Below are 58477 nucleotides of genomic sequence, written 5' to 3' on the forward strand. Positions count from 1 at the left end.
TAGCACCTATGAAGGTCGGTACGGCACACGAGAGGGTGGGTGGGCCAGCACCACGCCCGGTCGCCTTTGTCTCCCCAGTGGCGATGTTTACACACCGCACCAAGTACTCATTGCAGGCTGAGTCGACCTAGGGGAGACCCAGGACCAATTCAGATAATCGTCACTGGTGTTGGCCGTGAGCGGGAATCGAACTCGGGTCGCCGGGGCTCGTAGCGCTACACCACTACACCACTCTGACACCTCGCACACACACGGGTCAGAGAGTCCCTATAACACTCCTTGCATGCGATAATAGTTTCATTATCAGCGACGTCCTGCTCCAATGATCATTGAGACGGTGCTCACCTCCTATTTACAGCCCCTGAGCCTGTGGTGGAAATTCCACGTTCCCGTGACGGGGGCGAGTCTACCCAGAGTTTCTCGCTCACTTCATCCCGCACCTCCGATTAGCGCCCGCAAAGTGTACAGCTCCACGTGTCGGCAAACACGCGGACGACGAACTCGCAACCACCGCACTGCCTCTCTCCATGTCTGCACGTGGTCTGCACGCACCACCACGCGCGTGCACACGCACACGTAAAATCCCTCTCTGCGTTTGTCCACAGGCATTTTCAATCCGCTGCTGGATGAAGGCCTCCCAATCACTGCGGGTCACGGGGGGGGGGGGGGGGGGCAGGTTCACAGATTTCGCTCGCTGCAAATCTTAGCCATGCCCAGGAATTGAACTCGGGCGACCTGGGTTCAAAGTGCTGTGGTGCTCTCACCGCTGCACCACTGCTGCTCATTCCCACGTACTGCACGGAGACCAACTAAGTAGGAGTTGTTGTTGTTGTTGTTCTACACTGCACTCATCCGCTCAAATAGTGCGTGTGTGCATCGCAGGTACGCGAACCATAGCCGCGCGCACTTAACACAACACACAAACTCCTGAAAGCTTCAATACACAAACTCCTCATGCATTGCGGGTCCTTCGGTGCAGCCTTTGTACACCGGTCGGCTAAGCCCGGCGGTTGGCGAGCAGTCACTACACACACAGTCACTACACACACAGTCACTATACACAGTCACTACACACAGTCACTTCACACACACTCACTACACACAGTCACTACACACACAGTCACTACACACACAGTCACTACACACAGTCACTACACACACAGTCACTACACACAGTCACTACACACACAGTCACTACACACAGTCACTACACACAGTCACTACAGATGCAGTCACTACACACAGTCACTACACACAGTCACTACACACACAGTCACTACACACAGTCACTACACACACAGTCACTATACACAGTCACTACACACACAGTCACTACACACACAGTCAGTACACACACAGTCACTACACACACAGTCACTACACACACAGTCACTACACACAGTCACTACACACACAGTCACTACACACACAGTCACTACACACAGTCACTACACACACAGTCACTACACACAGTCACTACACACAGTCACTACAGATGCAGTCACTACACACACAGTCACTACTCACAGTCACTACACACACAGTCACTACACACAGTCACTACACACACAGTCACTATACACAGTCACTACACACAGTCACTACACACACAGTCACTACTCACAGTCACTACACACACAGTCACTACACACACAGTCACTACACACAGTCACTACACACGCAGTCACTACAGTCACTACACACGCAGTCACTACACACGCAGTCACTACACACACAGTCACTACACACAGTCACTACACACACAGTCACTACACACACAGTCACTACACACAGTCACTACACACACAGTCACTACTCACAGTCACTACACACAGTCACTACACACACAGTCACTACTCACAGTCACTACACACACAGTCACTATACACAGTCACTACACACACAGTCACTACACACAGTCACTACTCACAGTCACTACACACACAGTCACTACACACACAGTCACTACTCACAGTCACTACACACACAGTCACTACACACAGTCACTACGCGCAGTCACTACTCACAGTCACTACACACACAGTCACTACACACACAGTCACTACACACAGTCACTACTCACAGTCAATACACACAGTCACTACACACGCAGTCACTACAGTCACTACACACAGTCACTACACACACAGTCACTACTCACAGTCACTACACACACAGTCACTACACACAGTCACTACACACAGTCACTACACACACAGTCACTACTCACAGTCACTACACACACAGTCACTACTCACACAGTCACTACACACAGTCACTACACACACAGTCACTACACACAGTCACTACACACACAGTCACTACTCACACAGTCACTACTCACAGTCACTACACACACAGTCACTACACACACAGTCACTACTCACACAGTCACTACACACAGTCACTACACACACAGTCACTATACACAGTCACTACACACAGTCACTACTCACACAGTCACTACTCACAGTCACTACACACACAGTCACTACACACAGTCACTACACAAACAGTCACTACACAGTCACTACACACAGTCACTACTCACAGTCACTACACACAGTCACTACACACACAGTCACTACACACAGTCACTACACACAGTCACTACACACACAGTCACTAGATACACAGTCACTACACACACAGTCACTACACACATCACTACACACAGTCACTACACACAGTCACTACACATACAGTCACTACACACAGTCACTACACACAGTCACTACACACACAGTCACTACACACAGTCACTACACACACAGTCACTACAGATGCAGTCACTACACACAGTCACTACACACAGTCACTACACACACAGTCACTACACACAGTCACTACACACACAGTCACTACTCACAGTCACTACACACACAGTCACTACACACGCAGTCACTACACATAGTCACTACACACACAGTCACTACACACAGTCACTACTCACAGTCACTACACACACAGTCACTACACACACAGTCACTACGCGCAGTCACTACTCACAGTCACTACACACACAGTCACTACACACAGTCACTACTCACACAGTCACTACTCACAGTCACTACACACACAGTCACTACTTACAGTCACTACACACAGTCAATACACACAGTCACTACTCACAGTCACTACACACAGTCACTACACACAGTCACTACTCACAGTCACTACACACACAATCACTACACACAGTCACTACGCGCAGTCACTACTCACAGTCACTACACACAGTCACTACACACAGTCACTACTCACAGTCACTACACACACAATCACTACACACAGTCACTACGCGCAGTCACTACTCACAGTCACTACACACACAGTCAATACACACAGTCACTACACACAGTCACTACTCACAGTCACTACACACAGTCACTACACACAGTCACTACTCACAGTCACTACACACACAGTCACTACACACGCAGTCACTACACACAGTCACTACACACAGTCACTACACACAGTCACTACTCACAGTCACTACACACACAGTCACTACACACACAGTCACTACACACATAGTCACTACACACACAGTCACTACTCACAGTCACTACACAGTCACTACACACAGTCACTACACACACAGTCACTACACACAGTCACTACACACAGTCACTACACAGTCACTACACACAGTCACTACACACACAGTCACTACACACAGTCACTACACACACAGTCACTACTCACAGTCACTACACACACAGTCACTACACACGCAGTCACTACACATAGTCACTACACACACAGTCACTACACACAGTCACTACTCACAGTCACTACACACACAGTCACTACACACACAGTCACTACGCGCAGTCACTACTCACAGTCACTACACACACAGTCACTACACACAGTCACTACTCACACAGTCACTACTCACAGTCACTACACACACAGTCACTACTCACAGTCGCTACACACAGTCAATACACACAGTCACTACACACAGTCACTACACACAGTCACTACACACACAGTCACTACACACAGTCACTACTCACAGTCACTACACACACAATCACTACACACAGTCACTACGCGCAGTCACTACTCACAGTCACTACACACACAGTCAATACACACAGTCACTACTCACAGTCACTACACACAGTCACTACACACAGTCACTACTCACAGTCACTACACACACAGTCACTACACACGCAGTCACTACTCACAGTCACTACACACAGTCACTACACACAGTCACTACACACAGTCACTACTCACAGTCACTACACACACAGTCACTACACACACAGTCACTACACACATAGTCACTACACACACAGTCACTACTCACAGTCACTACACAGTCACTACACACAGTCACTACACACACAGTCACTACACACAGTCACTACACACAGTCACTACACAGTCACTACACACACAGTCACTACACACACAGTCACTACTCACAGTCACTACACACACAGTCACTACACACATAGTCACTACACACACAGTCACTACACACACAGTCACTATACACACAGTCACTACTCACAGTCACTACACACAGTCACTACACACAGTCACTACACACACAGTCACTACACACAGTCACTACACACACAGTCACTACACACACAGTCACTACACAGCGCAGTGTTCGTCTCTGTCGGCACCCTGAGTCGGTGGAGATGCTCCTTCCATGTTTCTATGGCGGGGTCTGTTTCTCCAAAGGGGAAAGCTGAAATTCACCGGAACGCGACGCTCATTTCACTGACGCTCGAGGCATGCTGGAGACATTGGGCTGACTTGATATCAGACTTGGATATCGATATTCTAGTAGTAGAAGTAGTCGTACTAAGAGTGATGTCCTTCACTCAACATCTCCTCGTAGAGTCTCGAGACTCCGTTTGGGGAGGGCTGTGCATTGAGAGATGTTTTGGCAAGTTGAGAGTTTGGCTCCGCATTGGAGAACAGCTGAGTATGTGAAGAGAAAGCCACGCGCACGAAGAGTTAACACTCGCAGCTCCGCACAGATAGAATCAGGAATCCATCACAACTTGCCGCCCGAGTCTACATCACAAGCAGTCTCCCATCAAAGCACGAACCAATATATTATCGAGCACCGATGAAGGTTCGATCATGGCACACGAGGAGGTGGGTGACCGTAACATTTGTCTCCCAGTGCCGATGTAATCGCCACTGCACCAGGAACTCATTTTAAGGCTGAGTCGACCTACGGTAGGCCGAAGTCCCGTACAGAAATTCGCCACTGTTGTTGGTCGTGAGCGGGAGTCAAACTCGGGTCGCCGGGTTCGGAGCGCAGTGCACTGAGCACTGTCGCACGTGGCTGTAAGCATACGAAGAAAAAGACAAAGATCCCCTGTATAGCCCTAACAAACTGTCGGGGCAAGTGCTCTTAACGAGGACTTATGAAGGGCAGAACGGCACACGAGGGGGTGGGTTTGTCAGCACCACGCCCGACCGCCTTTGTCTCCCCGGTGGCGATGTTTACACACCGCACCAGGTATTCATTTGAAGCTGAGTCGACCTAGCGGTGGCCCAGGACCGGTTCAGATAATCGTCACCGGTGTTGGCCGTGAGCGGGAATCGAACCCGGGTCGCCGGGTTCATAGCGCAGCGCGCTAACCGCTACATCACCGCACACGCACACGCGCGCACACACACACGTGCATACACGCGCGCACACACGCGCGCACACACACACGCGCACGCGTGCACACACACACACATGTGCGCACACGCGCACACACATGCGCACACATGCGCACACACGCACAAACACACGCACACAAACACGCGCACACACACACGCGCACACACATGCGCACACACGCACAAACACACGCACACAAACACGCGCACACACACACGCGCGCGTGCATCTCATACAAACGCGCACACGACCAGCCACGAGGACACCGCATTAGCTCACTGGATGGTGGTCAATCAAACGAAAGCACTTTGCTGCTGCTGCTGTGTTATTGCCACCACGTGTGTGTATGTATGTATGTGTGTATGTGTGAATGTATGTATGTGTGTGTATGTATGTGTGAATGTGTGTGTATGTGTGTGTGTATGTAGGGAGCGGTAGTGTAGCGGTTATCGCGCCGCGCTATGAACCTGGCGACCCGGGTTCGATTCCCGCTCACGGCCAACACCAGTGACGATTATCTGAACCGGTCCTGGGCCTCCCCTAGGTAGACTCAGCCTCAAATGAGTACCTGGTGCGGTGGATAAAAACATTGCCACTGGGGAGACTAAGGCGGTCGGGCGTGGTGCTGGCCACCCACCCCCTCGTGTACCGTTCCGGCTTTCATAGGTGCTCGCTAACAGCACTTGCCCCTACAGTCTGTTAAGGCTATACGGGGGATCTTTATGTGTATGTGTAATTTTTTTTTCTTCTGACACGAGTAGGCAGGCCATGCAAAATCGCTCATATTTGTCCCGCTACCCCTGGGGGAGTGTCTGCCCCTGTGAAATGTTGAACAGATGCTGCAGGAGGGAGTCGAGTTAAAGTCCTCTCTCTCTCTCCAAAAGTCTGCTGGCACGGGCCAGCGCATAAGACAGGTTGTCTGTCTGAACAGATGCTGCAGGAGGGAGTCGAGTTAAAGTCCTCTCTCTCTCTCCAAAAGTCTGCTGGCACGGGCCAGCGCATAAGACAGGTTGTCTGTCTCCACGCTAGACGCTTCAAAGGCTCCTTCCTTAAACGCTCAACACCGCCCTTTTCAAACCATTATTTATGAGCGACACTTTATTTGTATGATCATCTTCATCATTGTCGCGCCCCAACGCCAGAGTAAGCGATTGCCGCGTTGGAGAATGTACAACGACGACGACGACGACCACGATATCAAAACAAAGAGAAATCGCTGAGCACAAATGCGGCGCATTCTTTCACCGGGAGGGAGGAGGAGGAGCGGTGGTAGCGGTGGCGGGGAGGGGGGCGAAATCTTTCAACGTTGGAGTCAAACGGCGCGAGAGAGCACAAGGCAGCAGCAGGAGCAGTAGCACCAGCGGCAACGTGTGGCAGGCTCGTGTCGATGACACGCATTGCGAGTGGCACGGTTCTTAATGGCACGCATTGCGAGTGGCACGGTTCTTGATGACACGCATTGCGAGTGGCACGGTTCTTGATGACACGCATTGCGAGTGGCACGGTTCTTGATGACACGCATTGCGAGTGGCACGGTTCTCAATGACACGCATTCGCGAATGGCACAGTTCTCAATGGCACGCATTGCGAGTGGCACGGTTTTTAATTGCACGCATTGCGAGTGGCACGGTTCTTAATAACACGCATTGCGAGTGACACGGTTCCTACTGGCACGCATTGCGAGTGGCACGGTTCTTAATGACACGCATTACGAGTGGCACGGTTCTTGATGACACGCATTGCGAGTGGCACGGTTCTTAATGGCACGCATTGCGAGTGGCACGGTTCTTACACCCGTGTGGCCACCAGTGTCCTCTCGCCTATCTCCAAGTTAGCACGGTTGGCTACGTACGGTGCGAAATAAGTTCAACATACATACATGCAGTGTAAATGAGTTCATGTCGCAACTCTGATTTCAATATTTATAAATAAAAACCACCCCCCTTACATGAGTATTAATAATAATAATATCAAAGATTCATGTATTTTCTCGAGTGAATATGATTTCATGAACGTAATTTCTCACTTTTGTCCAGAGTACATTATCAGTTGTTTAATATATATCGATGGGCAAAAATAACTATCCATAAAATAGCATTATTCTGAGGTCTCAAGGTGTGGTGGGGGGGGGGGGGAGGGGGGAGGATCCCCTCATCACTCACCCACCACTCCTTTGGAGCCACCACTGCTCGCTACAGCGGTGGTGGTGAGGTGTGATGACGGTGATGATGGGAGCGTGGGGCACAGTGGCCGAGTGTGCTCGTGGCGAGCATCTCCCAGAGCCGGGGGGCCGCGTCCTCCTCCTGTCCAGCCGCAGCGCTGCGCCTATTGGGACAAGGGGAGCGGTGGCGTGGCGGGTTAGCGCCACGCTGCCACCCGAGTTCGATTCCCTGCTCACCGCCAACGCCGGCGACGATTATCTGAACCGGTCCTGGGCATCCCCTAGCTCGACCAAGCCTGAAATACGGAGACAAAGGCGGCCGGGCGCGGTGCTGGCCACCCACCCCCTCGTGTGCCGTGCCGGCCTTCATCGGTGCAGCTCGCTAACAGCACTTGCCCCTACAGTCTGTTAAGGCTATACGGGGGATCTTTGCCTATGTCTTTGCATATTGACGTACACATTGCCATAAGCACCAACAGAATAGAATCTGCAGGGTACTGAGCCTCACTTAGCCAGCACTGCTGGGAACCTGGGTTCAAACCCAGGTTTCAACCGGCTATGATTAAACTGGCTTCTCAAATGTCACGAGCCGATGGTCTCAGCCTGAGCACGAATGACTGCAACAACAAAAAAACCGCCATCACGTTAAATTTACTTAAAGCAGCAAATATCAGCCCTGCGGATTAATTTAGTTAATTGCTATGTGCCCAATACTCTAAGCGGAGCACTTCAAAATGTACGCAACCCAATATGATCAATGAGCTTTTGAAGGGACTCCGACACAGGGTGGTCCAATGCTCACTTGCCGGAGTTCCAAAAGGAGATGTATCCATCTCATGACATGATGCCGATAGCAGAGACGCACCATGGGACGGATATATAAAACAAAAATCCCAACCACCTATAATTGAATAATGTTTTGGATTTTCTACTCAATTTGACTAAATTCCATCTGTCAAAATTCTAATAAAAAAAAAATCGATGGTAACTACCACGCAACAAAAAACAGCCTCGTGCCAGAGTGTCAGAGTGCGTTTCCTCTCGGGCAAGGCCTGGCGGCGCTTCTCCACGCTCTGCCCTGAGCACTTCCCATACGATTGTCAACTGGGGGAGCCACGGTGGCTAGGAGATGTTAACTCCCTCGCCTGGTATGCAGGAGGTCGTGGGTTAGATCCCGTTCCCTGACGTCTGCTGCTGTATATTTGGAGTTTGCGGTGTCTCTCTCTCTCCGCGTTGTCGCGTGGATTTTTCTCTGGGTCCTCCGGTATTTCCCTCCACATTTCGAATGAACGTCACCCGTTTAGCGTATTTGGCTGCTATAAATGTCCACATGATAAGCCACGTTGCAGAGTCAAGAGCCGAATGGCTCACAGGGTTATTCCAAATAAATGAAACTGAAAATCCTTCGTGGCCGGGTTGCTTACGAAAAATAGCTATACAGCTCAGTGGGCCTTACCTGGTAAAATAAAACGAGTTGTACCGTTTAGTTGCTTTCCTCATACAGCACGAGGTCTATCGGAACTGTACAGTCTGCTGTAATGAAGTTCAGCACGGCAATATCGTTGCAAGATCTCGGCACGATGTCTGCCACCCGACACACCACCTGCCAATTTCCCAAGACTGTACCAGGTCAAACCAGTCCCGGATTAAGCGAGTGCGGGGCCTGTAGCATATGTTATAAAGGGGCACCTATCTTAAAAAAAAAAAACGTAATTATTAAAACGCAAATTTTTTAACTTGCATAGTAAAGTAATTGGATTTGTTCATTTGCTATACAGCCAGATAACACGACAAATCGCTAACCTTAAACACCCTATCGTTCATAAAAGTTGAAGGCGGCATAATACTATAGTAACAGAGCAAGTGCGAAATCACTGAACCGGAATTGATAGCCTGAAAACATTTAGCGCGGGGCCCTTGAAAGTGCGGGGCCCGTAGCATTATGTAGCTACTTGCGCTACTAGGATCATCAGGCACAAGGTAAAACTCCGACCTGTGCCCACCCCTCCAAGGACTCCAGTCACCGACTCGCTCTCCCTCTCCCTCTCTCTCTTGCTCGCTCACCCCTCGCCCTGGGTGTTCCGATGTCTCGCGCGTGCACGCTCCTCTACGACACTGAGAGCCACTCACACCTGAGGGTCGCCACCTTTCCCGCAGGACAAAAAACCCGGACATCTCCTCAGTCAGCACGCGCCCCGCATCTCCGATCGGCACGGTTGGCTACGTACGGCGCGAAAGAAATTCAATCTACAGACGCACTTTACATACATATGGCGTTCCCACTTATACTGCCAGGTCAGGAGTCGGTAAACACTGTGGCTCTGCGTGCGGCTCGTGAAGGACTGCTTCGTGACCTTATCCACACCCACACAGGTCAACATCGTGCACTCCGCTGCAACGGAGTCCACGAGAATGACCGCCGGAAATCTGCGCACGAATCAAACAACCGGCGCGCGGGTGGCCAATGTCCCGGGCTGGGCTCGCCGACGTGGGTCCGTCGCCGAGCACGTGGCGCCGTCCAGAGCGATGGTGGAGCGTGGCCTGGGCTGAGCGCAGGCCAGCAGCAGTAGCAGCAGCAGCACGTGCGCAGCCTCCACGTGCGTGGGGCCGCGAGTCGCGTCCACGCGGTCCGCCTGGACTCCGAACCGCGCGATCTCAGCCCAGCCCACCCCCCCCCCACCCCTGAGACGCGCCGCCCTTCCACGGCCGTCTTCTTTATTGTTGTCAAACGAATCCCACACGCTACTGCTGCTACTGCTGCTGCTGCTGCGGCTGCTGCTGCCGCCGCCGCCGCCGCCGCCACCGCCGCTGCTGCTGCTGCTGGAGTCTGTGTATAGTGTAGTGTAGTGTATAATGTAGTGTATAGTAGTTCATAGTGCAGTGTATAGTAGTGTATAATGTAGTGTATAGTGTAGTGTATAGTAGTTCATAGTGTAGTGTATAGTAGTGTATAATGTAGTGTATAGTGTAGTGTATAATGTAGTGTATAGTAGTGTATAGTAGTGTATAGTGTAGTGTATAGTGTAGTGTATAGTGTAGTGTATAGTGTATAGTGTAGTGTATAGTGTAGTGTATAGTGTAGTGTATAGTGTAGTGTATAGTGTAGTGTATAATGTAGTGTATAATGTAGTGTATAATGTAGTGTATAATGTAGTGTATAGTAGTGTATAGTAGTGTATAGTGTAGTGTATAGTGTAGTGTATAGTGTATAGTGTAGTGTATAGTGTAGTGTATAGTGTAGTGTATAGTGTAGTGTATAATGTAGTGTATAGTGTAGTGTATAGTGTAGTGTATAATGTAGTGTATAGTGTAGTGTATAGTGTAGTGTATAGTGTAGTGTATAGTGTATAGTGTAGTGTATAGTGTAGTGTATAGTGTAGTGTATAGTAGTGTATAGTGTAGTGTATAGTGTAGTGGTGTAGTATATAGTGTACAGTAATGTTGTGCTGGAGTCTGTGGCCAGGGAGAGGGAGGTTTGCCGCGACGCGACTCAACACGCCGCCGCCGGCTAGACCGTGACGGGGACTCGCGCACTGAGACGCGAACGCATCCCAATCGAGGCGGACGAGACGCGTGCACGATGAGGTGCCCACAGTGGCGCAGCGCTGAGCACGCCTGGGACTTGCAGCGCAGAGATCGCCGATGCTCGTCGATTTCCCGACGCGGCAATTGAAGACAACCGTGAATCTCGCACCACCCCCCCCCCACCGTCCCCCGCCTACAGGGGACTGCGCTGTGCCCACTCGGCAATGCCGAGGGGCACTGCGCAGTCCCCTGTAGGCAGGTTACACGCGGCGGGCTAAAGTGTGGGCACTGTCGCTCTCGTCCAAGGCGTCTGGCCAGGATGGAAGAGTAGGCCAAAACACACACACCCTCCCTTAAGGGGATCTCTAAGAGCAGCCTCGAGCAGAGGTTTATTCTGCCCAGCCCCGGCGCGAGCTAAAGCTATTGCAGGGCTGCGCCTTCACCTTTTAGGTGGGCGGTAAAGCCACGTGGGTGTGCGCCTCCCGGCGGCGAGGTTTGAACAATCTCCATTCAGAGTTCTCGCTGCGGCTCTAGGAGAAGAATTCGCGCTCGATTCACATCGTAGACAGATGCCTCTTCTGCCAATTTAAACAAAACAAATTATTTATTTGCGGTATGTTTTGGCGATTACTCATGCTGCTGCTGCTGCCACTCGTCTGACCATTAATATGAAAACGCCTGCAGCGGCATCCTCCTCGAAACGTCGCTCGAGATTCAGCGTGGGCGAAGGTCGATGATGAGAACGATGAATACGGCGTTCCACAATTACACACAGCGTGTACACACACACAGCGTGTACACACACACATACACACACAGTGTACACACATACACACAGTGTACACACAGCGTGTATACACACACACAGCGCGTGTACACACACACAGTGTACACACACACAGTGTACACACACACAGCGTGTACACACACACATAGCGTGTACACACAGCGCGTGTTTACACACACATCGCACCGTTAGCGACACACACATCACGTGTGCATGCGGCACGTTGGGTATCTAAAGCTTGCAAATAATCCACAGCCAATGTGATTTCCCGCTCGCATAGGCAATTTAGGGGGTACTCACCTCTATTTAACGGTCTTGCGATGGTGGTGGAAATTCCGCATTCGTACGACGGGGGCGAGTCCATCCATATGACAACTGCTGTCGACTTCGCCACAAAGTGGTACTTATTTAAACGACCCGGTTGCGATGATGGGCTGAGTTCAACCCCCCCCCCCCACCCCGCACGGAAATCAGGATTTGAACTCGCAACCTCGCTCCTCCAGCTAGCGGCTCGCTGAGTGCTCGCCGTAGGCTCGCCCTTACCTGGCTGTCGTGCGCTCGCGCGACTTCCACTCGTGCGCGCAGAGCGAGGAACGCCGTTCCCTCCGGGTCCCCTCTCCTCCTCCTCGATTATTCTTCACTCTCCGTATTCTCTTCGGTCGCCTGCCACCCCCCACACACCCACCCACCCACACACCCACCCACACTCTCTCTCTCTCTACCGAAGCTCCCCCCCCACCACCTCCACTCCCGCCTCCTCTCCGTTGCACCTCAACGGCGCCCGCCGCACGGAATCGCGCCCCGTTGGCTTCTCCGCAGCCAGGGGCCACGTGGTGCAGAGGTGAAGCGGAGGCGACCACGTGTTACAGAGGTGAAGCAGAGGCGACCACGTGGTGCAGAGGTGCAGCAGAGGCGACCACGTGGTGCAGAGGTGCAGCAGAGGCGACGAGACGGGGTCGGTGTGAGTGGTGTGAGTTGGACGAGGATTGCCGCTCTCACGCTCCGGCAGAGAGAGCAGGGAGCGAGAGGAGAGAGACCGTCCCTCGGGATGCTCGTTTATCTGTTGGGAGTGAAAAGAGAGAAATCTCAGTCGTACATCATCGACGGTGTTCTCGGTCGTTTCGTAAAGAGGTGAAGTCTCAGCATCGGATGTAATTAGACTGCAGCAGGAGCAATCCGATGAGCTATGAAGCTCTTTTTCACTGATGTCCAGTAAGGTGCCACGGGGTCAGAACGTGACAACAACCAGTCCAACAACAACACGAAACGAGTGCTCAGCATAGGACAGTGAAACACATCACTCCATAAAGTACACAAATAGAACTAAGCTATGTTTTAGCTTAGCAGGTATCTAAGCATAAACAGTACACCGCAGTGGGACTCTTTCAAATGCAGGTATAATGGCATATACATTTATATAGTTAAAAAAAAAAAACATCCGTTGAATAATACTTCAAAGTCGAAAGCGATATTGTTTTACAGATAAAATATTACATTCTGAAAAATAAGAATAAAGCAAACAATCAGGCAACAATCATTCAAGTAACAGGACAAAGTAATTAGATAATAGGAACATGTAACTTGATCATTTATCAAACGTACCCTTTGCAATTATTCGCGAACTTACATTTAAAAACAAATATATAGGGGGTGATCGAGGATAAGGATGCGAAAGAAAATAAACTCGCAGGCACCAGAGGCGAGACGAGAGAAGACGTACCGCGAGAATTCTCCCCCCCAAAAAAGCCAAATCCGTCGGAGAAAACCACGCCAAGGGCAGCAGCAGCGGTGGCGGTGGTGGCGGTGGTGGTGGCCCTGCTGAGCCTCCAGTGGTCGGGGTGCACCACGCCGCTCTACCTGAGTCTGTACGGCTTGCGGGGCACTCTATATAACTGCGCGCTCAAACATTATGGAATGTTGGCCCTCATTGTAAGAACCGCCCTGCGATTTTTTTTCTTCTTCTCCTTCTTAAAGGAACACTCTCTCATATTTCGCTCTGCCTTGCCCAAGTAAATATCTTGCTTTGCGCTTTGCTCCGTGCTTGCGTCTGTTACTCTTTTCTGGTTGTTGTGAAGAACGAATGCTGTGCGCACATTTTATTTTAATTCGTGTGATACAAACCTCGAACGTCAACTCGCTCCTGAGCGATTGTAGTGGAGACACCACACACACACACACCACACACCATACACACACCACACGCCTCACACACCACACACACTACACGCCACACACACCATACACACACACACCACACGACACACACCACACACACACCGCACACACTACACACCACACACACCATACACACCACCCACACCATACACACACCACATACACACGACACACACCACACACACACGACACACACGCCACACACACACCATACACACCACACATACACCACACACCATACACACACACCATACATACCACACACACACCACACATACCACACACACCATACCACACACACCACACATACCACACACACACACACCATACACACACCACACATACCACACTCACCACACACACACGACACACATACCACACACACACACACCATACACACACACCACACATACCACACACACACACCCCACACACACAACACACACCACACCACACATACCACACACACCACAAACACCACACATACCACACACACACACCACACACACACCACACATACCATACACACCACACACACACCCCACACACACACCACACATACCACACACACCACACACACACACCACACATACCACACACACACACACCATACACACACCACACACACAACACACATACCACACATACACACCACACCACACATACCACACACACCACACACACACCACACATACCACACACCACACACACACACCACACATACCACACCATACACACACCATACATACCACACACCAACACACACACACCCCACACACACAACACACACCACACCACACACACCCCACACACACCACACCACACACACCCCACACACACTACACCACACACACGCCACACCACACACACCACACACACGCACCACACACGCGCCACACCACACACACCACACACACACACACGCCACACCACACACACGCCACACCACACACACGCCACACCACACACACGCCACACCACACACACGCCACACATACCACACACACGCCACACCACACACACGCCACACCACACACACGCCACACCACGCACACCCGCCACACCACACACACACCCCACACACACCACACACACACCCCACACACACGCCACACCACACACACCACACACACCACACGCCACACCACACACACGCCACACCACACACCCTACACACACACACCCCACACACACCACACACACGCCACACCACACACACGCCACACCGCACACACCACACCACACCACACACACCACACCACACACACCACACACACATGCCACACCACACACACCACACACACGCCACACCACACACACCACACACACACACCACACACACCACACCACACACACCACACACACGCCACACCACACACACCACACACACGCCACACCACACACACCACACACACACACCACACACACCACACCACACACACCACACCACACACACGCCACACCACACACACCCCACCACACACACACACACCACACACACCACACACACACCACACACACCACACACACGCCACACCACACACACGCCACACCACACACACCCCACCACACACACACACACCACACACACACCACACACACCACACACACGCCACACCACACACACCACACACACACCACACCACACACACCACACACAACACCACACACACACCACACACACACACACGCCACACCACACACACGCCACACCACACACACGCCACACCACACACACGCCACACACACCACACACACGCCACACCACACACACGCCACACCACACACACGCCACACCACGCACACCCGCCACACCACACACACACACCCCACACACACCACACACACGCCACACCACACACACCACACACACGCCACACCACACACACCACACACACACCACACACACCACACACACGCCACACCACACACACGCCACACCGCACACACAAACTGGCCGTCACGGAATCTGACCGGCTCGGGCTTGCGGCGGCCCAAACGAATCCGCGCGCCCGAGTCGCACCGCCCTAGCTTCGTCTGCGAGTCCAGAACAGGTGGTGGAAATTCCCCATTCCTATGGCCCAGGAGCCATCTCTACATCGGTCTCCTACGTTGGGCGAGGGCTCGAGGCAGAAGCCCCGAAACCAGGCGGTTCCCATTCCACCAGGTGGTGCTCATTTAATGCTGAAGATGGGTGGGGGTCAGGTCGACCCGAGCTCAGATTTGATTTCGTGACCTCGCTGGTGGGAGGGGGGGCAGGGTGGCACCGAGCGGTACCAGGCCTGCCACGTGACCCGAGCGGTACCAGGCCTGCCACGTGACCCGAGCGGTACCAGGCCTGCCACGCGCACCGAGCGGTACCAGGCCTGCCACGTGACCCGAGCGGTACTAGGCCTGCCACGTGACCCGAGCGGTACTAGGCCTGCCACGTGACCCGAGCGGTACCAGGCCTGCCACGTGACCCGAGCGGTACCAGGCCTGCCACGTGACCCGAGCGGTACCAGGCCTGCCACGTGACCCGAGCGGTACCAGGCCTGCCACGTGACCCGAGCGCGAGGTGCAGTGTGGACGCGTTCGGGGCGGTGCGGCAGCTGGGCCCGGTACTTGGAGAAGTCAGAGCGACCCCGACATTCGAGGGAGAGGCTGCCCTCCTTTGCTCATTCGCGCGTTTGATGATGAGAGCTCATCTCCCTTGGTGGGCCCTCCACACCCCAAGCCGTTGGTGGAAATGTCCACGTTCCTACGACGGGGACCTGTCTCCTCTCTCCATCCGACAGCCGCTGTTGACTTCCTCCCACAAAATGGAATGTATTTCATACCACCGCTGAGAGGTGATGGGGACCTGCAACCCGAGTCGTGCATTCTAGCACAGCACTGTCCAGCCAGAAGCTCGTAGGAGTAGTAATAATAATTCCACAAATCTCAACGCCCTTTGTCAGTAACACCGTGGCCTGAAAAGGAAAATTATATTATAGGTGACGTTTCGGGCAATGGCCCTTCTTCATAGCACAAAATAACGTTTCGTAATAATTTAACAGCCCACTGTTAGAAGAAGGCAACCCCCGCATCGTGCATACCATGGGAGTTTTTTGACCATATTTCACCACACTCGCCAGTGCGGTTTGTCGAGTGGGGGACACCGCTCACCATCGACGTTTGTTGGACGACTGGGCTCAGAGTGAGGTTCTGAGCAAGAAAATAATAGATGGGTATAGGTGTAGCGCTGCAATTGCTTGCTCAAGGCCACTGCTCACGGAATGGACCTCCACTAGGTTTACGCATTTATGCTGGCCAAACTATGAACTAAACTATGTTTTATTTTTATTATTTTATTCTCATTGTATGTTTTATTTGACCAGGTAAGGCACACTGAGCTGTATCGGTTTTCTTTTCAGGAACTGGCCAAAAATGATAGGTCAACGAGGTTGCCTTTACCGTGTGGAAATGTATAACAGCCAAATACTCTAAGCGAATGTTTCTAGAAACATCTTGGAAGAGATGGGAAGCACCCACATTGTACCCCACCACGCAGCGCTATGTTCATCGACTAACTGTGGTGAACCAATTTCTACGGGCTGGATGGACAGAGTGAACTGGCGACCACGACCACAGCATCCCTCCTGGTTTATAAACGCATTTATATATTTTTAAACACTTCCTGCCAATGTATCACAGGCATTGGCAGTGTGAACAAGAAGGCATTCTCTCGGGTTACACACACCAACAATAATGCCCTTTATTTTTGGACGGGAAAAGCTCGCGTGAGTCCGAATATTGTGTTGAGGAGGGTCCTGCTACATCATCACTTACGTTTGGCACATTCAACGAGCGAGTGTTTGGCTTTGTGTGGGAGGACACCAGAGAGCCCGGCCCAACGCACGCACAGCAGCGGGGGGTGGCAACTCCACACGGATTGAAATCAAGAACCCATTCCTCTCACGCTTTCTCCTCGCCGCCTCACAACGCGAAGCCTATAACACCTGGTATTTCTTGCAGGTATCCAAGCACTGAGCAAGGCTCAGAATCCCGCCCAACTTTTCAGATGCCATGAGATTGATGCTCTCGGGTTGATTACGTTAGAGCCATTCATTTAGTTTTGCCGATCAACTGCCGCGATTTTGGTGAGGTATGGATAAGCCATACATTTGGAGCCATCCTTTTAGTACCAAGGGTGCTGGAACAGTTATTGTTACCACGTAAGTGGCAAAACTTTTCTTTATTACAAAGGCAATGAGAGGGAATTACTCATTATCCCACTCATTTCAAACGGGTTATCACATAATTCGCTGCTATTAGTAACACACATACACAGCAATTGAATAACCGCTCAAGTGATGCCACCTCTATGGTGGCACCAACAAGTGACGTAGCTGCTGCTGCATGGCCTAGTCGATTGGTTGTGCAGTCGTAAGCAATGCGCAGTCACGTGACACATCTCAATGACCGAGTGGCTTGCGGTGAGATTTTCAGACGAGACTTCGGCGTTTTAAAACGAACCCAAGTCGTGAACAAACAGAGGTATTATTATTATTACTTCGGAGAACATTCCGGCGCGCACACACGCACACACACAAACCTCGCACCACAGCGCTCTGTTATTCCGGGCAGCCGTGCGCTGTTGCCGAATGTTAATGCAATAATTGTTTTACTAACCAGTCACGTTTGGCCGACGTGTGGGATTTTCACCTGGTCAGAAACCAAGAAAAAAAATATATATTTTTTTTAAAAAAAATAACGAGCGGCTTTGCTCGCGACCGCCAAGCCTTACTGCGGACCGCGTCGGGACAATGAGCGGGCTGGCGAGCGAGGAAGCGTCGCCGATTATCCCCCGCGCTCCCGAAGCGTCGTCCGGCACATGCGAAGCAGAGCGGCGACGATCCCTTCGGAGGCCCTCTCCCACCTGTCTCCTGTGTGGGGTTTTTTCTCTTCACGCCGCAACAAATATTTGGCCACCGCCGCCGCGTTTGGCGTGCGGTCGCAGCGGGCGCAAGCGGCACGCGGCCACAGCTCAACACGTTCGTCCATGAACGCGGCGGGTGGCCTTTGAAGGGGAGCGCACGTGGCAGGCGACGTTTCAGCAAATGGTTCTGCTTCGTAGCGCATTAAGGGCCGCGGTGGCGAGATGTTGACTATGCAGGAGGTCGTGGGTCGGGTCCCGACCCTGACGCCTGTTGCATATTTCGAGTTGGCGGTGACTCTCTCTGTGATTGCGTGGATTTTTCTTCGGATCCTCTGGTCGCACCCCCCCCCCCCCCCCCGCGCCCCACATTTAGAATAAACATCACGCGTTTAGAGTATTTGGCTGCTATAAATGTCCACGCGATAAGCCACTTCGTTGAGCTATCGTTTGTGGTAGCCAGGTCGCGTCTGAAAAAATAGATAAATAGCCCAATGGGCCTTACCTGGTAAAATAAATTATTGTTCATAGTTTAGTTTAAGGGCCATTACCAAAGATGTTTGCTACAAAGGGCCATTGCTCGAAACGTCGCCGACCGGACTAATTTTCATGTTAATGCCACCGTGATGTTGTCACGTGTGCTGGGTTGTTTTGTGGGATCTCTTACACCACGTGGGTATCAAGTTCAGCAGGACATCAATGGCCACCGTTGTGGATGCCCATCACCCCTCGCTGTCGCTTCCTTCCTCATGCTAGATCCTTACACTGTTTCCAAGTCAAAACCACACCTTCAGGGTCGGTCCACTCTCGCCGTCTCATCGTCACGTCAACGTCTATCCAGGTCACCTTCCCCATCTCCTCCTCCCAGCACAAACACGTCCCACCCATCGTAACCTCCTCTTCGTTACACTCGCTACGACGACAAGAGCTTTCGTGTTACCCTTTATGGCGATAAGACAGGAGTTAAGAAGTTCAAATACCAAATAGAAACATTGAGCAAGGAATCCGGTCTGCATTAATCACACGCGGTGCTGGTGGTGAACATGCACACATGCAAACAAACATGCTCTGATAATACTCCACCTTCAGCAACTCCACCATCTCCACCTCCACTATCTCCACCTCCACCTTCATTACCTCCACCACCTTCATTACCTCCACCACCTTCACTACCTCCACCACCTCCACCACCTTCACCACCTTCACCACCTCCACCACCTCCACCACCTCCACCACCTTCATCACCTCCACCACCTTCACCACCTTCCCCACCTTCACCTTCACCACCTTCACCACCTCCACCACCTTCACCACCACCACCTTCACCACCTTCACCCCCTCCACCTTCACAACCACCACCTCCACCACCTTCACCACCTTCCCCACCTTCACCACTTTCACCACCTCCTTCACCCCCTTCACCACCTTCACCACCTTCACCACCTTCACCACCAACACCTTCACCACCTTCACCACCAACACCTTCACCACCTTCACCACCTCCACCACCATCACCACCTCCACCACCTTCACCACCTTCACCACCTTCACCTTCACCACCTTCACCTTCACCACCTTCACCACCACCACCTCCACCGCCTTCACCCCCTTCACCACCTTCATCACCACCATCACCACCTTCACCACCTTCACCACCCCCACCAAACCAGAGACGCAGACTTCGGACTTTAATGTGGACATATTGAACAGAGCAACTTAACAAACTTCCCCAAGCACAAAGATTTCTCACGCAAATTATTCTTTTCGCATTCTGTGAAGCCGAGCTTCTGGGATTTAAAATAAATACGTGCATATATATTTTTAATTCAATCACCCTGTGTAATCCGTTGCACGCGTGTGTATATTGTATTATATTATATTGTATCATATTATATTGTTGTATATTATATTGTATTATATTATCATCAGAATGTGTATCGTAGGTACGAATGCAAGACAAGGCTTGCGGATGCATAATAATTTAGATTTGTGGCAGGAATAACTGTAACTAACTTTTAAAAATGTATATCCAACAAATTCCTTATTTTAAAAAGCTCCATCGAAAAGGGAGGGCCCATTTTCATTCCCGCTTCAGCCAAGGACCGTTGTTCACGTATAATAATAATAATTATAAGTGTTTTCCTAACTCGCAGCATATTCCACATATTTCCTTCACAGTTTCCGCATTCTGCTTCACAGAGCGGCGGGGCATGAAATGTTGTTTATGCTTCGTGGTCAGAGCAAATGTTTGTTTTGTGGTTGTTGCTCCACTACCCACCCCCTCTTCCTCTCTCTCAAGTCATTTGAAAGTGAAAATGCTGCTCTGAAATGCTTAAGCAAGCCCACGCATGACCCGCTAACACATGCTGCTGCTGCTGCTCCTGCTGCTGCTCCTGCTGCTGTGCGATCCATAGCTCCCTGCCTCTAATACCCCCCACACCGCACCAGTCTTGAGAACGTGGACATTCCCTGGCAGTCGTGGCTGGGTGAGGAGAGTCACTCTCGTGGGCCTTCATCACCAAGTGGTGGCGGGTGGCGACGTGGCTAGCGCACCGCAACGGCGAGTGTCTGAAAGCGGGTCCTGGGCCTCCCCCTAGGTTGACTCAGCCTCAAGCGAGTTCCTGATGCGGTGTTGTAGACGTAAGCGCTGGGGGAGACAAATGCGGTCAGGCGTGTTGCTGGCCACCCGGTCAGTCCCTTGCATGCCATGCCGGCCTTAATAGGTGCTCGCTAACAGCACCTTCCCACGACAGTGTTGTTTCGGGCTACACAGGGGATTTCTGTGTTGGGGGCTTGGGAGGTCCCGGCCCAACGGAGGCACAAAGCAAACATTCTTGTTGAGGGTCCATCCCTTGCTTCGTGTCAACTCCTAGCAAGAGCTGTGGGGAAAAAGCTTTAAAGCTCATCGGAGTCCTCCAGGATAAATAAATATTCAGATTCTGAAGATGACAGAGGGCAGAGAGTTATAGCGGACGTACGGCTGCTCTCAGTTGAAAATTCATCGGTTGAGACATTTGTGGAAGGCGCCTTACAAATAAATGTAAATTATTATTATTATTTGTCTCTATATATTGTCATAGTGTCAAGAGGTACAACAACGAAGACTTTAGTGGCTGCATTTTGCGAAGACGGAGCGCCCCCCAACAGCGTTAAATGTCCGAGACCGTGAGCGTCACGGCGACGTGGATGAGGGCGAGAGGAGCCGCGATCTCTAAAAGCCTCCTCGGTGCGAGCGTGCGAAGAGACAAATCGAATATTGGGGCCCTCCACCTGAGCTGACAACGCAGTCACTATGCCACTACGCCACTGACAACGCAGTCGCTACGCCACTGGTACACAGTGAATGTAAATTGCAGCAAGTTTCTAGAGACGCTTCGGGGCCATGGACCATTTCCGTGGGGGTCTCTCATCGCGCGCCAGCAACGAGCGGCCCCAAGCCGCAGGGTGACGCCGGTTGAGGGGCAGTGAAGGAGGGTGAGGGGCGGGGAGGGTGAGGGGTGGGGGGGTGAGGAGCGGGGGGGGTGAGGGGCGGGGAGGGTGAGGGATGGTGAGGGGGGGTGAGCGACGGGGGTGGTAAGGAGGGGGGTGAGGGGTGGTGAGGCGGGGCGGTGAGCGTTCACGTGAGCGAACGCAGGAGCAGCGGCGGCGGCGGTCAGCAGCAACAGCAGTCTCGGATATCGCTCGGGGCTTCGCTGAGAAGAAGCAGAGCGTGTGGTGCACGTGGCCCTGTGACGTCAGAGCGTGTGGTGCACGTGGCCCTGTGACGTCAGAGCGTGTGGTGCACGTGGCCCTGTGACATCAGAGCGTGTGGTGCACGTGGGGCCCTGTGACATCAGAGCGTGTGGTGCACGTGGGGCCCTGTGACATCAGAGCGTGTGGTGCACGTGGGGCCCTGTGACATCAGAGCGTGTGGTGCACGTGGCCCTGTGACGTCAGAGCGTGTGGTGCACGTGGCCCTGTGACATCAGAGCGTGTGGTGCACGTGGGGCCCTGTGACATCAGAGCGTGTGGTGCACGTGGCCCTGTGACATCAGAGCGTGTGGTGCACGTGGGGCCCTGTGACATCAGAGCGTGTGGTGCACGTGGCCCTGTGACATCAGAGCGTGTGGTGCACGTGGCCCTGTGACATCAGAGCGTGTGGTGCACAAGGGGCCCTGTGACATCAGAGCGTGTGGTGCACGTGGCCCTGTGACGTCAGAGCGTGTGGTGCACGTGGCCCTGTGACATCAGAGCGTGTGGTGCACGTGGCCCTGTGACGTCAGAGCGTGTGGTGCACGTGGCCCTGTGACATCAGAGCGTGTGGTGCACGTGGGGCCCTGTGACATCAGAGCGTGTGGTGCACGTGGCCCTGTGACATCAGAGCGTGTGGTGCACGTGGGGCCCTGTGACATCAGAGCGTGTGGTGCACGTGGCCCTGTGACATCAGAGCGTGTGGTGCACGTGGCCCTGTGACATCAGAGCGTGTGGTGCACAAGGGGCCCTGTGACATCAGAGCGTGTGGTGCACGTGGCCCTGTGACATCAGAGCGTGTGGTGCACGTGGCCCTGTGACATCAGAGCGTGTGGTGCACGTGGCCCTGTGACATCAGAGCGTGTGGTGCACGTGGCCCTGTGATATCAGAGCGTGTGGTACACGTGGCTCTGTGACATCAGAGTGTGTGGTGCATGTGGCCCTGTGACATCAGAGCGTGTGGTGCACGTGGGGCCCTGTGACATCAGAGCGTGTGGTACACGTGGGGCCCTGTGACATCAGAGCGTGTGGTGCACGTGGCCCTGTGACATCAGAGCGTGTGGTGCACGTGACCCTGTGACATCAGAGCGTGTGGTGCACGTGACCCTGTGACATCAGAGCGTGTGGTGCACGCGGGGTCCTGTGACATCAGAGTGTGTGGTGCACGTGGCCCTGTGACATCAGAGCGTGTGGTGCACGTTGGGCCCTGTGACATCAGAGCGTGTGGTGCACGTGGCCCGTAACGCGGGTGACGTGCGTCTGTCCTGTGTTGGTGGTGTGGCGGTTAGCTCGCTGCGCTTACGAACGAAGACGGTGGGCACCGCATTGCGTGCTTCCAGATGCGCTCCTCTGCTGCCATCTGGAACGCTCTTGCTTCCGATATAAGGAAACCACTGGAGCTGTGCGCTTTTAGATAATCATCTAGATTTAAAACTTATTTTTTATAGAGCTGCTTTTTGTGTGAATATCTGAACCGATCCTGAGCCTCCCCTAGGTCGACTCAGCCTCAACTGAGTACCTAATGCGGTGTGTGAACATTGCCACAAGAGGAGACAAAGGCGATCGGGCGTGGCGCTGGCCACCCACCCACCCCCTGGTGTGCCACAGTGCCGGATCGCTAACAGGACTTGCCCTGACAGTGTAAACAAAAAATACACGTTTTTTTAACCAGGTGAGGCCCACTGAGCTATGTAGATCTTTTTCACACGCGACCTGGCTGCATATGATAGCTGAACTAAGTGGCTTATCACGTGGATAGCCATCGGTCGAGTCGAATGAGTGCCAGCCAAAGAAAGGAACACACCTGAGAGTAAGTCTCCTGCGGAGATGGAGCAATGAAATCAGCTCGGATGCAGAAGCTCAACGGGTTGTTGCGTCGTGAGAGCGTGAGACGCGGCGATAGCTTAAGGGAGGCCTTCATCCACCAGCCGACAGATCATGGTTGATGATGATGTTGTTGATCTGGGATCATAGTTCTGATATTCCACCACGTCTCACGATGCCTAGCCACGTGGTGCGCGTGCGGTCGTGAGTTGTTTCTTGCCGATGTCTCCACTGGGCAAAAAATGCCAATGAGAGGCATTTCAGCCACTTCAACAACACGTCAATCTGAGTTTAAGGACAAAAGTTAAACATCCTCCATCCCATCTCACCCTGCCCCCCGCCCCATGCCCCCCCCCCCCCACGCACTCTCCTACCTCTCCCCTCTCATCTCACTCCCCTCCACGTACTCTCCTGTCTCTCGCGTCTCAACTCACTCTACTCCTGTTGAATCTCAATGGGCTTCCTTCACTCTGCTGTGCTATTAAACGGGTGAGTTGTTAGGATCGGAGGAGTTCAGAATCTGAATCGGAATGTTTGTTTCTACTGGGGGAATCCGATGAGCTGTGAAGCTCTTTTTCACAGATGTCTGACGAGGGACAGGTAATTGTCACGTGTCACTTCACCCCATCCATAGGACGGGCTGCCCTCTAGAAAGGGTAACGGTGCAGCCCTGAAATGTCGCGCTGACGCCACCGCTGCCAAACGGGGCCTCTACTCGGGGAACTTCAATGAAGTTACACTGGACGGGAGTTTGGCCTACTCTTCCACACTGTGGTATTTAATAACTTTAAGACCCTAACCGGGCCTCGGTGTTGTGGGGAGAGCTGAGCAGCTGACGCGGCGAGGCGCGCTGGCAGATTCCGCCCAACGCGAGCGGGGGCCTCGAGGAGGCCCTCGACAGCTGGTGCCAGGGCCCCCCTCCCCTCGCGTGGAGGCCGAGGGGAGGGGTGACGCAGCTGCCAGCCCTCATCTGTCTGTCTGTCTGCGTTTGTTCTCAAGCCGTGCCTCTGGTAGTTGTTGTTTGTTGTTCTTTGGCACGATGTCCGACGTTTCGTTTCACGTGCTGGGAGCTTCTTGAGAAAACATTTTTTTCGAGGCCAATGTGATAGAGCTGGATGAAGAGATTAACGTATCGTTGTTTGTTGTACCGATTTAAGTTAAATAGCGGCGATTTCCTGTTCAGATGAGCATGGAGGCATTTACTGAGGCTCATCTCCCGTTTGCAGCCCTGATCAGCCAGTGGGGGAAACTCCACATTACTATGACGGGGTGGGGGGGGGGGCGAATCTGTCCATAATCACCGTTGACTTTCCCACAAAGTAATACTCGTTTTATTGACCCCCATAAGCCGGGATAATTGGCTGAGTCAACCCCCGCCCCCAACGAGGATGCGAACTCTGAACCCGCTCGCCGCACCGCTGAGCCTCCTCGTCGGTTTTACGATTACACAACAACAACAATAACAACAACAATAATAATGATGAATGATGAAACACCATTCATGATTTACTGATGCTCTTCGACGGTTCGGCTTGGGTCAGGGGCTGTCAACGTCGCAGCCCCTGCGACGTTGAAGATGAGTTGGGACAAGGCGAGTTGGAGCGAGGCGAGTTGGAGCGAGGCGAGTTGGAGCGAGGCGAGTTGGAGCGAGGCGAGTTGGAGCGAGGCGAGTTGGAGCGAGGCGCTGCGTTCGGAGTGACCGCGCGAAGTGCCTCGCTCGGCTCCACGAGACGACTCCCGCGGGGAGTTGGAGCGACTTCAAGTTGCCGGTCGACGTTCGCAGCGAGGACGGTGACCCCCTCCCTCCCCCCCTCCCTCCCTCCCCCCCCCTCCCTCCCGTGACCCGTGGATCAAGCGAAGCGACTCGAGACGCCAGCGAGCGGCAGCTGAGAGCGGTCCACGCGAGCGCTGTCGCGAGAGGGCCACGGCGTTTGGCGCAGCGGCTCCCTCGCCAGCCGTGTGACGAGTGAGGATCCACTGCTGGGTGAAGGCCGCCTGCTCCTCTTTTCTCCTCTCTCCTCCTTCCTCCTCCCTCCTTCCTTCTCCTCCTCCTTCCTCCTTATCCTCATTCTCCTCCTCCTTCCTCCCTCCTCCTTCCTCCTCCTTCCTCCTCCTCCCTCCTCCTTCCTCCCTCCTCCCTCCTTCCTCCCTCCTCCTTCCTCCTCCTCCCTCCTCCTTCCTCCCTCCTCCTCCTTCCTCCCTCCTCCCTCCTCCTCCTTCCTCCTCCCTCCTCCTCCCTCCTCCCTCCTTCCTCCTCCTTCCTCCCTTCTTCTTCCTCCTCCTCCCTCCTCCTTCCTCCCTCCTCCCTCCTTCCTCCTCCCTCCTCCTCCTTGCTCCTTCCTCCTCCATCCTTCCTCCTCCTTTCTCCTCCTCCTTCCTCCTCCTTCCTCCTCCTCCTTCTTCCTCCTCCCTCCTCCTCCTTCCTCCTCCCTCCTCCTCCTCCTCCCTCCTCCTCCTCCTCGTGGGAGGCTGCTGTGGACCCGCTTCCCTGTGCTGTGAACCGTGGAAGCCCAAATTTGATTCGCGTGCCGATTGATTTCTGACCCTTCCCCAGGCCTCTCCCTCACCACCCAACCCCGGCGACCAGAGTGGTGAAGTATGGTCAAACAACTCACCCAACGGCGGTGAGTGACGGGTAATTAAAACTGCACGCGCGAATGTATCCTAAACGCATGCGGAATACCAATTGCATTGAGTCTGAACGAGAGTTGTACTTCTCTAACGCGTGTGGTGTCCCTTGTTGACTCCATGGCTCCCGTCAAAGGAACGTGGAATCTTCACCACCGTCTCAGGGTCACCAGTAGAGTTAGGCACAGCATGGAGAACTGCAGTTGCATCTGTTTGAAATCCGATTAGCACGTTTGGCTACGTACGGTGCGACAGAAGTTCCACGTAGTGTGTGCAGTGCAGTGTATACACGACGGCGTGGGTTGGCTAGCATCACGCCCGACGATGCTTACCACACACCGCACTAGGTACTCGTTTGAGGCTGAGTCTACCTAGGGGAGAACTGGTTCAGGTAATCTTCCCCTGGCATTGTGATGGCCCGGGTCGATGGCTGCCCCCCCCCCCCCACACGCACATAGTCGAGTTGGAGGGGGCTGTCGCAGGCGGGGTGCGTACATAGACAGCTGTTTCACGCGCACAGCTGCCACGGCCCGGCCACCTGTCACACAACACGCCCCGTCACCACCACCATCACCACCACCATCACCGCCACACTCGCCCATCACCATCACCGCCACACAGTCGCCGGGCACGTGGTTCCTCACCAAGGTAAGACTCCCATCAAAGTTATTTTACAACCATTTATTTTTTTCTAAATGCTGTAATGCCTCTTTATTATTCATGACGTAGGTTGTTGGGTTAGTATAAATGAGTATAGTATAAATGTTGTGTCTTAACCCTCCACCACCCAACACCTATTCTGGCAAATGGCCCGAAGATGCTGGGCGATGTGATGACCGGCGAAACGTTATGGTACTCAGATTATAAACGTCGTGGATTTACTCTCCAACACACCGGTGGGATCTTGACTTAAAGCCACATAGACAGAAAAAAAATAACCAAAAATATCGACGTTTCGATCGCAACACAAGCGGCCGTCTTCAGGAAAGACGAACGTCGATATTTTTGTTAATTTTTTTCTGTCTGCGTGGCTTTACCGAAAGACCCAAAGAATATGAACACCGGAGGGATTGAAGTAGCGCACTCATTAGCACGCTATGTTTACGTGACAAAACCTTGCTGGCTGCATTGGGTGGCTGAGGGTTACGACACAACATTTTTACTTACAGCGATCTAACCCAAGAAACTTTATTATGAATTGCATATTTGTCTCTAGCGATGTTGTAACACTAAACCCGACTTTTTTGAACACCACTCGTGGGCCACTCGGCCTCTTGGGAGCAAATCTTATCGCGATCATTGGGTTCGACAAATTCGGTGTTGACATGAAGGGTCTCGTGATCAGTCGAGCGATGGTTTGCAACGAACCCAATGCTGGCGAACTGCCCGATGTTTGTAGAACCGAGGGGTTTGTGTTAGACGTGGAGACGCAAATATGTCAAGAATGCATTATTTATTTAGATCGCGTTTTAACATTCGCCAGCACCACCATCAGGCTCAGTGTTTCTGATTCAGCAATAAGCGGACTGAAGCTACAATTTGGGGCATGCAGTCGCAGGGCAGGGCTCGGAACACGGCAGAGGCGCAAAGTTATCGAGCGACGAAGCTTTGTGGCGTAATAAGCCGCTCGACTGTGAGCTCCATGATTAAAAAAGACGCGAATGCGATGCCGGGAAAGAGTTGGCGGCTGAGCGCTCCCCCAGAGTGTGACAACGCCAGCGTCCGTGCGAGCGTTTCGAGTGTCTTTGGCTGATAAACATCTCCACGTGATAAGCCACTTCGTTGCGCGATCGTTTGTGGCCAGGTCGCGTCTGAAAAAAAGCTGTATAGCTCAGTGGGCCTTACTTGGCGAAACAAAAAAAAACAAGTTTATAGTCTTAAAGTTTTATTTGAGTGTCAAGATTGCAACCGTGACAGCACAGAGCGAATAAAGTCGACAACAATTCTTACCCACAGCAGAGAAATACTCATTGTGGGCAGCCGCCTTTGGTTCCAGAGCACGAATGTATGTGTATGTTCAGTATAGTGGTGGAGTGTATGGTGTAGTGTATAGTGTAGTATATGCAGTGTAGTGTATGGTATACGATTTTTGTCCCCCCCCCCCCCTTCGTCACGACGTCATAAAAAGTTAGACCCCCTCAAATATGACGTCACAAAGCTCTGCCCCCCCCCCCCCAAAATAAAACATGCTTCAAATCGCTTTAAACTATTGTCATTGTAGCGCGTATTTAATGTGGCGCTGCACTCTGATGTTGTAGGAGAAAACATTTATTAAAAAGTCTATTTAATTAAGTAGAACGTGTTGTCTATATTTATTTAAAGTTGCGCATTTTGATGTGACGTCACATTTCTCAACCCCCCCCCCCCTCGTCACACATCGTCACAAATGTCTGACCCCCCCCCCTCCCCTAGGTGCGTGACGTCACGCACCAAAACACAAAACGCAGTTCTAAAGAATGTAGTTTTCAATTTAGTATCATGGTGTAGGGTATAGTAGTATATTGTATAGTGTAGTGTATAGTGTGTAGTATGTCTGTATGTTGAACTTCTTTCGCTCCGTACATAGCCAACCGATTCGACTGCAGTTCTCCATGCCGCGCGTAACTCTACTGGTGGCCCCGAGACGGTGGTGGAAATTCCACCTTCCTGTGACGGGAGCCACGGACTCAAAGAGGAACACCGAGTGCAGTCGACTCTCGTTGTGAAGCCAACCGTGATCACCGGTGGCGGCGTGTTGTGTGGGGACAGCAGGTCCCACACTCACCACTGCCCCTCCACGTGTGTCTTGTCGCCAAAGGATCTCCGTGGGTCTCCGTGGGCTGACTCGACGGCCGTGGCTTGCGTCTTTAAAAATGTTCCGTTCGCGAAGGCGATGTGCGCATCGGTCCGTCGATGTTGCGATGCCGTGGATGGTTCCACGAGCAGCGTCTTCCGAGGGTTTGTCAAAGCCAGGAGGCGCGAGGTTTGCAAGAGGAAAAGCGACAATAGCTCAACGCATTCACCAACAACACTGGCCTGAAGAGGAAAACAGCTGTTACGAGAGACAACCTTTTGTGAAATAGCTCGTTGGTCTATCTGCTACGGAGAAGGGGCATTGCCCGTAACGTCGCCTCTTATCTCTCTCGCTCTCTCTCTCTCTTCGTTTTAGGGAAGTACAGTTTTAGAAATACATAAACAAAATAACACACAAAACGGTCCGTTGACGAATATTTTCGTCGCTAATTTGAGTGAGCGAACTGAAACACGGGCGGCAAGGCAGACGACACTGAGGGCGCGTTGCGTGGTCTGCGTGGCACGGCCAGATGGGCTCCATCCTGGTCAAGATGTTTCTGCCCACGATCAGCGGCCTCGCATTCCTGCCCACCGTCAGCATCGCCGCCAAGCGCCGCTTCCACATCGAGGCCATGGTCTACTTCTTCACCATGTTCTTCATCACGGTGCGGGCCACCTAGCCACGTACACACATACACACCCACCTACCCACCTACCTACCTACCCACCCACCTTCCCACCCACGTACACACCCACCTACCCACCCCCCTACCCACCTACCAACCTACCCACCCACGTACACACCCACCTACCCACCCACCTACCCACCTACCTACCCACCCACCTTCCCACCCACGTACACACCCACCTACCCATCCACGTACACACCCACATACACACCCACCTACCCACATACACACCCACCTACCCATATACACACCCAATTACCCACATACACACCCACTTCCCCGCATACACACCCATCTACCCACATACACACCCACCTACCCACCCACCCACCTACCAACCTACCCACCCAACTTCCCACCCACCTACCCACCCACCTACCCACCCACGTACACACCCACCTACCCACGTACACACCCACCTACCCACCCACCTACCCACCCACCCACATACCCACCTACCTACCCACCCACCTACCCATCCACCTACCCGCCACACGCCAGTAGTCGAGTTGGTGTGTAGTGGGGAGGGGGTACACACAGGGCCATCGCAGTGCGTCGTCGTCCTCGTCCACAACGCCGCTTTGTTTGGGTTACTCCCTTGCTCCTCTTCGCTCCCTGTGGAGCAGCAGGCCGCAAACAAGCCCACGACATGCGGGACCGTCTTCAGCAGCTTTCTCTGCTTCGCCTAAGGGGCCGTCCATAAATGACGTCACGCACCTGGGGGGGGGGGGGGGAGGGTCAGACATTTGTGACGATGTGTGACGAGGGGAGGGGGGGGTTGAGAAATGTGACGTCACATCAAAATGCGCAACTTTAAATAAATATAGACAACACGTTCTACCTAATAAAATAGACTTTTTAATCAATGTTTTCTCCTACAACATCAGATTGCAGCGCCACATTAAATACGCACTACAATGACAATAGTTTAAAGCGATTTGAAGCATGTTTAAAAAAAAATTTGGGGGGGGGCAGAGCTTTGTAACGTCATATTTGAGGGGGGGCTGACTTTTTGTGAAGCCGTGACGATGGGGGGGGGGGTCAAAAATCGTCCAAAATCGCGTGACGTCATTTATGGACGGCCCCTAAGCCAGGCACCCCCGTGGTCTCTGGTTGGTCTTGGACGGTGCCGTCGCCACGTGCTCCACGACCTGCCCCGTGGCCTGTTAGCGGCGTCCACCCTAGGACAGCTGTCGCTACGCGCTCGGGTTCCATTCTCAGCCACGTGTCCCAGCCACCAGAGTCGTCTCTCTGTTACGACCCGCGTGATGCACCTTGAATTGTTTGGGTCCGGTCGCGTAAATACAATTGTGTCGTGAAACCCGCCACCACCCGACACACCGGTGTGCTGAAGCAGTAACTAATTGGCACGTTTTGTTTACGTGACAAACCCTCTTACTAATTGGCCGTGTTCGGTGGTGATGGCGGGTTTTATGACGCATTCATATTCACATGATCTAACCACAAAACACATTTATCGTGGATAATATCCATCGTGAACGCCTACCACGACTACGTGGATATTGTCCATCGTGAACGCCTACCACGACTACGTGGATATTATCCATCGTGAACGCCTACCACGACTACGTGGATAATATCCATCGTGAACGCCTACCACGACTACGTGGATAATATCCATCGTGATCGCCTACCACGACCACGTGGATATTGTCCATCGTGATCGCCTACCACGACCACGTGGATATTGTCCATCGTGATCGCCTACCACGACTACGTGGATAATATCCATCGTGAACGCCTACCACGACTACGTGGATATTGTCCATCGCGAACGCCTACCACGACTACGTGGATAATATCCATCGTGAACGCCTACCACGACCACGTGGATATTGTCCATCGTGAGCGCCCACCACGACTCCCTGGATAATATCCATCGTGAATGCCTACCACGACTAGGTGGATAATATCCATCGTGAACGCCTACCACGACCACGTGGATATTGTCCATCGCGAGCGCCTACCACGACCACGTGGATATTGTCCATCGTGAACGCCTACCACGACTCCCTGGATAATGTCCATCGTGAACGCCTACCACGACTAGGTGGATATTGTCCATCGTGAACGCCTACCACGACTACGTGGATAATGTCCATCGTGAACGCCTACCACGACTACGTGGATAATGTCCATCGTGAATGCCTACCACGACTACGTGGATAATGTCCATCGTGAACGCCTACCACGACTACGTGGATAATGTCCATCGTGAACGCCTACCACGACTACGTGGATAATGTCCATCGTGAACGCCTACCACGACTACGTGGATAATGTCCATCGTGAACGCCTACCACGACTACGTGGATAATATCCATCGTGAACGCCTACCACGACTAGGTGGATATTGTCCATCGTGAACGCCTACCACGACTACGTGGATAATATCCATCGTGAACGCCTACCACGACTCAGTGGATATTATCCATCGTGAACGCCTACCACGACTACGTGGATAATATCCATCGTGAACGCCTACCACGACTAGGTGGATATTGTCCATCGTGAACGCCTACCACGACTACGTGGATAATATCCATCGTGAACGCCTACCACGACTAGGTGGATATTGTCCATCGTGAACGCCTACCACGACTACGTGGATAATGTCCATCGTGAACGCCTACCACGACTAGGTGGATATTATCCATCGTGAACGCCTACCACGACTACGTGGATAATGTCCATCGTGAACGCCTACCACGACTACGTGTTTATTGTCCATCGTGAATGCCTACCACGACTCCCTGGATAATGTCCATCGTGAACGCCTACCACGACCACGTGGATAATGTCCATCGTGAACGCCTACCACGACCACGTGGATATTGTCCATCGTGAACGCCTACCACGACTACGTGGATAATATCCATCGTGAATGCCTACCACGACTACGTGGATAATGTCCATCGCGAACGCCTACCACGACTATGTGGATAATATCCATCGTGATCGCCTACCACGACCACGTGGATAATGTCCATCGTGAACGCCTAGCACGACTCCCTGGATAATATCCATCGTGAACGCCTACCACGACTACGTGGATAATGTCCATCGTGAACGCCTACCACGACTACGTGGATATTGTCCATCGTGATCGCCTACCACGACTACGTGGATAATGTCCATCGTGAACGCCTACCACGACTACGTGGATATTGTCCATCGTGATCGCCTACCACGACTACGTGGATAATGTCCATCGTGAACGCCTACCACGACCACGTGGATAATATCCATCGCGAACGCCTACCACGACTACGTGGATACTATCCATCGCGAACGCCTACCACGACTACGTGGATACTATCCATCGCGAACGCCTACCACGGTTACGATGCGTTAGACAGAGAGGCCTCGGCTGGGCCGAAAGAGGGGCATTTGGCAGTGGCAGGGCCCAGAGTGTAGTGTATAGTGTAGTGTATAGTGTAGTGTATAGTGTAGTGTAGTATATAGTGTAGTGTAGTGTATAGTGAAGTGTGTGTATAGTGTAGTGTATAGTGTAGTGTATAGTGTAGTGTATAGTGAAGTGTGTGTATAGTGTAGTGTAGAATGTAGTGTATAGTGTAGTGCAGCGTGTACTGTGTGTATAGTGTAGTATACGGTGCTAATCGGCGGTGCGGGGGGGGAAATGACAACAAACTAAACACAGCGTTTGCCCTGCTGTGCCCCCCCCCCCCCCCAGTGCTACCACGTCTGCGATGGCCTGGGCTTCCTCTCCATCTGCATCATGCGCTCCGAGCTGCTCGAGTACTTCAGCGTGTACGGCATCGCGCTCTCCATCTGGGTCACGCTCATCGGTGGGCACCCCCTCCCCTCCCGGCTCCCCCCCACCGGCTCCCCCCTGCCCCCTCGGCTTCCCCCCCCCCCCTGCCCCTCACCGCCTTCTCGCCCCTTTCAGCGAACGAGACCTACACTAAAACTTAACAATGTTTATTTTTACCCAGGTAAGGCCCACTGAGCCGTACAGCTCTCTTTTTTAACAGAAGCGACCTGGCCATCACAAATGATCGCTCAGCAAAGTGGGCTTATTGTCATCATCGTGCGGACATTCATGGTTGCAGCCAAATACTCTAAACGCGTGATGTGGTTTCTAAATGTAGAGGGAAAAACCGGAGGAGCCGGAGAAAAATCCACGCGACCACGGGGCGAGAGAGAGAGACGCAAACTCCAAATATACAGCAGCAGGCATCAGGATCGGGATCGAACCCACGACCTCCTGTATACCAGGGGAGGTAGTTAACATGTTGGCACCCTTGAACTGGTCCTGAGCCTCTCCTGCATCGACTCGGCCTCAAGAATGAGCGCCTGGGCGCGGTGTGGCAACGTGACCACTGGGGAGACGAGGGCGCCATGCTGGCTAGGAGATGTTTACTGCCTCGCCTGGTATACAGGAGGTCGTGGGTTCGATCGGGACCCCGACGCCTGCTGCTGTATATTTGAAGTCTGCGTGTCTCTCTCCCCGTGGTCGCGTGGATTTTTCTCCCTCCAGATTTAGCATCAACGTCACGCGTTTAGAGTCTTTGGCTGCTGTACATTTCCACGTGATAAGCCCACCTAGTGGAGCTATCGTTCGTGGCCAGGTCTCTTCTGAAAAAATAGCCACATAGCCCAGCGGGCCTTACCTGGTAAAATAAAAAAAAATAGTTTCTAGTTAAATAGTTTGTAAGGTGCTAATCACCCAGCACCATCGCGTGCCGTGCCAGCCCTTCACAGGTGCTCGCTAAAGGCACCTGCCCCAAACACATTGTTCGAGGCTACACGGGGGATCTTTGTCTTTGCTATGATGCCTATGAACCCGGCGACCTGAATTTGAACCCTCGGCCACGGACGACTTCAGACCGGGTTCTGGCCTTCCCCTAAGTCGACTCGGCCTCAAATGAGTTACCTGATGTGGTGAGAAAGCAGGTGGGCACGCGGGGTGCTGATGTAGCTTGGAGTAGAATGTAAACTCTCTGCATTGACACAAGTTGTACGATCGTAAAAATGATGATGATGATGATATCGGGGATGGTGATGATGCCATTACAAGGATGAACCTGCTTATGCTGCACCTGTTGTTCTTGTTGCTGCTGCTGCTAGAGATGATGATAATAATGATGCTGCTGGTTATGACAATGATGTTGTTTCTAATAATGACCATAATGATTGTGATGACGATGGACAAAAATGCTGCTGATGATGCTGCTGATGATGTTGATGCTGATGATGACGTTGATAACAATGGCAAATTCTGCAGCTGATGCTGACATGATGCAGCTGATGATGATTGTTACTACAGTACTGCTATTGATCATGATGATGACCTTATTGATGATGATGATGATAATGATGACAATCCGGCTGTTAACAGTGACCGGACAGTGCTGCTGATGATGATGTTGCTGCTGATGATAATGATGATGTTGCTGCTGCTGATGATGTTGCTGCTGATGTTGTTGCTGCTGCTGATGATGATAATAATGATGTTGCTGCTGCTGATGATAATGATGATGTTGTTGCTGCTGATGTTGTTGCTGCTGATGATAATAATGATGATGATGTTGCTGCTGATGATAATGATGATGTTGCTGCTGATGATGATGTTGCTGCTGCTGATGATAATGATGATGTTGTTGCTGCTGCTAATGTTGTTGTTGCTGCTGATGATGATAATGATGTTGCTGCTGCTGCTGATGATGATGACGGTGGGCACGCGCCAGCCCTAGGAGAATTCGAGGAGCCGCAGCGGCTCGCCGTGGTGATGGCGGGCGTCCTGGGCATCGCCGTGCGCGTCCACGAGGACAGCTGGGGCACGGGCGTCTACGCAGGGCCCATCGTGGCCGCCCTGCTGCTGCTGGCCCTCAAACACGTGAGGAGGCCCGCGGGGAGCACGGGGCCAGCCCGCTGTGGCCCAGCCGTGGCGGGGGTGGGTGGGCAGGGCTGCCACCCTTGTTTGTCCAAGGGGTCTGAGAACGATGAATTCTCGAAAATCCGCTCCGAGAGGGCCTCGCTCCACCATGGGCAGATCGGCGGCTCGGTCCACCGCCTGCTGTGTGTGCGGCTGCCAACTCCAAAATCCGTGGAGCGCACACACGAACCTCGGCACAGCGCTGGCTGGGCGGGTCTGTGAGTGGGTGGGTGAGTTAGCGTGGGTGGGTGAGTTAGCGTGGGTGGGTGGATGAGTTAGTGAGTGTGTCGGTGTGTGGGTGAGTGGGAGCGTGTGTGGGTAGGTGGGTAAGTGAGTGGGTGAGTGAGTGGGTGAGTGAGTGGGTGAGTGAGTGGGTGAGTGAGTGGGTGAGTGAGTGAGTGTGTGAGTGGGTGAGTGAGTGGGTGAGTGAGTGGGTGAGTGAGTTAGCGCTACGCTGCGCCACGAACCTGGCGACTCGAGGTTCGATTCCCGCTCACGGCCAACACCAGCGACGGTTATCTGAACCGGTCCTGGGCCTCCCCTAGGTCGACTCGGTCTCAAATAAGTACCCTGGTGTGGCCGGGCGTGGTGCTGGCCACCCTCCCCCTCGTGCGCCGTGCCGGCCTTCATAGGCGTTCACGAACAACACTTGCCCCTAGAGTCTGACCAGGCTACGCGCGGGGGGAGGGGCGGGGGGAGACCTCTTGCCTTTGTCTTGTCTCCATCAGACGAAGAAGATGATCCAACTGAGGGCGTTCCTCCCTTCCCGCAAGGTCTACACGCACCACCTGGGCCCGGGGATCTGCTTCCTCGTGCTCGCGTTCACTCTGCGCTTCTATTTCCAGGTGCGCGAGTTCCCAGCTTGAGTCGAGAGGGATAAGAGCCGGGATGGGAGCTCCCCATCCCCACGCGGCCCGCGGCCGTCACCTTGAGGCCGGCGAGGCGATGGGCCAGCGGTCGAGCGTTCGCGGTTCGAATCCGGCGGGCCGCCCCGGTTATAACGGGGGCCGGGCTATCCATCCGTGCGACCACGAATTCAAACTTAAACTAAAAACTCAACTGATTTTATTTTTCATAATATCGTTTTTTTTGGGTTATCCATAATATAGGTTTTTTTTGGGGGTTGGATCGAGTAAATATAAATGTGTTGTTAAACCCGCCACCACCCGACACAGCCAATCAGTAAAGTTTGTCACGTAAACAGAACGTGGCCAATTCGTTACTAGTACAGCAGCACACCGGTGAGTTGGAGAGCAAAGCGACAACATTTACAATCTGAGCACGACGTTTCGCCAGTCATTACAACCACCTTCATCAGGCGACAGCCCCACTGAGCTCTAGAGATCGTTTTTAGAAGGGACCTGGCTATCACGAATGATCGAGCTCGACGCTGTGGCATAGCATGTTGGCATGTGTAGCAGCCAAATATACTCTTCGTTCGATCACTAGCTTAAAGCCACTGCTGCAAGGATGACAGGAGTTGTTCGCGTGATGATGTTTTTTGTTTGTTTCTTGACGAGATGAGCAAAGCATTGCGTCCGACCGCTAAACTGCTACGGGAGAAGTCTGTGAAACTGTTAGCGCTTTCCTTCGTGATAGCCGTGCGCCTTGAGAATGATAGCACCAGCCGCAAATTGTAGAGCATTACGAATTATAATTGTTTGTGTCGTCGTCATCATCATCATCAACGCAGTAAAATTATTATGACGTCGGATTTGTAACGCTTACCAAAATTGCTCTGAGAGAATTAGAGACTGCGGATGATTGAGAGTCATGGGAAACCACAGACAAGTGCTGGGAAGGCAGCCAGAACTCGTGCCTACAATTTCCCAAGCTCTGTGGACCTATATTGGGATGCTTGCCCAACATGATCACCACCATTACCATCATAGCCATGGCATAATGCTCACGATATTCGGGACTTCATTGCTCACCTGACATTTTCGGGAACGCATAAACCATCATCACGGGAACTCCTCCGGCCGTCATCCTCACAGCAGCGGCTGCAGCTCTTGGCTGCTGCATCGCGCGGCGCTTTCAGATGCGCTTCCGCGGCCGTCTGGAACGCTCTTCCCTTCCGATGTTATGAGGCCACTGGAGCTGTGCACTTTAAAATAATCTAAATTGAAAACTAATTTCTTTAGAACTGCTTTTTGTGTTTGGTTTGTTGTCCTTCCCCCGCACCTCCGATTAGCTCGGTTGGCTAAGTACGTTGCAAACGAAGTTCAACATATGTACATACTCGATTGGCTTGGAGTGGGTATTTTCAATCAGCATAAGGCTCTATCAGCAGAGTACAAGGTAATGCTGTCCATAATAATCGTACATTATTGTACCCTCTATTGCTATAAGGAACACGAGGATAGAACATGGTGAGGTGGGTGTGCCGTGCCCAATACTCCCAGCGCAATGTTCCACACTTTTCTGACAGAAATCGAATACAGTACTGTGTCGCCAGAAACATCAACATCATCATCAGCGGCATCAGCAGCATTATCACCAACAACTACCGCCATTCGCCTCTAATTGGCGGGGGCGTCACCACGGCGCTTGTGCCAGGCCATGTGCACGTTGAGGCCACGTGAAGTGTCGAACGCCCGCTGGCTGGAGGTCACGGGGCAGACCCTGCAGGTGCCACGGGTTGACTGACTGAGATGAGTGGCCGATGCACCACCTGTGCCCCCTACTGTGCCAACTTGCTATGGTTTATCCGCTCCGCTCGTCGTTGTGAGCGTCGCTCCTCTCCCTTCCGCTGTTGCTCCACATAATCTTGTACCACATCACTCCATCTCCTCTCTAGCCCGTGCCGCGCCCGTTTAGCCCCCTCTATGCGGCCAAAGAAAATATGTTTCGGCATGCGGTGGCTGGCCATGCGGGCTACATAACCCAGCCAACGCAGCCTTGCCTGCGGGAAGAGCTCACCGATCGGACTTGGCATTATCACGACCACTACCATCATGATCGTCATCATCAGCATCATAATCATTACCAGCAGCAACAACATCATTACCGCCACATTATCATCAGCAGAGGCAGCACGTGGATCAACATTAGCAGCAACAGCAGCAGAATTAACAATACCACTACCATCATGATTATATTATTATTATCATCATCATAAAAATCATGATCATAATTATCAGCAGCATCAACACCATTATCAATCAACCCCCATTACCAACATCATCATACTTTTTTCAGGGGTGCGTAAAATGAGAACTGCATACCACCGTTGATTGGCAGGTCGCCTGCGTGCCGGGGAGAGTGCGTGCACTTCCACTTACTATTCATTGAAAGGTTTTTTTATTTTACCAGGTAAAGCCTATATCCTTAGCTCTTTCGGTAAAGTCACGTTGACTTTACCGAAAGAGCTAAGAATATGAATTACTGCAGTCACGAAAGCTTTAAATCAGGTAAACGCCTGTTGAGCAGCAGTTTTTTTTTTAGAAGCGAATTGGCCACAAATGATAGCTCAACCAAGTGGATTATTAATTAGGGAGAACAATCCACGCGACCACGGGGAGACAGAGAGACACACAAACTCCAACTATGCAGCAGCAGGCGTCGTCAGGGTCGGAGTTCATCCAAGACACCCGACCATCGTGGAAGAGTAGGCCAAAAGCAACCCCTGTTGGAGCGAACTCTCGAGCTGCGTGGTAGCGGAGCCCCACACCCCTGCCCGTCAACCGGCAGCTAACAGCCAAGCAGTTGCCTGGTCCGCGCCTTTACCTTTCAGTAATCGCCAGCGACGCTTTATTGTTACAGCTCACGCCATCAACTCGGTCCCGGCAACCAAATTGCGGCGGCGGCGGCGTCGTTGTTGGTTCAGGTTGAGAGAGCCGCGCAATAATTAGGCGATCCACGAAATCCGAAACAGGTGCCCGGCCCCACCGCCGCTCCGAGCTGGGGGCCAACCGAAACGCCGCCCTCACACTCGCAGCGCTCGCGCGCCCCATCGACGATGACGACGACGAAGACGACGACGATGACGAAGCGCCCGAGACGGCACGCGCGGAGCTCCACACGCGATGCGGAGGACCCCCCCCACCGACCGACCCCCCACCCCGGAGCGGGCGGGCGGGGGAGGGGGAACGATCGAGCAATTACGGAGGGGCTCGCGAGCGGTGGCAGCGTTGCGTCGTTAATTACGTCGGTGGGGGGGGGGGGGCTGTTGGGGGGAGGGGCTGCTGGGGGTGGGGGGGGGGCTGCTGGGGGGGGGCGCGTGTTGTGTCTGGCGCCGCGGGCTGAGCGGGCAGAGGTGAAACGAGGGCTCCGTTTGCGAGCGGTCACTGCGTGAGGAGTCCAAGGACTGAGTGAGTCCATGGACTCCTCACACAGAGACCCGTAGACTCACATAGAGACCCGTAGACTCACACAGAGACCCGTAGACTCACATAGAGACCCGTAGACTCCTCACACAGAGACCCGTAGACTCCTCACACAGAGACCCGTAGACTCCTCACACAGAGACCCATAGACTCCTCACACAGAGACCCGTAGACTCCTCACACAGAGACCCGTAGACTCCTCACACAGAGACCCGTAGACTCCTCACACAGAGACCCGTAGACTCCTCACACAGAGACCCGTAGACTCCTCACACAGAGACCCGTAGACTCCTCACACAGAGACCCGTAGACTCTTCACACAGAGACCCGTAGACTACTCACACAGAGACCCGTAGACTCCTCACACAGAGACCCATAGACTCCTCACACAGAGACCCGTAGACTCCTCACACAGAGACCCGTAGACTCCTCACACAGAGACCCGTAGACTCCTCACACAGAGACCCGTAGACTCCTCACACAGAGACCCGTAGACTCCTCACACAGAGACCCGTAGACTCACATAGAGACCCGTAGACTCCTCACACAGAGACCCGTAGACTCCTCACACAGAGACCTATAGACTCCTCACACAGAGACCCGTAGACTCCTCACACAGAGACCCGTAGACTCCTCACACAGAGACCCGTAGACTCCTCACACAGAGACCCGTAGACTCCTCACACAGAGACCCGTAGACTCCTCACACAGAGACCCGTAGACTCCTCACACAGAGACCCGTAGACTCACATAGAGACCCAGAGACTCACACAGAGACCCATAGACTCCTCACACAGAGACCTATAGACTCCTCACACAGAGACCCGTAGACTCCTCACACAGAGACCCGTAGACTCCTCACACAGAGACCCATAGACTCCTCACACAGAGACCCGTAGACTCCTCACACAGAGACCCGTAGACTCCTCACACAGAGACCCGTAGACTCTTCACACAGAGACCCGTAGTCTCCTCACACAGAGACCCGTAGGCTCCTCACACAGAGACCCGTAGACTCCTCACACAGAGACCCGTAGACTCCTCACACAGAGACCCGTAGACTCCTCACACAGAGGACCCGTAGACTCCTCACACAGAGACCCGTAGACTCCTCACACAGAGACCCGTAGACTCCTCACACAGAGACCCGTAGACTCCTCACACAGAGACCCGTAGACTCCTCACACAGAGACCCGTAGACTCACATAGAGACCCAGAGACTCACACAGAGACCCATAGACTCCTCACACAGAGACCTATAGACTCCTCACACAGAGACCCGTAGACTCCTCACACAGAGACCCGTAGACTCCTCACACAGAGACCCATAGACTCCTCACACAGAGACCCGTAGACTCCTCACACAGAGACCCGTAGACTCCTCACACAGAGACCCGTAGACTCCTCACACAGAGACCCGTAGTCTCCTCACACAGAGACCCGTAGACTCCTCACACAGAGACCCGTAGACTCCTCACACAGAGACCCGTAGACTCCTCACACAGAGACCCGTAGACTCCTCACACAGAGACCCGTAGACTCCTCACACAGAGACCCGTAGACTCCTCACACAGAGACCCGTAGACTCCTCACACAGAGACCCGTAGACTCCTCACACAGAGACCCGTAGACTCACATAGAGACCCAGAGACTCACACAGAGACCCATAGACTCCTCACACAGAGACCTATAGACTCCTCACACAGAGACCCGTAGACTCCTCACACAGAGACCCGTAGACTACTCACATAGAGACCCGTAGACTCCTCACACAGAGACCCATAGACTCCTCACACAGAGACCCGTAGACTCCTCACACAGAGACCCGTAGACTCCTCACACAGAGACCCGTAGACTCCTCACACAGAGACCCGTAGTCTCCTCACACAGAGACCCGTGGACTCCTCACACAGAGACCCGTAGACTCCTCACACAGAGACCCGTAGACTCACATAGAGACCCATAGACTCCTCACACAGAGACCCGTAGACTCCTCACACAGAGACCCGTAGACTCCTCACACAGAGACCCGTAGACTCCTCACACAGAGACTCGTAGACTCCTCACACAGAGACCCGTAGACTCACATAGAGACCCGTAGACTCTTCACACAGAGACTCGTAGACTCCTCACACAGAGACCCGTAGACTCACATAGAGACCCGTAGACTCCTCACACAGAGACCCGTAGACTCCTCACACAGAGACCCGTAGACTCACATAGAGACCCGTAGACTCCTCACACAGAGACCCGTAGACTCCTCACACAGAGACCCGTAGACTCACACAGAGACCCGTAGACTCCTCACACAGAGACCCGTAGACTCCTCACACAGAGACCCGTAGACTCCTCACACGGAGATCGTTTAGGGATGCCACCTGCCCCAGTTTAACCCATTCAACTCCACTTGGTTTCCAGCACTGCAGGCCCAGTATGCTGCTGCTAAGCACTGTTGTCAAGAGAGAGAGACATCGGCACACAGTCTTAGTAAGGCAACGTTTCTTTGCGTCTTTTTAAAATTATTATTTTCACAACTGAATCTCGATTTCTGTTCTATTGGCACCGTGTCACCAGACACAGACATTCCCATTTGACAACCTCTGCAGAGGACAAGGAAACACCCCAGCGGTTGCCACCTGTGGGGGTCTCGCCCGGTGCAGTCTGGGAATGGCACATCGCCGTCGTGGTCGGTCGGCAAGGAATTTGATTTGCTCCGAGTTCCTTCCTGGTCGTGTCATTGCGTTGAACTGGAGCACCGCCTCCCGCGGAGGTCTCGTGAAAGACCTCGTGCCGACTACGTACGTATGTTGAACTTCTTTCGCACCGTACAGTACGTAGCCAACCGTGCTAATCGGAGATGCGGGCGGGGGGGGGGGACACCATACTAAACACAAAAAGAAGTTCTAAAGAAATTAGTTTTCAATCTAGATTATTTAAAAGTGCATAGCTCCAGTGGCTTCATAATATCGGAAGAAAGAGCGTTCCAGACGGCCGCGAAAGCGCATCAGAAATCGCGCGATGCGGTGACCACCGCCTTCTTCGATGGCCACTCCCTGTGCTTCATAATCTCGAGAGATTAAATGAAAACCCCAACACATTCGTCAATAACGCTGCCATCTGCCGTGAATGAGAGCCATTGCCGATGACACATATCCCTTGAAGGCCAGGCGGTGTTGTTTTCGACGGGGGTGTCGAGTTTGTTGTTGTTCTGTTGTTATTGTTGTTCTGTTATTGTTGTTCTGTTGTTGTTGTTGTTCTGTTGTTATTGTTGTTCTGTTGTTATTGTTGTTCTGTTGTTATTGTTGCTCTGTTGTTATTGTTGTTCTGTTGTTATTGTTGTTCTGTTGTTATTGTTCTGTTGTTATTGTTGTTCTGTTGTTTGCTCACTGTGCTCGTGCACCACGGCCAACGTGGCAGCAGTGGCGGCAGCAAATAATTTGTCGAATTCAAATTCCGCGCGTGCTCTCTCTGGCATTGCTCAACCACTTGGGCCCCTCTGTCTCAGGGGGTCTCAACCCGGGGGTGCGCGCGAACCCTTCCCGTGGTTCCGTGCGGCGATTCATAAATGCGTGGAATTGTACCGTGCGTGAGAGTCCGTCGGTCGAACAATCGTGTGTGTGAATGTGGCCCATGTAGCGTGGCTTAGACCACATTTAACGCCACATGGAGAGGGCCTTTTGCTCAACCTCTCTTTCTAGTGCCTCGTTCTGTTGGCTCGTTGGGGGAACCGTTGCCCGCTTCGTTCACCGCGTGCGTGCGTGGGTGCGTGGGTGCGTGCGTGGGTGCGTGCGTGCGTGGGTGCGTGCGTGCGTGGGTGCATGCGTGCGTGCGTGGGTGCGTGCGTGGGTGCGTGTGTGCGTGGGTGCGTGGGTGGGTGGGTGCGTGCGTGGGTGCGGGAGTGGGTGCGTGGGTGGGTGCGTGGGTGCGTGTGTGCGTGGGTGCGTGCGTGCGTGGGTGCGTGCGTGCGTGGGTGGGTGCGTGCGTGGGTGCGTGCGTGGGTGCATGCGTGCGTGCGTGGGTGCGTGGGTGCGTGCGTGGGTGGGTGCGTGCGTGTGTGGGTGGGTGCGTGCGTGTGCAGGAGTGGGACTACCCGTACGTGCACAGCTTCTTCCACTGCTGCCTGTCGGCGGCGTGCGTCATCATGCTGCCGCGCAGCAGCAGCGTCGCGCTGGGGAACCAGCAGCCGGACAAGCTGAGCTGCTACACGCTCTGCTGCTGCGTGTGACGGGGCCCCGCTGGTGCCGCCGTCGCTGGAGAGCGGTGGCGCAGCTGTTACTCAAAAAACTAAATCGTAAACTCTTTTTTATCAGGTAAGGCTCTCTCTTTTCGGTGAGCGACCTGGCTATCGCAAATGATAGCTCAACGAAGTGCGCTTATCACCATGTTGGACATTTATAGCGGCCAAACACTCTACAAACGCCTGATTCTAAATGTAAAGTGAGAATATAACGGAGGAGCCGGAGATGAAATCCACGCGGTCACGGGGAGAGAGACGCCGCAGACTCCAAATATACAGCAGCAGCAGCAGGCGTCAGGGTCGAACCCACGACCTCTTGCGCAACAGGCGAGGGAGTTAACATCTCCTAGTCACCGTGATGATGAGAGAGAGACACGCAGACTCTACATATACAGCAGCAGGCGTCAGGGTCGGGATCGAACCCACGACCTCTTGCGAACCAGGCAAGGTAGTGAACATCTCCTAGCCACCGCGGCAGCCATAGCGCCCTGCGCTACGAACCCGTGACCCGAGTTCGATTCCTGCCAACACCGCTGACGATAATCTGAACCGGTCTTGGGCATCCCCTAGATCGACTCAGCCTCAAATAAGTACCTGGTGCGTTGCATAAACATCGCTACTGGGGAGACAAAGCAACGGTGATGTCACCACGTCGCTTGTGCCATACTAGGTGCACGTTGAGGCCACATGAAGTGTAGAAGGCTTCCTGCTGGCAGGAGGTCACGGGACAGACACAGGTGGCATGGGTTGACTGAGATGACATAAATAAGCACCTACTGTGCTCCCCACGGTGCCAACCTGCTGCGTTTTAGCCGCTAGACACTCCGCTCATTGTTGTGAGTCGCGTCCTTCACGAGCCTCCTCATAGAGGCCGATCTTGACACCGCTGGTACCAGTCAACGGCAAGTCGACTCAGTTCCATATCCTCTTGTGCCACATTAGCCCATCTGATATGTGCTGTGCCCGTTTGGCTCCTTATATCCGGCCAAACAGAAGCTCCTTGAGCATGCGGTGACTGGGCATGCAGGTTGCATGACCCGGGCAACGCAGTTTCGCCTGCCGCAGGAACTCACCGATGGGACTACGTCCAGATCTTTCAAGGGTCTGTGAGCTCCTCACACAATCCAGTCGATAAAACCTAGGATGGGTCGTAAGCAGGTCAGCCTAAATGTTTCAAACCGGCACAGATGTTAGTTTAAAGGGCTCCACCATTCACAAGCATAGAACAAGGGAGGGCATACGTGTGGTCGAGAAGACCTGGAGCTTCAAATGGAGCGACAGGCCTGGTAGTTTCCGCCGCTCGACTGATTTGGAGTGAGACCTCTGCTACCCAAATGTCGTTCGTTATCAGCGCTCTCCCCAGCTACGGAAACTGGTCCACGTTGTCAACAACTGCCCCACCGCTCATGGTGAATGGAGGAGTGAAGTTTTTGGTGACATAAAATACCCAGGCAGGTGCTTTGTGTTCGTGGGACTGAAGCCAAATCCCTTACCATCACAATGCTGGTTCAGCAGCAGCAGGGTCGGACAACAACTTCTCAGAGTGAGCAGGAATTACCGGATCATCATATGAAAAAATACGTTTTAAACTTTCTGCCAATTAAACAGGAGTTGTGTTAAGATGTTCAAACACCAAATCAAGTACTGCATCAACCACACACGGTACATGTGGTGAACATGCAACATATGTTCTTTGGGTCTTTCGGTAAAGCCACGTAGATAGAAAAATAATCAAGTCAAATAAAAATGTATTATTTTTCTATCTACGTGGCTTTACCGAAAGACCCAAAGAATATGAATTCCTGCAGTCACGAAAGCGTTAAGTCAAGATGCAAAGCATGCTCTGATAAATGTATGCATTGCCTTTGAAACCGATTGGTCAACACTGTCGCCTTCTGGCGTTAGTCTCTTGCCCGACTCTGGTGGTGAGACCTTGCCATGGAGAAGGCGACTGTCTCTGGTGTGGTCATAAATTATCACCAGAGCATATTTGTGTGCATGTTCACCACAAGCACGTGCGGTTAAGGCCAGTCTTGAACATCTTAACATCCCCTGTTTTATATTGCCATAAAGGGTCAAACCTATTCTGATTTTTTAATATACTTTTTTTCCCCATACATTTTGAACCAGATCATCAGAATGCATACCACCACCACCACCACCACCCTCATCATCATCATCAATGTGAGGTGACGTTTGGTCTTCACCTCCACATGGTGTCCCATCGCATGGATATTCTAAACCGCTGTCGGCAACGTCATCCCATGTATCATGATCACGTGATTGTGTTCCGTACTTATTCGACACAATTGATGTTGTTGCAATTGCTTTTGTTGATGTTGTTACTATCGCCGTTATTGTTGTTGTTGTTGTCATTGCTACTAAATAAAGCTCGTGCTAGCTTGCTTCCGTTTAAGTACCCCGAGCTCTCTGCGCTGTTTTGGGAGCGGTGGGCAGGCTGGGACCCCCCCTGCCCGGCCCCAGCGAGAACCAGGCCCCAGGGTTCAATGCCCGACCTGGGTGCCTTTCGTCCGTGGACTCTGTCCGGTCTCTCTCTCTCTCTCGTGTATATATTTGTACGTACGTTGAATTTATTTCGCACCGTACGTAGCCAACCGTGGTAATCGAAGGCGCGGGGAAAGGACACAAATATAACTCAAAACTCACTTCTGCAGTTTTCAAATTCAGTGACTTGGATGACTCAGTCACCCACCCACCAGTGTGAAGGTGACGTCTCGCTACGGGCTGCAGGTGATAGCCCCTCGCGCTGAGGCTCGCCGGTTTCCCGTCGAGCACGTCGCGGCCCGTGCTCAGTTGCATTGTGACGTCATCGCAGCATTGTGACGCCATCTCAGCAAGACGTGAGAGACGCCTTGCGCACCAAAGCGACCCCTTCTCCTCCGCTGCCCCGCAGCGCTCACGAACCCATTAACGACGAGCGTGCTGTGGCGCCATTGTGGCCGTAGCAGAGTGGAAGAGATGGGTGGTGACATCCAACCATCCCTCATCGTCATGAACCATGGGCAGATAGCCCCGTAGCTGTCTGCTGCACGTTACCGCGTTCCGTTCACACTGCCCTCTGCCTTGCGCCAATCTGCTCAAGTGGCGCAGCAACATCCGTCTGGCACCAACCTCTCCTGCCGCCGCCAAGCACTGAAGCCAAACTCTGTCCGGTCTCCCTCTCTGTGCCGGTGACGTCCACGCCGCCGTCACTCGGGCGGGGCAAGGGGGGCGGGGCAGGGGGGGCGGGGGGTGCCTGGCCCCCACCCCCCCCGGGTGGACAAAGCTGCGAGTTGGGGCCCTCTTTGACAACCATCATGAGATTTTTTTTCTAACAAGGTTATGAATGAACACGGGCTGATTTAAAACGCGGTTTCATTTTATTTTTTTTATAAAAAATATTTCATTTACGTTCCACTTTTTCATTTAATTAGAACAGCAACGCGATACTGCAAAGAGGCACTGCTACGGAGGCTGTAGAGGCTGCATTTTGCGAATACGGAGCGCCCCCCAACAGCGTTAAATGTCCGAGCCCGTGAGCGTCACGGCGACGTGGATGAGGGCGAGCGGAGCCGCGATCTCTAAAAGCCTCCTCGGTGCGAGCGTGCGAAGAGACAAATCTAATATTGGGGCCCTCCACCTGATCGATTGACGCACCCCCCTGAGCTGATAACGCAGTCACTACGTCACTGGTAACGCAGTCACTACGTCACTGGTAACGCAGTCACTACGTCACTGGTAACGCAGTCACTACGTCACTGGTAACGCAGTCACTACGCCACTGGTAACGCAGTCACTACGCCACTGGTAACGCAGTCACTACGCCACTGGTAACGCAGTCACTACATCACTGGTAACGCAGTCACTACGTCACTGGTAACGCAGTCACTACGTCACTGGTAACGCAGTCACTACGCCACTGGTAACGCAGTCACTACGTCACTGGTAATGCAGTCACTATGTCACTGGTAACGCAGTCACTACGCCACTGATGACGCAGTCACTACGTCACTGGTAACGCAGTCACTACGTCACTGGTAACGCAGTCACAACGTCACTGTCGCGCTCATTACACACAAAGTGCTTGCCACAAATGAACCACAATACCTCGCTAATCTCGTAAAGGATCATAAACTATCATCGCACCAACTCCGCTCATCCTTGCAGCGGCTTTTGGATCACCATCGAACAACGGCGGTGGCCACCGCATCGCGCCCTTTGAGATGCGATTTCGCGGCCGTCTGGAACGCTCTTCCTTCCGATATTAGGAAGCACTGGAGCTATGCGCTTTTAAATAATCGAGATTTGAAAACTCATTTCTTTAAAACCGCTTGTTGCATTCATTTGGTTGTCCTTCCCCCTGCACCTCCGATTAGCGTGGTGGGCTACGTACGGTGCGAAAGAAGTTCAACATATATATATACACACACATACACGCGTGTGAATACTCGCAAAGAGCACCAGACGAAGACGTTGGGTGGGAGGTTAACAAGTCTCAAAGCGTCGAGCGTTTCGGAAAGAAAAAGACAAATTCCACACACGGAGGTGGCCAGGAAAGTGGAGCACGAAACCACCAGCACACCCTCTGAGATCCTGGGGTCAGAGCCTTGGGTCATCACCCGGGGGGGTGGTGGGTGGTGGGGGGTGTTCGGCTAAAGACCGCTCTCGTGTGGCACAGCTTTAATGGTCTCAGCTGATGATTGTGGAAGAGAAGGACACACACGCAAAAACCCACACGTCAGCACGTGACACACTCGCATCGGACATGAGTCGTCCCTGTTGCGGTGTCCGGAGAGTTGGGGGAGGTCAGGGGGTGCGGGGTTGATGGAAGCGTCCTGCGTAGCTCGCCGCGCCGAGAAAGATGATCGCACAGCGTCCACCGCTGATTTCTGGGAGGGAGGGCCCCCCCACTCACCCCCCCACTCACCCCCCACAACCTCCACCCACCCCCCAAAACACCCACCCCCCTAACCCCCACCCACCCCCCCGACCCCCACCCATCCCCCCACCCCCCACCCACCCCCACCCACTCACCCACCCACCGGCTGATTTAATCATCGACGCATGGCGTTCACACAGAAATCCGCATGTTTAGGATTAACCGAAGTCCGAGGTTTGCGCGGCCAATATTAGGAAATTCGTAACAGAGTTTTGGGTTAGGACGCGTAATGACCTGGCCAAATCTGTGCCGTAAGAGCCTCCACCACCCGGCAGCCAAACGTCATTAAGAATAATTGCAGATCGTTTGATGTTCTATATCTGTAGAAGTGACAACGGGAAAAGGTAAATTAGTCGACGTTTCAGACGATGGCCCTGCAAGTGAAGAAGACCGTTGATCGAAACGATAATTGGTTGAAATAAAGGGTGCTTAAAATAATGTTTTAACACTTCTGAGAATTGCAACAACACCACGAGAAAAGCGCCTTCGGGGCTCTGGAGATCACCTGGAGAAGATTCCAGGCCACGTGTTGACAACGATGGCGAACAAGTGGAGACTCTTTGACTTTTTGAAGCTATTAACATTATATTTGTTATCACGTTAGAGTGTATTATCAGTTCTTTTTCCATGAATAACGATAGTCCCATATGAGTGTTAACACGTTTAGAAAGCACCCACTGTATTGACGTTCATTATTCATACATTTATTTATGTACACACACACGTAGGCAAACAAGGTTGAGACCCACTTGGCGTGTCTGGTAACGACGCGAGCTCCAGAGGATTTCGCCCGGGCTGCTCGGCTCGTCTCGAGAGAGATATCACAGAGGCCCCAACGCTCCGAACGGCAGTGCCGAGGGAGGTTGACTTTATCCAGGAGGTGGGTGTCACGTCGTTTTGCGCCCCGTTTGATGTGCTGCGTTATGACCGAATGGGAAAGCCAATCAGGTATTTTCTGGTGGCCGCATTTGAGGCCAAGTCCTGGGTTGGGATTTATGGGGGTGCTGGGGGTTTGATGGTGGTGGTGGAGGGTGGGGGGGGGTCTCTCTTAGGGGGCATTCATAAACCGCCGAATTTTTGTGTTTCCCACCGAGGCCAATCTAGAAACTTCTCAAGGTCCGGGGCAGGGAAAGGGGGCATATTTGAAATGTAATTTTTATTTTTATTTTACCATTGTAAGGCCCACTGGGCTCCACAGCTTTTTTTCAGAAGCGACCTGGCCATGACAAGTGATAGCTCAACGAAGGGGCTTATTACGTGGTCATGTATGGCAGCCAGAAATTCTGAACGCGTGACATTGATGTTAAATGTGAAGGGAAAACCCGCAGGACCTGGAGAAAAATCCACGCGACCACGGGGAGAGAGACACCGCAAACTCCAAATATGCAGCAGGCGTCATTAGGCTCGAGATCGCACCCACGACCTCCTGCATACCAGGAGAGAGAATCAAACATATTTCCCTAAATCGATAAGAACACATAAAAACAAATATGTAATGTATATTCTCAGATAAATACCAATCCAATATCATTGTTCGTGATCCCAAGGGGAGAGGAGGTGTTGGTCACAAATGTATCCTGGAGGGCCCGAATGTTCATTCACCTGTAGGAACGACGACTCGTCAATACAAGTTCTTTGATCCTAAGGGAACAACTGTCTTGTTTTGTATCGAGTTACATCGCAGCGTCTCAATCCAAGGCGCGGCTTTACAATAATTATAAAACTGTACATACGATGATAGTGGTTGGCATAGGGAGTGGGGTTGTTATTAAAAGTGGTGGTGTAGCCACGGTGATAGGACATGAAGGAGTGGTTAGGGAGGGGTTGTGGTAGTGATAGGGGTAGCGATAAGCCACTACGTTGAGCTATCATTTGTGGCCAGGTCCCCTCTTAAAGAGAGCTATACAGCTCAGTGGGCTTTACCTGGTTAAACAATATATATTCAAAATAGTAACAGATAGGGGTAGTGGTAGTGTTATGGGTAGTGATAGGGGTAGTGATAGGGGTAGTGATAGGGGTTGGGATAGTGATAGGGGTTGGGGTAGGGTTAGTGATAGGGGTAGTGAAAGGGGTAGTGATAGGGGTAGTGATAGGGGTTGGGGTAAGCCTCTTCCTAGCTGGGGGGCAGGAGTAGCAGGATGATGATGATGGGCTAGGCGAGACGAGATGGGGGTTGTTGTTTTTCGCTGGACGTGCCTGAGGACGAGATCGCTTTCTGCGCAGCGGGATAGCCACCACTCCGCTCCATCAGCCGGGCCCAGCGGATGATGGAGACGCGCGTCCTTTCTGACGACCGACTTGAAACCAGGTGACTAGAATGTAGCTACTTGTGATACTACGATAACCCGGCACTGGTTGTCAGCAGTGAAGGTAGGTTGATGACCTATCCGTACGAATGGCTGTATTTTACATTTCATATTTTCCATTTTTCCATATTTCTCGAATATGAAAACACGAAACAAGCTACTGGTCAATTATTCCAAGCGAGACCCTCGTGACAAAGCCCCGTGACTCGTCGCGGCATGTCACTGGTCGCAGTGATGATTACAATTCAAGGGTCGCTTTAGATTACGACTGGATCATCGTGCATGCGGGGTAGAGCGTCTGATCAGTTGTGAGCGCATTGGCCTACAAACCTAGCGACCTGCGTTCAATTCCCGGCCACGGCTAACGTCGGTGGCGAGCGAACCACCCTGCAACGGTCCTGAGCTCCGATTCCCCTTCACCAATTGCGGGGAGGTATGGCGAACCCAGAGACTCTCCATGCTGCCAGGGTGCAGGGAGAGGCCTTGGGTGCAGCGGTGGACGCACGAAGCCCTGCGATTAATTTATCGCGCGCGCAGTAATAGGCACGCGTACGTCACCTTCTTTGCGATTGAAAGGGCAATGTCCCAACTATTTATTTTCTCCAAACTTGTATCAGTACGGGGGGGGGGAGCATAATTGTGCCAGTTTAGGGACGCCAATGATACAATCAGTGTGCACGGTCAGCGATTTCCTCCCACACACACGGCAGCAGTAGTCGTAGTGGTCGTGGTGGTACGTGGGAACACTTTGATGTACCTCCTACCAAATCCGGAGGAACTTTTTTTTCGTCGTATTTTTCTTAATTCGCCGCGTTCGTTTTCCCATCGAGTCACTCACTGCCTTTGTGTGTTTTTATTTTCTTTGCGTGTGTCTCGCGGCTGTAACGAGGAAGAGGGAGGAGGAGGAGGAGGAGGACGATGAACCGGGAGCCGAGCGAGCGGCGTAATTTTTCAAATGCGTCGCAGGTGAAACAGATTACGATGGGGGGGGGGGGGGGGTAACGGAGTGCATCTGGAGCCCATAGCGGGCAAGCGCCGTGGGGACAGCGAGCGAGCGAGTGAGCGGGGTTCGGGCCGGTTCTGCAGCGGCCGCCTTTTAGCCAGATTCGCAGAAAAGAATGGGGAGGAGAGGGGGGGCAGTAGGGGGAGGGGGCAGTAGGGGGCAGTAGGGGGAGGGGGCAGTAGGGGGAGGGGGCAGTAGGGGGGGGGAGGAGGGGAGGGGTGGGGGCAGTAGGGGGAGGGGGGGTAAAACATTAAAAAAAAAACTTCAAATGAAAAGAGCGGCAGAGTTCGTGATTTCGGAACGGGGCCTCGGCGTCGGCCGCTCCCTCCCCTCGCATGCCACTCCTCTACTACACGCGTGGAATTTTTATTTACAAAGTCACAAAAAAATTCGTCACGAATCGTGCTGCTTGATGTGCGCGGGGGTGGTGGTGGTGGTGGGGGGAGGTTTCAATCGCTTTGCCCGAATGAGGAGCTTGCACTGCAGCTGGTTCCTGCGCTACGGTCTACTGGTGGCGCTGCGCTTTGAGGTCGCCTTTGGTGGTGGGGTTAAGGTGTAGGTGCATCCACCTCCTACAACACATCTGGTGGTCAGCGTGGAAGAGTAGACCAACGACCCTCTAGACCTCCCTATAATAGAGAAGCCCTTTGGATATCAGCAATGTGAGCAAGCCAGCAACTGCAGGGCTCACACTCCGCCCTTCGAGCGAGGGGGCGAGCGGCACCACGTGGCGACTTTACCCGCTGGGCCTCTGGCACGTTCGCTCGCGAATCCAATCGGTGCGCTCATCGCCGACAATGCCCCGGAGTCGGTTACCGCTTCCTCACTTTCAGCACCGGTGGATGATTCGAAATAACCGGGGGGGGGGGGGCGGTTACCGTTTACAAAACCTCGACGTGAAACTGACAGAAAAGCTGCCGCGCCTGATAGGCAGGAGGTCGTGGGTTCGACCCGACACTGACTGATGCCTGCTGTGTATTTGGAGTGTGCGTGTCTCTGTCTCATCATCAGATGTTAACTACCTCGCCTGGTATAAAGGAGGTCGTGGGTTCGATCCCGACACTGACTGATGCCTGCTGTGTATTTGGAGTGTGCGTGTCTCTGTCTCATCATCAGATGTTAACTACCTCGCCTGGTATAAAGGAGGTCGTAGGTTCGATCCCGACCCCTGATGCCTGCTGTGTATTTGGAGTGTGCGTGTCTCTGCCTCTTCATCAGATGTTAGCTACCTCGCCTGGTATAAAGGAGGTCGTGGATTCGATCCCGACACTGACGCCTGTTGTTGTATATTTGCAGTTTGCGTGTCTCCTCTCTCCCCGTGGTCGCGTGGATTTGTCTCTAGGCCCTGCAGGTTTTCCCCTCCACATTTGGAAGCAACATCACGCGTCGAGAGAATTTGGCTGCTGTACATTCCCACGTGACGTCAGGCCACTTTATTTTAGCTATCATTTGTGGCCAGGTTGCTTCTGAAAAAGAGCTACAGTGAGTTTTGCCTGGTAATGTAAATGTTTTTGTATATATATACTTTATATATATTTAAGGTCGTTCGTTCCCTACAATTCCCTAAGAGAGACTCCCAATCATCCTCACGTAACGGCAGCTGTGGTGCTGTTGTGGGTGGGTCATATTTGAATCTATTAAACAGTTTTTTGTTTTGCCAGGTAAGGCCCACTGAGCTATGTAGCTCTTTTTCAGAAGCGATCTGGCCACACATGACAGCTCAACGAAGTGGCTTAGCATTTTTGGAAATTTCTAGCGGCGAAATACTATTTAAACGCGTGACGTTGATTCTAAATGTGGAGGGGAAAACGGAAGACCTGGAGAAAAATCCACGCGACCACGGGGAGAGAGGAGACACGCAGACTCCAAATATACAGCAGCAGCAGGCGTCAGTGTCGTGATCCAACCCACGACCTCCTGCATACCAGGCGAGGGAGTTAACATCTCATCGCCACCGCGGCGATAGTTGTGTCGCCTGACCTATGCAGGCTTAAGCGAGGTGTGTCTCTCTTCTTCCTCATCTTGTTGCAGCAGCAGCAGCAGCGATATAACATGTGGTTTTCCTTCGCAATACGCAGCAATTGTGTTTGTTGTTGTTGTTGCTGCAAAAACGATGACTCACGTTCATTAACGTTGGCACAGAGCGCACACTTGCAAGCGAACTTTTGCAACAAACAAGTGAGCTTGGACGTGGTTTGAGAACGATCATTACAGACCATTTAAGTCCCCCCGGCCAATCCACTGCTTAAAGAAGGCCATTGCTTGCTCACGGGTACGGGGCTGATGGGGCCCCTAGGCTTACAGCCTCTAAGAGGGTCGTGTGGCCTCCTACTTCCACACTGACCAATCGCCTTGGAAGAGGCAATAGTGCCCAACACTTTACAACTGACTGTGGTGTGCAGTGCTCATTGTACCCACCCCCTGAAAAATTGATGATGATGATGATAGTGGTGGTGATAATGCTGTTGTAACAACTGCTAATGTTGATCCACGTGCTGACTCTGACGATGATGATGTGGCGGCAATGATGTTGTTGCTGCTGGTAATGATTACCCTGCTGCTGATAATGATGCCAATCATTGTCAGCAGCGTTAAGCGAGGACTTACCTATATATAAAAGGCGACGTTTGAGGCAATGGCCTTTCAGAGCAGATGGCAAGTGCTTGCACATAAACGCACATGCACGTGCTTGCACACACACACACACACATGAACGTGCTCACACACACACATGAACGTGCTCACACACACATGAACGTGCTCACACACACATGAACGTGCTCACACACACAACGCGTGCTCACACACACACATGAACGTGCTCACACACACACATGAACGTGCTCACACACACAACGCGTGCTCACACACACACATGAACGTGCTCACACACACACATGAACGTGCTCACACACACAACGCGTGCTCACACACACAACGCGTGCTCACACACACATGAACGTGCTCACACACACACATGAACGTGCTCACACACACACATGAACGTGCTCACACACACACACTCCCACCCCGAGCTTTGATCAATGCTCCTTCCCTACGGCGTTCTAAGTTGGCCCAGCTTTCTGTGTCCGCGAGCCTCGCAGAGGAACTGGTTTGCATTATTTACCGCTTGTCTTCAAGCCTCAATTTATCACAATTCTCCGCCTTAGCAGCAGCAGGCCCTGGTACTTACACGTCTGTGAGCCTGACCTGGGCACCCGCGTGTGTGTGTGTGCGTCTGTTTCGTGAAGGACACCGCTAACGCTGCTGCTGGGGAGTGTGGGAGGCAGTCGCCCTGCAGCTACAGCGGAGGGCGAGAGGAGCGACGCTCACAACAACGGGCGGAGTGCCGGGCGGATAAAACCGCTGAAAGTTGGCACATTGGGGGGCACATTTGATGCATCTGACTGAGTCGTCTCAGTCGGTCAACCATTGGCACCTGCTGGGTCTAATTCCGTGACCTCCTGCCAGCGGGCTTTCCGACACTTGAGGTGGCCTCAAAGTGCACCTAGCTTGGCACAGGCGCCGTAGTGACGTCACCGTCGCTTAATGGTGAGCGGCGGTTGTTGTTGTGTTTGTACGCATGGGGAGCGGTAGTGCACACCCCGGTAAGCCGAGTTCGATTCCCGTTCACGGCCACCAACACCAGTGACGATTATCTGAACCGGTTCTGGGACTCCCATAGGTTGGCTCAGCCTAAAATGAGTATCCTGGTGCGGTGTGTAGTGAACATCGCCACCGGGGAGACAAAGACGGCTGGGCGTGGTGCTGGCCACCCACCCCCTCGTGTGCCGTGTCGGCATTCATAGGTGCTCATTATACAGCACTTGCCCCTACAGTCTGTTAAGGATACAAGATAATATTTGTCTTTGGCTGTGCGGAAATAATACTGCTTGGCTCGAAATATTGAAAATGTTTAACTGGCGACGTTTCGGCCAATGGCCCTTCTCCGTATCATAAAAATCAAAGCAAATGAGATTTCGTCATAACTTTCATAGTCGATTACTGTGCCCCGGTGACCTGCCTCGTGAAGGCGGGAAACCCCCTGCAAGCCACGCCCAGCGTGACAGGGGATGATGATGATGCCGAGCCACTAATCACCCCCACCACCAAGCACCACCTCCCGTCCAGCGGCACACGTGGGAACAGAAGTGAGAATTTTTCTCTCTCTTCTCTCTCTCTCCCTTTCCAGCTATTTACTCGACTAAGTCGTGCAACCGAAGCGACGCTGTCGATTGCTGGAGGTGAGCTGGGAAGCCGCCCGGCTCCAGCCTCGCTGTCCCCCCTCGCCGAGCAGCCGCGTGGCGCGAGCCGTTGATGAGAAACAGCGAACTCGACCTCGAATGCGAACCCTCGTCAAAGGAACGCGTGCCCGTCGACTCGCCGTCACGCGGGCACGTGACGAGAAACACTGCCCCCGACCCCACCCTTCCCCAAGGTCAAATGTGTCACGGTGGGCACCCTTTAGATCAACTCGGCCTGAAATTAGCACCCCGTAAATGAGTGGTGCGGGGTGGTGGGGGAGCGGTGGCACAGTGGTTAGAGCGCTAAACTTTGAACCCAGCAGATTTTTCTTCATTTCCTGACCACGGCCAAGATCAGCGTCTAGAGACATTCGAGCCGGTCCTGGGTTCCGCTCCACCCAACCCCCCCCCCCCCCCCCCCACCGCTTGCTGCCCCGCTTCACCAACCCACGTTGACCGGTGTGGTGGTGAAGTATGGCCAAACAACCCCGCACCAAATGACGCGGCGCGGCGAGGCCATCGTCCGGCTGTGGTTCGACCTGACCCAACGTCTCACGGCTCAACGCCCCATTCACAGACACGAGGGCGGAGGAGGATGAGGAGGATGAGGAGGAGGATGAGGAGGAGGAGGCATCATCACAGCGACGACGACGC

At 52.9% G+C, this 58477-nt stretch overlaps 1 protein-coding gene and 1 long non-coding RNA gene across 3 annotated transcripts; one reads left to right on the top strand and one right to left on the bottom strand.

The window, feature by feature from the left end:
* The first annotated feature begins 27189 nt into the window (after nucleotides 1-27189).
* LOC116953262 (protein myomaker) lies at nucleotides 27190-47750 on the top strand. 2 transcript variants are annotated; one of them, XM_076074741.1, is made up of 6 exons: nucleotides 27190-27381; nucleotides 30688-30822; nucleotides 34562-34676; nucleotides 36579-36727; nucleotides 37495-37611; nucleotides 45173-47750. In XM_076074741.1, the coding sequence occupies exons 2-6, from the start codon at nucleotides 30688-30690 to the stop codon at nucleotides 45317-45319; spliced, it is 663 nt and encodes a 220-aa protein (XP_075930856.1). In that variant the 5' UTR covers nucleotides 27190-27381; the 3' UTR covers nucleotides 45320-47750. The 2 variants fall into 2 exon arrangements, with proteins under 2 accessions (XP_075930856.1, XP_032829211.2); XM_032973320.2 differs by lacking the exon at nucleotides 27190-27381 and adding an exon at nucleotides 27394-28033.
* Nucleotides 30706-40878, bottom strand: LOC116953267 (uncharacterized). Its single transcript, XR_004404566.2, has 3 exons — nucleotides 40496-40878; nucleotides 31334-31563; nucleotides 30706-30833 (listed from the first exon to the last, which is right to left on the bottom strand). It is a non-coding gene; the product is annotated as an uncharacterized LOC116953267 (long non-coding RNA).
* Nucleotides 47751-58477: the final 10727 nt, after the last annotated feature.

This window comes from Petromyzon marinus, chromosome 50 (assembly GCF_048934315.1).
Source record: "Petromyzon marinus isolate PM22_M1 ecotype Great Lakes invasive population chromosome 50, UKy_Petmar_22M1.pri1.0, whole genome shotgun sequence".
NCBI lineage: Eukaryota > Metazoa > Chordata > Hyperoartia > Petromyzontiformes > Petromyzontidae > Petromyzon > Petromyzon marinus.

Coding starts and splice junctions, on each gene's coding strand:
- LOC116953262 (XM_032973320.2), top strand. CDS start 27,812: ATGGCTGCCCCCCCCCCCCCACACGCACATAGTCGAGTTGGAGGGGGC. Junction 28,034..30,687: donor GCACGTGGTTCCTCACCAAG/GTAAGACTCCCA, acceptor TGGCACGGCCAG/ATGGGCTCCATCCTGGTCAA. Junction 36,728..37,494: donor TGCTGCTGGCCCTCAAACAC/GTGAGGAGGCCC, acceptor TGTCTCCATCAG/ACGAAGAAGATGATCCAACT.